The following is a 69737-nucleotide window of genomic DNA, read 5'->3' as shown; positions in this document are numbered from 1 at the left end:
CTTATCACTAGTACAATAGATTACTCTCATGTATTCTGCCTCTTTCTTTTGCTGCAGTTAACTGCATTTTGAGATTGACCCTTTGCTAGGTACCTTTTCTGATGCTGAGGAATCGTTCTTCACCTCTACTATAGTCCACTTGAACTAAATAAACACTTGAACCAACCTGGGCTTCCTTTAGATTGTTGGGACTCCTTCATCTGTGCTGCTAGGCTGTTGTCCTGGGTTTACCAGGAGCTGTTTTGCTCCTTCTAAGTAACTGGTGCACGCTCTGTGTTTTGACTTCCAGCCTGGGCAGAGAGCTGATAACACCGATCATTTTTAGTTGGTGCTAAGTAATGTTTATTCTGGCCAAGGGCTTTGTGAGTCTCATGCTCTGCCGGGGATGAGGGAGGCCAGGAGGAAGCAGAGACAGGACACCTGACCCAAGCTAGCCAAAGAGGCATTCCATACCACAGCACGTCATGCCCAGGGAGGTAACTGGGAGTTACCCAGAAGGGCACGGTCTCTCTTCAGGGGGGTCGAACTTGTTTGGCGGTGGTATCGATTCTCTTGTTATTTTCTCTTATCAATATTATCATTGGTGGCAGCAGCAGTGATTTGTGTTACACCTTAGTTACTGGGCTGTTCTTATCTCAACCCATGGGGGTTACATTCTCCTGATTCTCCTCCCCATCCCTCCGGGAGTGGGGAGGGTCGGCGGGGGGGAGTGGTGAGTGGACAAGCTGTGTGGATCGGTTTAAACCACGACAGTTCTTTTTGGGGATAATTTTATTAATTATCTTGTTGCTGATCATAGAACCAAGGCTCTGCAAGTGAATACTTTGTATGACATCATACTGCTTTGTATGACATCACACGGCTCCTGGTAAACCCAGGACAGCTGTTCTTGCTTGCATATTGCACTTTTTCTCCATTCATTCATTGTATTTGTGGTCATTGAGGAAATAATGAGTTTTCTGCTGGGAAGATCAGTAAACACAGGATAAAATTGCCGATGGCGACTGGGACGCCTCCAGTAGAGGCTAGACAGAGCAGATGTCTTTCAGATATGATAAATACAGGTAATTCTGGCTTGAGACAGAGAAACAGACTGCAAGGCTCCTTCTAGCTCAGTTTGCCCAGGTTTCTATATAGCACATACATTAGTAATTTGCCTATTAGTGTCCCAGTGTGGTTTGCTTTAATATCACGCATACTGCAGTAAAATCTGATTTTGCCAGGAGAACATTAATTCAAAATTACCGTGTGCCATCTGCAAGAAGGAGGAGTATGACTTTTGCATCTAAATACAATGATGTTGGCAGGGCAGAAAACCGGTGAACAGTGGCTGATGTGCTGGAGGGCAGTGCCGAGTGTGAGTGTGCAGTGCTGTGCCCTGAACAAGGATGGGGCATGATTGAAACTGGTGCCTCTTGGACAAACCAGGAAGAGCAGAGCCCCAGGTCATGGGTGATCACATAGGATTGGACCTCTGGGAAACAGCCACATGTGCAAAAGACACAGAGAGAGGCTTTGGAGAAATGAAAGGGGAGTTCAATTTGTTTAATAGGAAGATACGAGCTGTCACAGTCTGGGCTGGATGCCTGACTCAGTGGACCCACTCCTTGGACCCCCAGCACTTCCATGCTCTTGGATTCAGGGCAATTCTTTGGTCACGGCACACAGCTGCCAAAGTGAAGATGAACTCCAACACTTCTTTATGCAGCAGGACCCTACAGTTTAACCTCTTTGGCCTCTGAAAAGAGAGGTTTCAGTCCTCACATCTTCCCAACAAGAAATGCAAAGCAGGTCATGCAGGCTGCTCATCACCTTCTCTGCGTTCTTGAATAGGCAGGAGCAGTGCAAATTCTTGGGAAACAGCTAAACCCTGAATGCAGCTCCTGCACCAATGCCTCCCCTTGTGCCTTCTCCCCAGGCTTTCTGGTGGGCAAAGGCAGCAGCCCTGCTTACAAAGGTGGGATTGATCAGCATGTGCACCAGGCACATCTCTGAATTATCACAGTTGCTCATATTTTCATCTGCTATAACCATACAGAAAACATGGGGGGTAGGGGAAGAGGGGGAATATAAAAGCAGCATAGCCTTTCTGTCCTTGTGTCTTTTCCTTTTTTCTCCCAGTACGGATTAGTGGTGTCAGTATTTGCTTTACTGTGCCACAGGAGTTGGTGATTACAAATCACAAGTCCTTCCCACATTCCGGCTACCCAGCGTACACCTCTTTGTCCACTCACCACACTGATTGCCTCATTTTCTCCACTTTTGTCTGTGATCTGATGGTTTCCGTTCATCTGATGGACCTGTGTGCTTGCTTCTTCTTGTGCCCTGTCATTAGACTGGTCCCCAGTTTCCATAGAGATTGCAAGCCTCACCTTGCCCTCTGAATCATGGTCCCTTTGTTGTGTTTCCTGACTATGGAAGAAGGACATTAGTTTGCTCCAGGCACTGAAGTAAAGAAAAAAGATGTATTTGGTTCCCTCAGCATAACAGTAATTTAAATGAGAGCAGCCTCAGCATATGGTGGGACTACAGAGAGCAGGTTATTGTGCAAAGGTCACTGTGTGGGGCACTTGATGGCAAATGAAGGTCAGACCTTGAGGTCTGGAGAGGAGACAAGGCTATGTGAAAGCACCAATGTCCTTAATATAGAAAGCCAGGAAGATAAAGAAACACTGATTACAGCTCCGAGGCATTAGGTGTGTGTGCTGTAACTTGCTCCTCCTGTTAATGTAAGAGTAGCTGTGAAAGTTATGCCTGGTGATGTAGTGCTGCTGGTGAGGCATGTGGCTAAAGTGAAGTTCATCTGGCTGGAGCAGCTGAAGGCAGCGTGTGCTATCTCCTGCGCAGGAGGGCAGAGAAACAAGCCTCAAATGTCACCACCCATTAGCACTTATCTGACAAGGCAGTGGCCAGCAGAGCTGTACCGGAGCAGCACCTAGAAAGGTGCATCAAGGTAAATGCAGCAGTATCACCTGGAGCTGTTGCCTATTGGAAACCCATCCAGTTATGTTCCCTGTGCTCCTGCAGGAATGAAGGAAAAACACAGCAATGTTTTCATCCCATTAGCGCCAGGTGCCCAAATGCCAACTATTAGAGGCCAGCACTGGTAGCCAAGGGAACAGTCCTCCCACAGGAAAATAAGAAAAACACAGCTGTGGCGAGGCCAGCACACAAAAGGCTAGCCAGATCATGAGAACATTTGGGTTTTGTTGTGGGGTTAAGGAGGTGTTTTAAATACAGATGGCTAGCTCTAATCTTTTCTCCATTCTGAGCACTTAGACAGCCTGCAATCTAAAGTGCTGGGGCACTCTTCAGCTTTTAATGGGTTCTGGGAAAGCTTCAAACAGCTCTTGCAAGCCAATCAAATAAATGCTCAGCTGGGTCTGACCTAAAAAACTTGCTCGGTTTCCAAAAACCAGACCTTTGTGTATGCCCGTGCACCTACCCACTGGCTCAGCCCTGGCTGCAGATAGAAAGTGAAGAGGCCTGTGGTGAAAGGCTGTGTTTCTGTCCCAACCTCTGCTGCCCAGCGGTTTAAACTCTGTGCAGGCCCTTATTTAATACATGCACAATAACAGCCATGCATTGGTGCCATAGGAGCATATTCCTACTGGGAGTTTCACCCTGTATGGATCGTAAAGGAATTAGCAGAGGAGGTCTTGAACTCGTGAATGATTTCTGTTTCAGGTTGTCCAGACACTTTGCAGATATCGAAGAGCTAATTTGATCTGATTTGCGATTATATTCCAAGAAAAACCTGATCTGAATATGCTATGATCTGGATCTGGTTCCTTTGTTAAATGAACAAAATAGTCTTTGGATTGTGATGATTTCCTTGAGGAACACACATAGACCAAGCTCTAGAAATCATCAGCTGTTTGACTCCAGGGCTAAACAAGGTAGTCTGAGCAGCTATAAGGAGTCCCAGCAGGCTTTTGTTGCACATGGTGTTACTGCAGCTCTTGCTGCACTCTGGAGACATCAGGGAAGAAAGCAGTTTGATACAATGCTTTCCTGGGATAAGGAGATACTTCAAGGGCCAAATTTAATTACACGTTCTTTTCTTTTACCTATTGAGCAATAAGAAAACGTAGAATTCATTTTGAATTAATTACTCTGTTGTTTTTATTTTGTATAAGAACAGGTAAGTTTTAGCTAGAAATAATTCCTCTGCTATACAATTTATTCTGGCTCATTTTTGTTGTAAGCCAACCCTTCCTTTCAGACGCTGTAGTATTTCTTGAACAGCTCTGCTACGAATGATCTTGGAGTGTCTGGGGCAAGCTAAGTTACACTCCAGCAAGTCCTTGGAAACAATCACATAGGTCCCAGCTGAGGGAAGCCAGCTCAATGTGCTGCAGAACGTGTGCAGTGTCCCTTTGGTTTCAACTGTATTCATAGGCTGAGCCGTATTGCACATAGCAATTTCTAACAAGAAACAGCATTTATGTTTGTCACTTATTAGTTCAAGCTGCCAAACACAGACAGTACTCAGTCAGTTCTTCTCCACACACTCATCCATCAATTTTCAGTGTCATGACAAAAGCAGAGAAATATCCCAAATTGCACAAGGACCTCTCTGAAAGGAACATTTCCAGTATGAAGGTTCAATGCAGTCAGTTCTCAAGGTTATATCTGTTTCCCAATCTCACAATATCTCTGATCCAGCCTAGTGTACAGGAACTGAATCAAAAAGCCTTGTTTTTTCATACTTAAACCTATCAAAAGAAGTTACTAACTTTCTATCTGTCACCGTATGCATATCCCCAGGCAATGTTAATGCCTTTGAAGAGCACTAAGTGAAGCAGCCTGAAGCTTGCTGCTCTTCAGCAGCAGTAGGTTCCTGAGCACCACATGTCTTCACTTGCTCTATATGCCATTACCTCATGTTGTGTGTGTGATGCTGGCATTGCACCCTGGCAAAGGACCCCCCCTTGGGTTCTCACAGGGCAATGTTTCGACTGGTGCTTGTAAGATACCAAACGTCTACAATCTGGCTCAAAGTTCTCATCCATGTATCTGCTTGTGGGATGACAGCAAGTATTCTGGCTCAGTACTGCAAAACACTGAGGGAAAATATCTATTGAGATCAGGTGGAGGTTATTTATGTAAATCATAGATCAAAACCCTTTCTTGAAATTGTTCCCCAGAGATTATAATGAAGAAAATAAATAGTATATATAAAGGGTTTCCAGGGCTCTGCTATGGTATAAATATAGCCTTAGGCTGCAGCTTGTAACTGCACAGTGTCTAAGGCAAAATCATTCTGCATTTGAAAGGATGGAATGCTTTACGTTCTTACCTAAAGATTACTAGGGACACATACAGGCATTGCAAAAGAGAATACGTTCTGACTTTAGTTTAACATACATAGGAGGATGGCATTAGGTTAGGAAAGTTCATAGAGAATTAAAACTGATCACTGGGGGTCACCTATCTGCTATCATTTATGGAACTGTATTAACTAGCTTTTAATTTGTGTTGCAGTTTAAACCATCACTGGATCAGCATCATTACTGCAGTGCGATAGTGTGATCTGGAAATGTCCATCATCTGTTGGAGCAGCAAACAGAACATCCAGCACGTACCGCACGTTGTCATTTCATCCTGTAATACACAGAAAACAGGAATTACAAAGGCAAGTACAGTGCAGAGATGTTTTTGTTACCTGTCTGTGGAAAGTTTTTGCTGTACCAAAACCTTTGTGCTGCTCCTATAGAAACCATTGCTTGTATTGAACATTTGTTCACACATTCTGGTGCTTTTGTAACTGTGTCAGTCCCTGGGTTCCAAGGAACATGTAAAACTCACAAAACCCAGAAGAAAAGAACTTAGAAGATGTTCAGAGATTCAAAAAGATCTGAATCTTTTAACCTCAAATTATGTATAATGTCTCTGAGGGCCAGTGTCTATTCATCACAAACACCAGGGTGTGTAAGCCACCACTCTGAGGCAGGTTTGGGTCCCTGTGACAGCCACCGTCACTCTCTCAGCCTACCTGACAAGTAAGAGAATATCAACTTTCTTTGTACCAAGCACAAAAAAAAAAATCAGAACAATGCCATAGAGAAAACCTTCAACTTAAGAAGGCAGACAAGAGAACTTCCCTGAAGGTAACACAGCAAGACTGCTTGCAGTGTTGACAGTGTCACAGCTTCTTATTTTCTCTTCAACGGTTATTGGTAACACTTGTGCTGAGGTGGCTATTGCATCTTTCCGGAACAATACTCCATAAATATTATCAGAATAACATTCAAAGGCCAGTTTCCCATTTTAGTGTTTTTTGGCTTGTAAAGAACTGACAAATCCTTGCCATGCTAAATATCATTTGGAGAATAATCAGTTTGGGCTCCTACTGACATCCCAACAGTCATTCAATGACTTGTCCTCCTTTCCTGAGCTATAGAGATAATCCAGGTTTCCTTCCCAGGGGTTTGCAGGAAAAGTTGTTGCAAAGCAATGAGAGTTTGCTGGCCAGGAAGCTCTATAGGAGCACTGCATGCTTCCAGCTGCCCCAGACCTGGAAGAAAACCAGCTCACTTCTTTTCAGTGCTTTTTTGTGAGCAGTTAACTGCTCAGGCCAGGCCATTAATGTCAACCAAGGACTGTCAGGATAAGGCACTTGTGACATAAATTCAGATTAGCCTCATCTTCAAGTTACGAAATTACTGAAATCATGGTTCCTGTTAGGGTGGTGAGACACTGGAATCGGTTGCCCAGGGAGGTTGTGAGTGCTCCATCCCTGGCGGTGTTCAAGGCCAGGTTGGATGAAGCCTTGGGTGGGATGGTTTAGTGTGAGGTGTCCCTGCCCATGGCAGGGGGGGTGGAACTGGATGATCTTGAGGTCCTTTCCAACCCTAACTATTCTATGATTCTATGAGTTAACATTTTTCTGTGTTGGTTTCCTTACCTCAGCTCCCTGTGTAATGGCTCTGTGAGCTGAAAAGCAACTGTTTCTTGTGATTCCCTGGGTGAGGTGCACTAAAATGCTGCAGGTGACAAGTGCTGTATAAACATGCAGGGGGTTCATCTTTCTATTGTTTTACTAGAAGTCTCTCAGTTGCTAAGCAGAACTCTCCAGGGTATGTTTAAAGCACCATGTTTTGGTGTTGCTTAGACTGAATGAAATCTTACAGAGAACTACCACCATACTCATGATCTGGAGCGTATGTATGCATTATCATTATGCTGCTTACAAACCCCCATCTGAAATCAGCACTCCAAAAAGGCCTTGATTTTATAATTCCATATTGCACAAATTTATTACTAGTTGGTCTAGGGGGAAAAAGGATTCCAAGAAAAGACTGTATCACAAAAACATATAACCATATGACAAGACTGTAGAAGATAGTGTGTATGGAAGAAGCTGAAAACATCATATTTGGAACAAATATACCATTGGTAACTAGTAACCATTGTAACTAGGTTAGAGTAGAAGGCAGTAACACCAAATTATAAATATGTGATTTAGCCTGAAATTAGTGTAATTTCTGGTTATTGTGTTTGCTACAAGTGTGCATACTGAAAAATGAAAGCATTGGGAGGGTACAGATATGCCAAATGAAATTAGACATTGAAAATCTGGCACAGAACTGATCATTAAAGTCTAAAGAGTCCTGGACAAATCTGTTTTGTGAGGATTCTGGGCCATGTTGTTGTTAAGAGTGTCTGGAAAACCAGAGCAGGATACTGTGTTTGGTACTGAAACATGTACTAGGGTTGTGGGTCTCTGGATTAGGGGTGTCAATCAAGGGGTGCATACAAATGGCCTAATACCAGGACCTGAATGGAACCGCTGGATGTTACCCCAGCACAGATTATGGCAATAATACAATTGGATATTCTGCTTATTCTCTAAGCTGTTTCTTCTTGTGCCATGAATCCTTTTCCTCTCTCTGCCTTCTTGCTTCTTGTCCAACCCTGAGCAGAACTGTACCATTCTGAGCTCTAGTGGATGAGATGTTGGGAAGCACAATGGAAGGAGTAATTCTTCCTTCTCCATCTATCAAAGGAGGAGAAGAGCTACCTGGGAGAGTTCTCCTCTCACATGATGAAGTGGAAAAACTGCCAACAGAGTGAGTGTCTTTCCTCACTGAACGAAATGTTTGTACTGTAACAAGGAACACTACTTTGTTTTCTTGGTGTGGTGATCACACACACAAAGTCTCCCAGATGGTCCGTGTGGGTGCATGTACAGCTACAGAACTACCTTCACACATACATTGCAGAGAGGAGTTGTTACTGACAGCTGAATAAAAGGTAAGCAAGCTGCAAACTGCTTTTTTTACAATATAACACAGAAACAGAACCACCAGAACAAGTCTGGTTTTCTGTTTCTACGTCATGCAGCATGCAACCCAACAGCATCTTTTGTCCAGAATTAATCCAAATGATACTTAACAACATGATGTGGTGCCAGTGTTCTTTACATCTCAGTACAAAACCAGCACGCCACTGGCCATCTTTCCACAGCTGCAGGAAGCATCCTGCAGTGAATGCTTTCATCATTTAAAGCCATGTATTCCTAAGTCTATTTAATTAATTAGAGTTGGTCACCATGCCTTCTGAAGCATACTGCAGCTTTATTAAAGGTTAGCTGTATGCTTAGATCAACACAAATGAAAGAGAAAGCACACAGTGGTTTAGGGGCTGTGAAGCTGAGATAAACTTTATTTCTTAGACAATTCACTGATCCTGGAGATCAACAGGTCTGCCATTTTTTCAAGTAGGCTATTATGATCATGTATCAATCACTCTTTCCTTCTGACCTCAGAGGCTTTGGAGGAACAATTTTCTTCCCAAGAGGAAATTTAGCCTTTTAAAAGAAAGAGCAGGAAGATACCAGCCTTTTGGTAATACCTTCATGATATCAGAATAAGGTGATTTTTAAGCCAAGATCTGCAGTAAAATGTTCACCTCTTAACGGATTTTGATTACATCCCCTGAACATAATCTCTAGGCTGAGAATCGACTGCTATTAGTAGAGTCCATAGTCTCAGCTAAAGACTGCATTAACCACATATCATCTATCATCTATCATCCCTCAAATGAGACTGGCTGATCTTTTTTTTTTTGATGCTTTGTCACTTTGGAGGGAAAAGAGTCAAAAGAGGTGAGGGCTTCACCCATCTAATGCACTGGTTACAACATCACTGATACCAGTGTAAAAGAGATACAGGTGTGTCTGCAACAGGCAGCAAACTGTCAGAGTCAACCTGAAAACACTTTAAACTGGTTTTGATGGTCTTTTAGTGTAACTAAAGAACCTTCCTTAATTTGGGTTTGCCTTTTCAACAGGTGGCACAAAACTGGGTGATGCTTCATAAACTTCTCTGTACTAATGCATGGCAGCTTTCATGAAAATAGTTCAATTTATAATAGTAAAACTCTGCAAGTCTCTGACTTCTCAAGTGCTATGAAGAAGCCTCCCCACGTGCACTTTATATGTGGCTTTACTTACCTGCAATGTGTGTCACTTGGATGGAGGATGTTCCCAGGTGCCCTTATGTAGACTGGAGGTTCCCATGGGGATCATTGACAAGTGTTATTCCCAGTGGGAGGAAGCCTGCTCTGAGGAGGCAGGTTTGGACTGAGGAACTGAACAGGCCACTTAGAGGCAGGAAGCATTACAAGATTGGAAAGAAGATCAGGGCTTCAAATGTCACCCAATTCTTGACACTTTGAGCCACCTGTAACTGCTGGCTTCTGAACACATGGCTTCCAAACTGCTTTACTATGAGACTGTCACACTCTACAGAGGCAGCATTTTCTTACCTTCCCCAGTGAAACAAATGCCCAGAACAGGATCTAGCAAAGGATCAGGCAAAGTGAATTTCTCTAAAAGAGCTCTATCTTCTCAAACTGCCACAAAATATTAACTGTGGTAACAGAAATAATCTCACTTTTGTCACCACCACTGGGTTTTCTTCCAGGCTGCTGAAAACACAAGGCAACGGCCTGACACTCACTGTATGCAAGAATGTTTTTCCTATACTGCCACCTCTCGTTACACTGTGCCACTGGGGTTTTTATTCCAGCAGCAAGCATGCCCTTTCCAAGGAGGCTGTTAAAAGTGTGGCTAAGTTGGAAGAACTGCTTTAATTCATGCATGCTCTGCCTGAGACACCATGCAGTGAGATTCTGACAATGCAACGGTGGCAAGAGCCAAATGAGTGTGGGGTTTTTTCTCCCACTTAATTTACTTCAGTAGTAAGTTTGTACCTTTACCCAGACCACAGCCAGAGCATTCATACTCTAAATCAGTGGTACTCTGCATATGTTTTTACACACCAGAATGATAGAGGATCTTGTCAGTGCATAAATACATACACATATATTGCAGTGCATAAATACATATACATATATTGCCTTATTTATTTAGACAGCGGTTTCAAAATATATGGTTAGCTTGTACATACATAAGCTATGGATTTGAGCCCCAAATCTCATCAGTTAGCACCTTGTTCCCCAAATCTGCATTATAAGCAATAGAACATAATGTTTCAGAAGCTGGCAGCCAGGTAAATCAATTTGTGTGTAACTGAATACGGGGTGATCACCGTGTGTTCCTTAAGCAGTCAGGCACACAGGGCAGTCATACACACTTGGCAATATGCTGAAAACAACATTCAGGGTAAAGGTATTTAAAACCTGTATGCCTGCATTGTCTGAAAGGGAATCTGGCCTTAGGTACTCATCGGTAACTCAATAGATCTAGGCCAATTCCTAGCGCTCTTATTTTCTCCACAAGCCAGAGCAGCTGTCTTAAACTCTGCCCCTGTAGCTTATCTACCCAGCGGAGCCAATTAAGTTCCTTTCTCTCCTGCCTTTGTATCTCCTACCTATTTCATTTGCAAGATCTATAAACAAAGACGTTTCTATGTACATATTGCCATACAGGCTCATTACTGTTTTGGGTTTGGCATCATCTGAACATGACTTAAATGTTTCTAGATCTAAGCTTCACACTTTCAGGGCCTAAAGCAGCATGTTCCCCCTGGACCTGGCATCGTTGCAGACAGCAAGAGGCACTGTTCAGAACAACCTGCTGCCTGGGTGGATTTCTCAGTTAAAAAAGCTGACAGTACGAGTGAAGTACAAGTGTCCAGAGAGAATAAAATAAGCTTGGTTTTAAAGTGAAGTGGTGAGGCTTAAACATCATGTGAAAGCAGCTCACGTTGGGTTGGAACTGGATGATCTTCAAGGTTCCTTCCAACCCAAACCGTTCTATGATCTTGAAACTGGTTGCTGATACTGTTCAATACAGGCAAGAACTGTCTCTCTTGGAGCTGTCACATACAAACTGAACAAATCATACAGTATCAAGGTTTGCTTGTACACTGGGTTAATCCTCCAGTCTTCCTCTCAGTTTGCATCTTGTGATGGTTTATTACCCTTACTTATCCAAAATCCACTGTAAATGTAAATCTCAGTTCTTTTAAAACAAGTATTTCCCTCCAAGACATTGGTAGTGAGCTTTGTTGATGCTGCCTTGAAGAGTGACAGTAGAGTTGAATGAAACAATTAAGACACTACAGCTTTCTCAGTATAGTGAAGCTTCAGTGACAAAGATGTTTAAGAATAACTTTGAAAGAACTAAGAAGTTAAACAACAACTATTTGGTTTGGGAATGACAACAGAACACATCTGGAGTGTTTAGGAATCTGTGAGTGCTTGTAAATATCAAGCCATCAGCTCTCACAGAGGAACCATCTCACTGCACTCAACAGAATTACTCCTGCACATATTAGTAAGTTCTGGGCCTTCAACTTTTACTCCACAGCTGAAGAGGAGGGAGAAAAAGCCAGCTGCTCTTTGTCTAAATCTGCTATGTTCTGCATTTTTCAAGCAGTAGGTAGCAGAAAACATGCTGCCATGTTCACTATTGTGTGCTCCTTGGAGGAGAAATAAATCCACTATTTGCACAGGAGTGCCACTTCCCACATCAGGATGTTTGGGAGTTCACCTACACCAGAGTTGGTGTGCAATGGCATTTTTCACTTGGACATAAACATTTGGCATGGCTCAGTGGAATGCTTAATTATTTAGAAATCAAATTATATCCAATCATTCTGTAACATGGATTTACAATCAAATAGACATTTGCACTAACAGAATAATTACACTAACAGCCTGTGAACCTTACAGACCAAATTGAGAAATCAAAACTTCTCCGATGAAATTATGACATTAAACATAATCTAATCATCAGCAAGATACCAAATTATTGTTGCTGCCTCTAATAAGTCTTCTCTTTCTCTTCTAGTTACAAGTGTAATTTTGCTGGTAGGACAACAAAGTAAGTAAATCAGCAAGTCTAAATACGGCCTGAGGATAGCAAATTTCACTTGCAGTAAATAAACCCACTCAAGGTTCTCAAAGCAGCCCTAGAGCAGTTCTCCAGAGCTATCAGAGTTCCACAATTGCTTGTAAGAGATCATACAGTTCTGTCCAAGATGGGATTACTTTACAACTGTCATTTGTATGTGTGTGTGTGTGTGTGTGTGTTAAAAATGGTCCAAACACAACCCTCGATACCAAAGTGCTAGACATGAGACTGTGCCTTTTGTATTTGAAATCATGGGGACAACCTTCCAAAAGGCCAGAAGTTTTTGGCTTCCTTAAAGAAGAGGAAGGATCTAAGCAATACAATTAAGAACTTGTGTATTCAGAAACTTAGGAAGGCACGACAGTCATATGTTGCATCCAAAAAAAATACAACTTTATTTGCATGTCCAAATACAGGATATTTAAGTGAAGACTCTGCATTCACAATTTAACAAGTTCACTTGCCATTTAAAACTGCAGTCTTAATAACTACAGCTGACCATTTTACTCCCCAAACGTTATAGAACTCGAGGCCTCTTTCTGCTCTTTATGCAACTGTTTTGCCCTGTTTTTCAAATCCTCTGCCTTAGCATCATTCTTCTCAGTCCCATCTCCCAGTTTGTACATTCGACTGGCATTGGCACAAGCCCACGCGTGTCCCAGCTCACACCCTTTCAGTGAGTACTTCAAAGCATGGTTCATGTCCTTGGGGACCCCAGGTGCTCCTTGGAGGTATATTACACTGAGGTTGAAGCAGCTAGGAGCAAAGTTGCCATCGCAGGCTTTTGTGTAATAGTCTCTAGCAACAACGGGGTCAGGTTTATCACCATTTACTCTCCCATCATGGGCCAACAGCCCAACGCTGTGACACGCATTTACTGACTTCTTCCCACCTTTCTCGCATGACTTCATAAAAGACTTGTAGGCAGCTTTCAAGTCTGGTTCGAATCCACCTACAGGCCAAGAAACCAAAAGATTATGGTAAGGACACCTAAACCAGATGGGTGCTCTCTGCCTTGCAGCAAGCTTCCCAGTGCTCTTTGGGAAGTACAGCATCCCTTGCTTGAGATGCTACAGTCAAAACTTAGGACTTCAGAGACACTATTACTGTCTCAGTCACAAAGGTTTTGCTCATGTCTTTCAGTTAGGAAACTCTCCTCCACTACCCAGTAATCACAACAGCTTATGCAAACTAAATATACCCTCCCAAAGCTCACAAAACACTCTTACTACATCTATGATTTTCTTAATAGCTTACACCAGGCAAAGTAGTCTTTTGCCAGTATACCAACACATACACTGAGACTGTTATTACTTTTGAACTGTAGTAAAAATAACACGTTCCTTGTTAGTATTGTCATTTGGAAGAAGCTTCAGTAGTTAAACTGGTTCCCATTACTGCACTAGCAGATACATTTTGGGCAGAACTGGGGCCTACTTATGGTATGTGGACTTTTAAGCAGTGTTGCCAGTCTACGAGTTTATTTCTTCCTTATTTTCTCTAAAAGAAGAACAGCCACAAGAGAGAAGAAATCCAAATTTTAAGAACAGGACACAGGGCAAAATTCAGATATACTTACCACTTCTGCAGACATAATAACACACGTGGTTAATCTAAAGCTGATTCTCCAGAAGGAAGCAATTTAAGGTTTTCCACCCTTCCCCCCCGTTTTTTATGTGGTCATAAAAGAAGCAGGACGGGTGGTTAGTTCCTCCTTCAAGGTCAGGAGGAAACGCAGGCGCTCAGCACCTTTGCAAAGGGAAAGCTGTTTCCCCACAGGCATCAACCACGCACCCGGGGCCCGCACTCAGGCGTCCTCCGTGCCGCGGGTGAGGAACCCGCGACGCCGCAGCACTGCACCGCCACCGGAGGCGACTGAAAGCCGGAGAGGCGGCCGCCGGGTGACCGGAGGCAAACCCGAGCCCACCTTTGCCGATGGCCTGGTAGGCGCCCAGCTTGTAGCAGCTCTCGCTGTGCCCGTGCGCCTCGCAGTTGTCGCGCAGCACCCGCCCCGCCGCCACAAAGTCCTTCTTCACGGCGTCCAGATAGTCGGCGAGCCGCTGGCAGCCTGCAAGGCACCGGGGAGGGGGGTGAGGCTGCCGCCGGCCCCGGGGCTGCGGGCCGGAGCTCCCGGCGGTGCCGCTTACCGTCCGGGTCCTTCTCCTTGAAGCACTGGTAGCTGTACTCGATGTGTATGTTCTCCAGGTACCCCCGCACCTCCTCCTCGTCCTCGAAATTGACGAACACGGCCATGCCGGAGCTCTTGGGACAGCCACGCAGGGCTGCCTGGGACCGCCGAGCCGTCGATGCGGCGCCTTCCGCGAGTGCCGAGCCATCGATGCCGCGGCGCCCGCCGGGACCGACAGTTCCCCGGGGCCCGTCCCGCACCGGCGGGTGCTGACTCTTGGGGCATCGGCCTGCGCTGCCCCGGCGCGGCTCCGGCACCGCTCGGCGGCGGCAGACCCCCTGTTGGCCTGCCCTGCCTCTTCCCTCCCTCTCAGCATCACTGAGCAGTTTTGAGCAGTAACACACTTTCAGCGTTTGAGTTCCCCAGATTTGTCCTGCAGGACATGTACTGCTGAGGCCTTACACAGGACAATCGAGTCCGTAAGTGGAGACGTTACTACATATATATCCATACCCTACACACGGCCTAGAAACCAGGGCTGCCCTACAAATTCCCCAGCTCTCTGCCTGCACTTCTCTTATGGATTAACTAATTGATTTTCAGCTCAGTTTTAGAATGGGGGAGTTGCTACTTGTGATTTACCTGTGACTGCTCTTTCCTGTGGTACAGCGAAACATCTTGAAGGTGCTTTGGATGGAACCCCATGTTCCGAAACATCTTGAAGGTGCTTTGGATGGAGCCCCATGTTCATCTGAGTGTCCCCAGACAGGCAGTGCCAGGGCTGTCAAAACTGCCTGTAGATGGGTAAGCAATCAACACCACAAAGCAAACACTAGTTCTCTAGTTACCGGTGAATTTAAGCCAGATGTGATACAAGGTTACCTACACAAAATGCCGCATGCTGTTGAATTCCAGCAGTTTTGGGCATAAATGGAGTGTTATAAACGTCTGTTTTCTGAGACATTATAAAAGTATGTAACCAACTGCTCAGGGTTAAAATGAATTTCAAAGGACATCTGAGTTAAAATGAATTTTGAAGACTATTTGAGAACGTTTTGTCCCAGATCAGTTCAGTAACATAACGCCAGCTTGGCGAGCTCTTGGGGTAAATAAACCCCGTTCATAGGCTCCCGTAGGAAGAAACCGGGTTGCCGGTTGGACTGGCGGCACCACCTGCTGACGTGCTGCCGGAATTCCAGTTGCAACTTCTGATCAAGTGTTTCCTTAAAACTCGTCGGACCTTGCAGTATCTGGGTTGGAGTTGACACACATTGTCCACGTGAAGCTAAAATCTGGCTTTCAGAATGCATTAACCCAAACCACTGATGTGTCCACAAGAAACCAAGAAGATGGATGTAGTTTGGTCCATGCTGACCGCCACCTGGAAAGCTTTGTGCGCAGTCCTCTGCTCTGGAGAAGGCCTGTGGAAGATGAGCTGCTCTGGAACCAGCAATGCTATTTCCCTGAAAATCCAGCTTTGAAAGATTTCCATTTGCAGAAGCTTGGTGGAAATTCCTTTGACTGTGTTGGTTTAAATCCCTGCGTGGTCTGTTCTCGCTGGGGTTTTGTCTGTGCAGTTTCTGGTGCCAAGGTTGAATCAGTGCCAAGCCAGTGGCACAGCCTCTCCGTACAAGGAGCGAGGTTGGAATGGGTGAGTGAATTTGTTAATGGGTATGGAAAGAACAGCCTGAGAGCTCCAAAACCCACCAGGATGTGGAAGGAACACGTAATGGACTGAGAATAACAGCACAAGCCCCTTCCTAATCTGAGGCACTCTCTGTGTACATAATTATATGCATTATTTCTTCTAAGCAAAGTAGATTTTTAAGTAGTTAAATTCAGAACCAGTCACTTGTCAGATCCTGCCCATGTAACTTATTTTTTCTACGTCAATATTCTAATCTAAAGAATTAGAACTGTAACTGTAGTTATGTGGTCCCCAAACAGGCAAAATTGATAGTATTTGTAGAATATTTTGTCATCTTGCAATGAGGGAAACATAAATGGTATCAGCAGTTGTTCCTTAATGTTTATTTATGTGTTTTGCTGGCTCGCAAACAGCTACTGTTCAAAGCTGCTGCATGTAGGATCAGCAATTCTTTGAAAGGTTTAACAGTGAACACTTTATAATGTCATTTTACTTGGACAGGGTAACTGTATCAGTCTACTTTGTGTCCTGAAACAAAAATATAACTGTATTCTCTTTGCTAACAACACATTATAGTATGTATTTGTTGGGGGACACGTTTTCACCCCGACTACTGCATCTGAAACCTGGAATTATTTTGTATTAAAGCTTATGGCAAAGCTGCTCTGTGCAACTTTGAAGCAGGAGCCCAAACCTATTGTCCCGGAGCAGGTTATGATTCCTCTTTCCAGAATAAACTAGTTGGTGCTGGAAACATTTAAATTAGAGAGGTCGGTCTGCGAGCAACAAGCTGACATTGAACTTTGGGTTGTGAGAGGCTGCCCGGAGATAAGGCACTGCTTCAGTCCCCTGCAGCCTCTGCTTGGGCAGACCCACTGGACCTTTGCTCTTGCTTAGAATCATCGGATAGACTCAAGCAGGTTGGAAACGACCTTTATGATCGCGAGGTCCAAGCACTACCCCAGCATTGCCAAGGCCACCACTAACCCATGGCACTGAGGCCTCGTCTCCACAGTTTGTGAACACTTGCAGGGGCCGTGGCTGCAGCCCTGCCCTGGGCAGCCTGTTCCGATGCCTGAGCACCCTTTGGGGAAGGAATTGTTCCTAATACCCAATTTAAACCTCCCCTGGCGCAGCTCGCCCCAAGCTCTAAACAACCTGGCATCAGGGAAGGTCTCGCACACCCCTTAACGCGCGGGGGCAACGCGTTTTGCTGAGCAACAGCCCCTTCTCCTCACACTTTGCTCTTCACCATCCTTAAACCCGCAGTTGAAGCTTCCCACTCACCCGCCGAACAGGCAGCGCGTTCCCGGCGCGGCCCCTTTAAGGGAGGCGGGCTCGGCGCTGCCTCCCGGCCGGCTCAGGGACGTTCACTTCCAGGTCGGGGGAGGTGAAAAAACGGGGAAAAGGCAAAAAAGAAGGAGCCGTGCTCCTGGACCCGGCTCGCGGGGCGCTCGCCTCCGGCTCCCAGCGCCGCGATGGTGAGTGAGCGCCGCGGGCCGGGCAGCCTCTGAGGGCACGGGTGGGCTTCGCTGTCGTGCAGCTGAAGGCAGGCAGGGAGGCAGAGGCTGCCCCCCGCCTCAGGGTGACAGAGCCCGGCGGCGGGGCGCTGAGGTGAAGGGGCCGTTATGGCGGCGCCGCGGGCCCCGCTCTGTGAGGCGGGCGCGGGGCAGGGGAGGCCGTTGGCCGCAGCGAGCGTGAGGTGGGCCCTGAGTGCGCGCCTCTTCCCCCCTCACCGTCCCCCCCTCCCGCCCTGCGTCCCTGCCCGCACTGAGGGGCAGAACCGGGGACGACCCGGCGGCTCCTCGCCGTCCGCACTCGCGGGGCCGGCAGCCCTCGCTCTTGTGTAACCGGTTATATAAATGGGGCGACCTAGCCCCGGCAGGGCGGAGGCTGGAGCAGTGCGAGGGGGCAGCGGTTCAGCCCTGCCCGTGGCGCCCCTGCATCGCCTCAGCGCCGCGCCGCGAGGGTCACGGTCCCCCCGGCCTCGCTGCCGCTGAGCGGCTCCTCGCACGGCATCTGCTGGGGTCGAGGACCAGCGGCTGCGGCCGGGGTCTCGACACACACGAGTGAGGGTATCCCGGCGGGCAGGGCCCCTCGTCCGGCCGGCATGGAGGGCACGACAGGGCAGGACAGCCATCTCTGCCTCCTCCAGCACATGCCTCCCGGCAGCCTAGGTGCCCTTCAGCCCTCCAACTGCGCTTCCCCACTGCAGCTTGCTTTGTCCAGGGGCTGTGTGGAAGGAGCCGTGCCTCCGAGAGCACGGGTTTTGTGGCATGCACGGTACGTGGGCCTCGCTGAGCGGTGTGATGTGTGGCAGCGTGTTCTTACAGCATGGAGCTGGACAAAACTGGCGCTGGAGAAACAGCCCTTCTCTATGGAAGGCCGGCCTTGGAGCAGAACATATGGTTGCTGGTTTGGTCGCTCCTCTCCTCGAGATGAGTGTGCATATTTTGCTTTTAAAGGAGTAGCAGGAACTTCCTGGGTTATCTAGGCGCACCTTTTATTATTAAAAGCCTTATTTTATTTAGTCCCCTAATAAACTATTTTGTTTTAAAACAGGTACCTTTTGCACCTGCTATTCTATTCAGTGGTTGAGGGAAGAGCTTCATTGTTTGATGCTTTGGACTTATGTACTGACATGTAAATTTATGGCCAGAATTCTGCATCATGGTGTTTCTGTGCACCTTTGTTGCTGTGCTGGCGCTGTGCTTGACCTTTGTAGCTTTTCTTCTTCTATAGTTTTGATTCACTGTGCTGTATTTATAGGTGGCATTCATATCTCTCACCTTTTTAACCTACTGGCCTGAGAAAGCCGGTTTTGTTTCCTACTCCAGATAATCCCCCCCAGCATTCTAGTAGTTGTGTTGTTCAGACTGAAATGGTGCAGCTATCTCTTAACATAAATAGCCCCATGAGGTCTCAGAGTGTCTTAAAAATGTCATAGTACGTCCTTGTTTTGGTTTGATGCTTCTCCTGATGACTTTTTTGGCAGCCTCACATTACTTTCTTGTGGTTAAGCGAACCATTCAGGTTCTTCAGTCATTTCCAATAGATGAACTCATATCTGAAGTTCTTGATACTGATCTTGCAGTACATGGCTTTACTATGTAGTTTTAATGTGACACTACTTAACTTCAGACCTTTCGTGATCTCTGCCAACTTTGTATTGCTAGCAACCATCAGTTCCCACTCGTGCCAGAATAGTTAATGTAGCATAACCTTCCTTGACTCTCGTTAATAAATTGCCTGTATCGGTTTCATCCTGTTTAAGTAGGATAATCGTAAAGTTTTCTTCGTAACGTAAATCACAGAACTGTTTATTTTTCACTTGCCTTTATTAGTGCCCAGAAGAATTTCGATGACTGCTGAGTTAGTATTTCTTGGTTTTAAGAATGTTCATTTAAAAAAGGAAGTGACGTTTTGGGTCTATGGAGATGTGGAAAGCAGTTAGAAACATGGTCTGTCCAACACAAAAAGCTAAGGCTCTAAATTATCTCTTATTTTCCTGCTAACTCTGAGAGAAATAACTGCCACAGTCTGAAAAGTCCCTTCTCCTGCCCTCCATCTCCTTCTTTGGGACTTCAGAGAGGGAAAAAGACAGATGGGCCTGGTGTACACTGACCTTACGCAGTTGGGTTTTGTCGTACTGAGTCTGCAATTGGGTATGAATATTGAGGAGTACATTGTGGAAGAGGCTCTATTGGAGCTGAAAGTAGTATTTGTTTTCCAGTGCTCTGTAGTGGTTTATTGAGGTGGGAAACCCCCATTCCAAAAAAACTACCCATGGAAAAGGTTTTATTTCTTTTAATGAGTCTTAAGACACAAAGCCAGAAGGAACTGAATGTTTCAGGCTGGAGCTGGTAGGATCACAATACGTATAGTGAGACAGGCCCACACAGCAGTGGAATTTGATTGCTATGTGAAGTTAGATTGGAATTACTGATAGAAAAGATGAGTTAAAGCTGTCTCTTTAGTTGTTGTTACATAATCAGGGGGTTGCGTGGTGATCCTTCCCCAAAGGAACAGGATTTTGTTTTGATACTCACCCTCAGCCAGTTAATCTAGGCATAATATCTGGTTTAAGATCCTCTAACTTATTCCGGGTATTTTAATGCATCCCCTTAAGCTCTTTTTTCTTTTTAGCTGCGTTTTGAAATATAGGTTAAATATATTCTAGCAATATTTGTAGTTGATTCAAGGAGTTTTTAAAAGAAAATGTGGAGGATGGTGTTCTTTTTGAGAACCTTTCCAACTGCACTAGTGTGTGAGCTATAAGCTGACCTGGGTAACATTATGTTGAAGTAGATATTGCATTTCAGTCCAGTAGTGTATTGAATTACTGTCAGATGCCAGTAGCCATGCAGTTTACTCCCCCTTCACCTCCCTGGACACTTGGTTGTTTGTTTGTTTGCCTTGGTTATATTAAGGACATTACAAAGTTACCTGTTTAAAAGAATTAATTTAAATAAGCCATAAAAAAGCCCATCTAAATGCAATTATTCTACTTTTTTTTTGTACTATTCCATAAGCCAGTTTTTTTTTATGTGTCACGTTTCTCTTATAATAAGCATTTTAGCTAATGAGGATGCCCAGACTTGAATCATGTAATGCAGAATTCTGTGGTTTGGAGAATTTATTTTAATACTTGTTTTCTGTCCACTGAATTAATTTGATAGAATGAAAGAAACTATGAGGTAACATGAAAGTACCAGATAATTAAGATGGCTATGAAGAAATTAAATACACACAATAATTTCTACTCAAATATTGCCGGATGATCGTCATTAAATTAAAAACAATAATCCTGAGCTAACAGGACACAAATTTAGTGTCTTTTCGGGGGTATTAGAACCAGAAAGTGAAATGAGCTGAAAAGAAGCACCAGCTTTCTTTTCAAGTTGTCATTCAAAGCATAACTAGAGAAAGGAGCCACTTAAATCCTAACCTAAGATCTTAAATACAACTGGCAACGTTTCCTGTGAGGTTTTTAACTGGGCAATATTCTTTCTAAGTACAGGGAAGTTCAGGAAAGGAATGCCACAAGCTCACATAAAAGGTTTACAGGCTGCATTCACGCTGTTCTATTTCAGTAGCAGACAGTCTAGAAAATCGTTTTATGATGTTTGTCAAGGGGTTTCATTAGATACAGATAAAAACGTTTCACCTATCTACCCAGGTCACCTCAGGAGCCTTCCTGAGGCGTGTTACTTCAGCCTTTTGGCAAAATTGAAGAAACATCACAAATGTCTCCTTGTAACTGGTATAGGTGGAGTTAAAAATGGCTCTGTGGTGTTTGCAAGTGTAACTGATCCCTGCTTGTGGATTTTGTTCCTTTACTGTATGGAGATGTCCTGCAGGGACTTCTAAAGCGATTAATTCATATGAGAATTAAAACGATCTCTCTGAATTACAGATTGGCTGGTTAGAGGTACTGGTTGAAAAAATAGTGTTCTGAGTCATATGCTAGTGGTCTATCTGCAAGGCTAAAAATTCCCACTGGAGTTCGCTCCCTGATACCTAAAAGTGTTTTAATTTTTCTGGCAGAAATTGCAGAACAGGGCCAGAAAGAATGAAGAGAGGCAGGATTCTGGTTTTGTCATGTTTAAGCATCAAATTAGAAGCACAACATCTAATGGGAGATGAGGACGTCTCTCTCAGTGGGAATAGTTTTCATTTGCCTTTTAGTAAGGATTCCAATTTTTGTTTGAATCTGCAGCTGCCACACAAATCCTGAGCGTGTGCACTAATTTCAAGTTAAAAAGAGAAACTTCCCCTTTAAGAAAAAATGTACTAGTTTAAAGTAATTGGTTAGGTTTTTTCTGTTTAGGAGTACTTCAGGTGTTGTTGCACTTTATAAAGAAACAAAAGATGTTCAGAGTTCCTAAGTCTGCCCTTTCTTTTCATATCAGCCTAAAATTGGAGGCAGCCAAATTGCTGTTTTGTGGTAATACAAGCAAGTTGCATCACAAAGTAAAATCTGTTTCTTCAACAATAAAATGTAATAATCAAGCTTTAAAAAGAAAAACCAACAAGAAGCCCAAAACCTAATCACTTAGGAAAATGGAGTGAAAAGAGTTGGAAGTTGCATGTCAAAAGCTGCAGAAAGAGCTTGTATTTAAATAATTTGGAATTCCTGGTTCCCAAACCTGTACTTAAGTCCTCAGCTGCTATTAAACTGCAGTCTCTTACTGCTGTCAGTACATGATTCATTAAAGATAAGTTCCATTCCATCTTTGCCCTGAAGTGGTCCCTCCCAGTCTCCAAATATATGCACCTTTTTTTGGAAGACTTATTTCTGTCATTTTCTTTATATTTCTTCTATATAACCTTTCATATATATCACTACTTCTGTGATGTGCATAGGAGGCAAGAAAAGCAACAAAGAGAAATTAAATGAGCTAGGTGAAATTATCCAGAACTGTCAGTGTAAAAAGGAAGCTGCAGTTTTTCCTACAGATGAGATCTGGCAAGAGTCGATGCTGTTATTTTCAATATTGTCTGGGGGAGTATGTACCAGTCACTCGCCCTTCTTTTGTGTAGTGCTGGGGATGATTCACAGTGCGGCGACTCATTCTTTATGTTGATTAATCTGTGTGGCTGAAAACAGTAGACTATTATTAGACATGGAATAAAAAACCTTTGAGGTTTTCATGTATCACTGTACCATCTCAAACTCTGGAAGAAGAGTTCAAGTTTATATTCTGCCTTGTCTTTTGTACCTTGGGTTGTACTGTAGATGACTTTTAAGTACCTGGCATAAAAAGGTGGAAGTTGGTATCTGTAAGTAGATAAGGAGTACTGGAATACTTGTTACTTTGCTACACAGAATTTGGAATTAAAAAAGCTCTTTTTGAGTTTCCTTTTTCAATATAAACTTCTAAGTGCCCTTTTCAATATCAAAAATTGCTCATAACAATATATGAAATTTTTCTGCGTTTCTAATGTATGTCGGTAGTAGACTTCTAATATGAGTTGACTTAAATGAAAGATTTAAAGAAATAGTTTAAATCAAGAAGTAAAATTTGGTTTAAAATCTTCTTTCAGTCTGTCTTACTTGCTTAATTCCCAGTAGACTTCATAAACTCAAATGATCTTACCAGCAATTACTTTTCTTCCTCTGTGGATGCAAGCAGGGCTCAGCATGACAGACCAGACCAGCTGTGGTTGTTGGGGGTGACTGGAGGAAGAGGCTGCCCATCAGTTTGGCCGGTTGTTTATTGTGTGACCCAAGGCTCTAAGGGGGATGTCTCCTTTTCTAATATTTGCCTGCTCCAAGGAAAATCAGACTATCAAGTAATAATGATTTGCCTAAAGCCAACATTATAGAGTAATGGAAAATCTGTAGATGGAGAGAATGATTTGACTAAATCTCCTTTGTTTCATTGTGTTTTGCATATGACAGGAGGAAGCTTCTCCTTATTCTTTACTTGATATCTGTTTGAATTTCCTGACTGCCAACCTAGAGAAGTTCTGCACAGAAAGGCAAGATGGAACACTGTGCTTGCAGGAGCCAGGAATGTTTCCTCAAGAAGTGGCTGATCGACTGCTGCAGACAATGGCATTTCATGGTAAAAACAATTCTTTGTGGGATCAGTGAAAATGTTTTACTGGAATGTGCTGCTGAAGTTCTGGTGTATTTTGGAGTAGAATCTGCTGTTAAAACTGTGTTCCTTAATCTCTTAGCAGAAGATTTGTTATTTTTGTTTTTCCACAGCTTCAGCTCAATGTTGCATTGACATGTATATAGATGGTTCTAAATAGAGAGCCCTTTATCTTGGGTTTATGATTTTAATGTTCCTTCAAATGAACCTCCTTTTAATAGATCTTCTTTCTATCGCTGAAAAAAACCCCACCACTATTTGATTGTGCTACTTCCAGCAGCACTCAAATATCAATATCTCTCACAGAGCAATGAATTGAATTTTCTTTACTGTGTGTCCTTGTGATTAAGCTTGGAAATGATCTTGTGATTTTAATTAAAATAGCTTCTCATCACTTCTAGCACTTTTGTTGAAGTGGAATTATTCGCTCGAAAGTAGTCAGTTTCAAGGGCGGTGTACGTATCTTGTAGTGGTCTTAGGGTTTATGTACTGGCCTACCATGTTCTCTGCCAGCACATCTTTGAGGAGAGGGCTGCCCTCTCCTTTGCTTGCTTTAAGCATGACAAAGGGAAATGTGTCGATAAAAGCTTCATAGCATAAAAAGAGTGAAAGTATAGATTTCTGTAAAAGAGAGGCAGGAGACCCATTCCTTGAGGATCCTGGTTATTAAGAGATGAAATATGACACTGGAAAAATTACTGTAAACAGACTAAGCACGCAGTCCTATGGGTGCAGATTTAATTGGGTCTTACTGTGCAAAAACTGGCATTCTAGTTTTCCCAAGTTATTCTAGTCATATACAACAGAAGGAATGTTCCTAAAGAAAAGCAAATTCAAAAAACTTTCATCTTCAAAATATGTGAATTTTCTGATATGTAATTTTTAGAGTAGTCCCAAGAAATCAGATTCAAGGAAACTGAATTTGGAGCTGTTCATCCTGGAGAAGAAAAGGCTGCGTGGAGACCTCACAACAGCCTCAAAGATCTGAAGGGGGCCTACAAGGATGCCAGAGGCGGGCTCTTCATCAGGGACCATAGTGACAGGACAAGGGGCAATGGGTTCAAACTTAAACAGGGGAAGTCAGGTTAGATACAAGGAAGAAGCTCTTTACTGTGAGAGTGGGGAGGCACTGGAACAGGTTGCCCAAAGAAGTGGTAAATCCCTGGCCGTTCCAAGGCCAGGTTGGACAGAGCCTTGGGTGATGTGGTCTAGTGTGAGGCGTCCCTGCCCATGGCAGGGGGGTTGGAACTGGATGATCTTAAGGTCCTTTTCAATCCAAACCATTCTGTGATTCTGTGAATTACCAGAAGCTTATTACCAGTACTAATAGTGATGCAGGCAGTTCCAAACACTGAAACATCCTAAACACTGTGTCAGGGCATGGGATAAAAAAAAGAGTATGCCAGGTCAACAGGATGTGGCTAAGGTAGACCAGGGAGAGAGCTTAGCTTGATCCTTAAATGAAAGGATGGAAAAAGAAAGAGAAGTAATTTAGCAGTACTTTAACAAATTAAATGGAATAATGATAATTTGTTCTGCTGGGTACCAGTTGTTTCACCCCATACTTTTGCTCTCTCTGCAGAAGGAGAGTGCCCCAGCTACTTTGTCAGAAATACGTACACGCTTTGCTCTTTGGAAAGGCCTGCAAATCTTAGTGTTAATTAGACTTTGTCACAGCGAAAATCACTAGCTTGTGACTTAAATCCAAACTGTAGTGGAAATTATGCTTTTATTTAACTATATTGCATTTTCAGTTCTTTTTCTATGTTTGGAATGCTTGAAGATGGGCGATAAAAACCCGGGGTGCTGACATAACTCTCTAGATTGAAACTAGAAGGACATGTTCTTCCTATTCTTTTTGTGTGAATGCTTGTGCAATCTCACCCTTGCCTATGGCTTTTTATAAAGCAGTAATCCTTCTGTTGAGAAGATATGAGTAAGAAATCTTGGTATCCTCAATACGTTTTGGGATAATCTTGTACATGGAACTAGAAGTATTATTTCAGTTAGGATGTTGCCAATATGCTAGAAAAAAAAAAAAAGACTACTTATGCAGAATTCGTGATACAGAGCAAAAAGATAATCTCAAACAAGATTGTTTCATTTCCTTTTTTCATTGCTGTCTTTCTCTCCTTCCCACCCCTTCCTAGTCCTCTTTGAATCAGTTCTTAGGATTCTTTCTCACATTCAGCTTGTTCCTGAGCAACACTCCTACCTTCTTCAGGAGGGATATATAGAACTTAATTATCTCAGTTTAGTTTATTGATTCTACTTACGAATTCAGTCAAATGTTGAATTAGTCAATTGAGTTAAAGCAAGATGAGGGCTGGTCATTGACTGCTGTGATACTATTTTGAGGTTGACGAGAGAAGAATAACTTTCAGAAATGTTGAAATCCTGTTTTTAGCACATTTCTAACTGGTTCAGTGAGAAAATCCAGAAATGCAGGCAGCAGGCTGAATGCTTCGGAATCATATCCACATTTTATTTATTGCATGTTCCATGTTCTGAACCAAACAGGTAATGTGTGCATACTACATCTTAATTCATCTGTCTTAGTCTTAAACCTGGAAAGTACTGAAGGTGAGATCATAATCTTAAAAGTGGAATCTGAAACATAAACTTTAGGGACCTGTGTCTTAAAGATCTGAGAGAAACTACTTTGCAGTTATTTTTCTTTGTTAACACCTTGTAGCCTTGAAGTGATGTTTTGTACCACTGGAGCCAAACACTAATGCTGTTTTCCAACAGGGCTTCTGAATGATGGAACCGTGGGCATCTTCAGGGGCAACCAGATGCGTTTGAAACGAGCCTGTATCCGAAAGGCAAAAATCTCTGCTGTGGCTTTCCGGAAAGCATTCTGCCATCACAAGCTGGTGGAACTTGATGCTACTGGGGTGAATGCAGATATAACAATCACAGACATTATAAGTGGACTTGGCAGCAATAAATGGATCCAACAAAATCTGCAATGCTTAGTGCTGAACTCACTAACTCTTTCTTTAGAAGACCCATACGAGAGGTGCTTCAGTCAGTTGTCTGGGCTTCGTGCATTGAGTATTACCAATGTTCTGTTCTACAATGAGGACTTGGCAGATGTTGCTTCACTTCCTAGATTAGAAAGTCTGGATATATCGAACACTTCTGTCACTGACATAACAGCACTTCTTACCTGCAAAGACCGACTCAAGTCTTTGACCATGCACCACCTGAAATGCTTGAAAATGACCACAACCCAGATTCTGGATGTAATAAGAGAACTAAAATACCTGAATCACCTTGATATTTCAGATGACAAACAGTTCACATCAGACATAGCTCTTCGTTTACTGGAACAGAAAGACATCTTGCCTAACCTTGTGTCTTTGGACATTTCTGGAAGAAAACATGTGACAGATAAAGCTGTAGAAGCATTTATTCAGCAGCGACCCACAATGCAGTTTGTAGGATTGCTTGCTACTGACGCTGGCTACTCAGAATTCCTAACGGGAGAAGGAAACCTAAAGGTTAAGTGGGGGAATTAATTTTCCTTAAAAATTACAACGTGCAGGAAAAAGAGAGCTAACCATTTGTAACAAATGTACGTGGGTGTTTCAGAAGGAGGCTGTAGGTTCGTTTTTTAACTGTAATTTATTTAACTGTTAAAATTGTAACTACTGACTTTTATGTCAAATTCCTACTTGACTCTGGCATGAATAATGCTAAATTTACATAATACTATTGTAAGAAACATCTATTTTCTCTGCCTTTTCAGTGAGCCCTAGGTCTTGATTTAACATAGCAGATCTAAGAGAGCTGAACCTTGTCTAGTCTGAAGTCATTTACTGGAATAATACTCTCTGATTCCAGCATAGTAGCAGTATGTAAGAGGTGGAGGTAGAATCTGCATGAGTTTTGAGCAGTTCATGATTAACACAGCAGATATAATAAAATTTAATAACTGAGCTGCTGTTGTACTCCATCACCACTTCTATTTCCTATTACAATACCTCTCCCCATCTTGAAAGGTCTTTTGGTGCTGAACATGTAAGAAGCAATTACTTAGGATGAAAAACTTCCTCTTCTTGAACAAATCCTGAATTGTTTAGCCCCATAGGATGACGTGATGCTTGCTGAAAGTGCATTTATTTATCTTTTAGTGCCAGGCAACAAGATGTTGTCCCTGTTCTGTAGATTATGCATGCACTTACTGGACAATGAACCTATCCTGTTCCTGCTATGAAGGAGTCAGAATTAAAGAAGAAAAAGTGATGTTTTAGACCTGTCAGTGGTAAATCATCTTTGACTCTGAGTTTTGGTTTCTGCTGTGCTGTGAGGATGATGGAAACTACAGAGGGTATGAGGAAGAGTTTGCATAGTGTATCCATAGCTTAGTCTGTGTCCTATGCAAGTTGAGTTTTGCACTTCAGTTTTAAAATGCAGAATGCCCTTGTTATAGGTAAGTGAGGTAACACAGCTACACAGTTGTGTAATCTTTTTCTCCTGGAACGTTCGAGGGTTGTTAATGTCAGCATGTCTTGAGTTGTCACAGCTGATAGCGCTCGGCATGAATGTTGAAATCAGTTGTTGAAGGAAAGTTCCCATTTGGCGTGGTGATGTATGGCATCAGGAAGTTATACCTCATGTTTGGATAAAGTAATTAAATGTAATCCTTGCTATTAGAATATGTGTTTCATTAAAGTGACCGTGCTATGAAAAGGCAGGAAGGAAGAAGATTCTAGTAATGTGAAAATCATGATGGACTTGTAGCAGTGTAGCTTGCATTTTTTAATACTTTTCTAAGGCATAGCTGTCAAGAATGTAAAGAAGAGACTGTAGGCAGTGACTGGGGTTTTTCCTTTCTTTTTGTAACTATACTGAAATATTCAGCAATATTCAGCTGCTTAGTTAAGGTACTGCTAAAGATTACACAGGACACAGCACTCATGCAGGCAGCAAAAATAAATATTGCTGTCTTTCCAGCGGTCCTGTGGAATTTGGTTATAGAAAATCCTTGAAAATGGAACACGAGGCAGACATTACTGCTGAGAACATGCAGCCCAAGTAGAAATTCTTCATATAGTGTATAATTGGCTGCAAAACATGTCAGTAAATAGGATTGCCTTGTTCTAATCGGGAGAGAATATAAAGCAAAATCCAACATGGTATCAGTTCTCTCAAGGCTGTAATATACTCCTGATCTAGCAAGTTTAAAAATACATATATACAATACAGGATGCAAAGGATGTGACACTTTAATCTGTGAGCATTTGTTTTCCTTACATGGCACAGTAAATAGAACAAGTTCTGCATACTTCCCTAAGAATTAAAAAAACCCAGAGATTGCAGCAATGATTCATTAACTAGGAGGACTGAGGAACAAACAGTACAACTTACAGTTATCAAGTAGATAAAATAGAGTTAAGTGGAAAATACAGCAGATTGGGAAGTGGAAAATTTTGCAGCTAGTTGCTGATTTGATAGTCTGAATTTAGGCTTATTAGTTAACAGCTCATAGCTTCTAATTCAGTCGTCACTGAATTTAGCTCATTGTTTAGTTTTCATATGTGTCTAAGGTCTGGTTTTAAGAACTCTTTTGCAGAGAGCATGATTTAGTTCTTTAATAGGGTGCTGGCAAGCTGTTGTTACAGCTTACAGGAAACTTGATGTAGACAAAGAATGGAAATACCTTTTTTTAATGCCAGAGCTAGAACCCAGAGCCAGCAAATTACAGCTGAAATACCATCTTCATCAGTTTATCAGCTGCATTTCCCAGAGCATTCAGTTACAAATAGTGCTTTTAGGCATTTGGTGCATCAAAAACGGCTTTTAATTATGAAGCGCTGCTTTTACTTAGTAGTTTCATACAGTTCTGCTTAAAGACATGACTGAAGCCTAATTTTGCTTATAATGTGGATTCTTCTTCATGGAGAATGTCTGAAGATTGTGTAGCTCTGGATTAAGATGGCCTGATAAAGTAATCATTGGGTTACTGAAGTATTTGGTTAAAAATATTACCACCTTTTAAACTGCAGCTTTGCACTTTGTTAAGAACAAATATAAAGTAAAATGATCACATCTGGAACTAAAGATTATTTCTCTGTTCATAGGTGTCAGGGGAAGCAAATGAAACGCAGATTTCTGAAGCACTGAAGCGTTACAGTGAACGGGCTTTCTTTGTGAGAGAAGCACTTTTTCATTTATTCAGCCTGACACATGTAATGGAAAAAACGAAGCCTGAAATTTTAAAGGTAAAAGAATATAGTTTTGGTGATTGTCATGCATTGTTCCTTAAGCTGAGCCCAGCCCTCAAACCCTGGTATAAGCTGGTTTATAAACTTTAACCTTTTTTGAATGTCACTTTTATGATTGAAATTGTAATGATAGATAAAAATTAACTATTTAGAAAACAGTGAAATAGAAGATGCCCTGTAGTGTTTTATTTTAAGTAAAATTGATCTGAACTAAGGTATAGTATCTAAATTTAGTAGCATCTGAATTTTTTTCCATGTAATTTTGAAGATGATACAAAGTCGTCTTCAGATGCTGAATTCTGTCCTTAGAACGTGTCTGTACTGGGTGAAATCAAAGCTCTGTCTAGTCTTATTCCCCAGGTACAACAGCGACTTCTGCTGATGCTTAGAAAACAGTAACAACAAGGAAGGCATTCAGTGATACCTCTTTCCACTGTCACCATCTGGTATGACAGCAAGTGAATAACTACCATTACTGTTCTATATTGTGCTCTAACTTGGAAAATCCTAGAAATTTTCTTAGAAATTCATTCTAGACATTGGCTTCACATGTGTAGAATACCAGAGATGGTTTGATTTTTACTGTGATCGTAAAAAGAGGCATCAGTAGGACAGATGATTTTTGTTTTCCTGTCCTCTTTCATGTTGAACAAGTGACCTTGAATTTGCCGGCTTCAGTATCAAAAAGACTTTGGCAATCCATAGCCAGTATGAAAAACGCTTTCTTGAGTTAGACCCCAATCAGCATACATAGTTAAAATTATGTTTTCAGCTTCAGGAAGAAGCTGCAAAAGCCCTCTCCTGCCCTAGCAGCTTAGGATATGATCTGAAATTGCTGGTCTCCAAACAACAAGCAACTACATCATTACCATTACACTGCAGAAACTGTCCTGCCTCATTCACCTCTGAAAGGGTTTGGTGTTGTTTTTATCCCAGTGTGTGTATAGCAAACCCTGGATCTTTCTAGGAATCTCTTGCATTCCATGCAGCCTCTCTTTTGACAGGCTGCCATAACCTGTGCAAAAGGACTTGGAGAAATAGAAGTTGTCAACTTTGCATCACTTAGCAGAAGGAAGTGTTCCTCCTGAGATCTAAAATCACACCAGATGGATTTTTCCCTTAAGTGAAAGGGAGAAGAGGCAGAAATTGGGTGCTGTGAGTCATTGTGGCCTCAAGCAACAGTGGATCGCTCTTGGGGTATGTGCGCAAATGTCAAGGAACTAACGTGGGCAAAACTCTTGCGTTTCAGCTTGTGGTTATTGGAATGAGAAATCACCCCCTCAACTTGCCTGTGCAGTTAGCAGCAAGTGCGTGTGTCTTTAATCTAACCAAGCAAGATTTAGCAGCAGGTATGCCTGTGCGACTTCTGGCTGATGTCACTCACTTGCTCCTCAAAGCCATGGAACACTTCCCAAACCATCAACAGGTAACAGACAACATTTCTTTATTTTCTGTAAGATTCCCTGTCTCTTTTGGATCTTAAAAGGATTCTCCACATCTCATGACCTCATAGAAGTACATGTAATGATTCATAGCAAGATACTCTGAAGTATGTATGGATCTGATGAAGTAATTCTTTTTCTTCACAGCTACAAAAGAATTGCCTTCTTTCACTATGCAGTGACAGAATCCTTCAGGATGTTCCATTTAACAGGCAAGTTTTATGTCAGTTACAGCAAGTTGTAGCATTGCAGAATATTCTGGCTTTGTTACTGTTCTTTAGGAAGGTTTGTTTCTGGTCTCAATTTTGCTCAGTTTAAATCATTCCAGTGTGCTTGATTTGTCTGGCCTATATTGTTTTGGGTCTGTAATTTACAATTGATTATCGGTCTGAAACTCCTTTGGTATACAGGTATTTTTTTACTTCACCTGGATGGGTCTATCACTAATTGTGTGTAACGCAAGTCAGGATTTCTCTGAGGAACTATGGGATTGCTTTTGGTAGAGATTTTTCTACTTAAACGTATTGCCTAAATGCTTTGAAGTGTGTTGGTCTGATGCTTCAGAAGATTGTGCCAGATTTTTCCTCCTTCTTTGGAAGTAATTCCTGTGCACTTTGATGTATAATTAGAAGAGACCCAAAGACAACTCAGAGCTGACTGAGGCTCATGCAGTACCTGTAATTTCACAGTGTACTTCTACTTTGTTTTGGTACAAGGCATAATACTTCCAGTTTCTTTTGTCTTGTATGCATTTCTATCTGATGCGTTGTCTCTGTAACTCTTTCTTTTACTGAGACTAATGAGGCTTCTGAAAAACTGACATTATTCTCAACTTCCAGGTTTGAAGCAGCCAAACTTGTTATGCAGTGGCTGTGTAATCATGAAGATCAAAACATGCAAAGGATGGCTGTAGCCATAATTTCCATTCTTGCTGCAAAGGTACAAAATACAAGCTTGTGATTATAGAGTAATATTTCTAAAATCTAGACAAAATTGTTGATATGGTTTTATTTGTTTACAGCTTTCAACAGAGCAAACAGCTCAGCTTGGCGCAGAGCTCTTCATTGTTAGGGTAAGTTGGATGCTTTCCTGACAGTCAGAAATACCGTCCTCTCCAGCTATTCATGCAAACAGTATTCCTAAAGGTGCATAAGGAGATAGAATTCTTCAGAACACATTAGCCTGTGTTCATTTGAAATCTTTTTAGAAGGAAAAGCCTAGAGAATTTGTTTGAGATAGTATCAGAGACAGTAGCAATGAGACATATTGGCATAGATGAAAAGAAACCGAAGGGGGGAAATTGGACACAAGTAATACAAAGTAAAATAGCAAGAGATCTCTTAATTTGTCAGATAAAAGATGCTCAAAAAGAGAATATTCGAAGTAAATGGTTAGTGCTGTCAATGTTCATGCGGAATCCAAAGTTCTGTGGATGGCTTTGTGCCATCTATAATAGTACTACATGTGTAATTATGATGAAAACAAAGGAATTCATCTAGCAGGCAGCCATGTTCAAAGGAGAGGTAAAAAGTTTGATAGCTGTTTTGGTTTTGTATAGTTTGACCCTAAACATGTAGATCTTTGCTATGCATTACCCCAGTTGGTGCAGAAAGAAGCAGAGGAGCTAATACATTATTTTGGATGCAACCATAACTGGGTTTTTTGGTTGGTTCTTTTTTCAGCAACTTCTACAAATAGTTAAACAGAAAACAAATCAGAATCTCGTAGACACTACCCTCAAGTTCACACTGAGTGCACTTTGGAACCTCACTGATGAATCACCAACAACATGTCGGCACTTCATTGAAAATCAAGGGCTAGAACTTTTCATGAGAGTCTTAGAGGTAAGGAGTACAGTTTTGGTGGTGGGTTGTCAACATATGTCTATAGTTAACATTGTTTCAATAATAAACAGAAATGGTTACCTATAGTTTGTTTCTTTGTTCCACAGTCTTTCCCCTCGGAATCATCCATCCAACAGAAAGTTCTTGGACTTCTGGTGAGATGAAAAAGAAAACTTGCCTAGTATTTTTATGTTCTTCTTTAATCTTTATAGTGCCTGTTAATCACAATTGACATTTGGTTTTGATTGTTACACCAGTTCTCCAAGAGCACTAGTTATGTTGACATTGATGGTTATAGTAAACAGAAAGAGCTTTTAAGAAAGGACAGAAGCTTCAGATGAGTTCAAATGCAAAGAGCAGGTTGAGAATCAGTGGAATTCAGAATTGTGCACTGCTGAAATTGTGTTTGAGAATGTTAAAAATAGCCTTTAGTTTAGTGTAATCTGCATGCTAATGGCCTAAATTACTAATGAAAAAAACCTCTTTGTTTTGAGGTAAATTCCTACACTAGACTGAAAGTGTTCAAAAGCAGAATTAGTATTTTGGCATCTGCTGGTCACCTGGATGTATCAAGATCTCATCCTGGTGTTTACTTACACAATGTAGTCCATCTTAAATATTTATCTCACTCACATCGTGTTCTTTCTTTTGACATTTTCTCTTTTCTTTTCCTCCCTCCAGAATAACATAGCTGAAGTTAAAGAACTCCATTCTGAATTAATGTGGAAGGACTTTATAGACCACATCAGTAAATTATTGCACAGCGTAGAGGTGGAAGTTAGCTACTTTGCAGCAGGGATTATTGCTCATTTGATATCTCGAGGAGAGCAGGCCTGGACATTAAGCCGCAGCCAGAGGACATCTCTCCTGGAACAGCTGGTACAGAAATGATGGTGAATTTTATCATACTCTTTTATACTTTTTTCAGTGTTTGTATTTAACAATGAGTGTTCTTGGTTCTGTGTTTTGCAGCATTCTGCAATCTTGAATTGGCCAACCCCGGAGTGTGAGATGGTGGCTTACAGGTAACTTTTGTCTTCCTTTAGAGTCTGGAAAATAAAATGAAGCAGATTTAAAACTTTTTCCCACAGCAGAGTGAACTGCTGGCAAGACATGGGTTTTCTCCAGTGGAAAAACCCCTACTGGCTTAAAATACATAGTGTGTTCATGTTCCCTTTGTGACCAAAGAAAGTTAAGGACTCCTGTAAAAGACAAATGTAATATTATTCCGCTACGTTCCTAGTAAAGATACTCAGCTGCATGCCTAAAAGATTCAGGCACAAAGACTAACCAGTAAGGCTGTGCTGGTGAGCTCTAGGTTAGCATTATCTGTCCTAGATAAAGAAGCTTGAGGGCAGAAAGTACAATTAGATAATTACTGCCCATCTAGTCTTTGTAATTTCCACTGGCTTTCCTTCTGATTTTAAGGAGCAGGTGGCATCCAAATGCTATGGTAAAGCATATGATTTTAACTAGTATATGATTTTTAACTCACTGTATATGATTTTAACTAGTAATTGTCTTAAACATTAAAAGGCTTGCCTGCTGCATCTAAAACTAGTTTACCAACTGTCTCCTAGTTAAACCTGTAGCTGAATGCATAGACAATGTGTGGCCTCTGAAGCAGTAATACCTAGTAGTAAAGTAAGTTGCTGTTCTCCTTTTCTTACAGGTCTTTTAATCCATTTTTTCCACTGCTTGGCTGTTTCATGACACCTGGTGTCCAGTTATGGGCAGTGTGGGCCATGCAGCACGTCTGCAGCAAAAATCGTATGTATTAAGATAATACCACCCTTAAAATTTGTGTATTATTCACTAGCCTTAAATGGGGAAAAAATGAGAATTCCTAGGGTATTCACTCCTAATCCTCTGGGAAGACTACATTTAGGCCTTGGCTAAATGGAGCAGGGGAGGAAAGTAATAGAATTTCTTTATATCCTTTTTATTTACTGGAATTTCACTGTTAAATGCACAGTGTTCATTCCAAACTGTAGATGTGTGTTAAGATTAACTAAGTTTTTGGCTTGCAAAGCATTTTTACTCAGAAATGTAAATATTAATAGTGGGCATCAAATTTCTTTTAAGAGCAATGAATACAGTAGTTAGGGATGTCTTCACTATCAGAATACAAGTTTTAGGTAATCCTCATTGCTAACCACCTTTTTGCAATAACTTGCTGTTATGTGCAACTCGATTTGTCTTTCCTATCTGCACAATGAGAACACCAGTGTCTTGTTTGTAAAATGATTTGGGGTATGTGATGAAATGCCCAAATGTTGGGAAAGGAAATAAACCCCCCGGACACTACCTAAATGTAGGAGTGAACAAACTTTCCTGGCTTTTCATGCCCTTTCTGTTTTTGACATTAAGTAGGGCCACGAGGATGATCAGGGGACTGGAGCACCTCCCATATGAAGATAGGTTGAGGAAGTTGGGGCTGTTCAGCCTGGAGAAGAGAAGGCTGCGTGGGGACCTCATAGCAGCCTTCCAGTATCTGAAGGGGGCCTATAGGGATGCTGGGGAGGGTCTCTTCGTCAGGGACTGTAGTGACAGGACAAGGGGTAATGGGTTAAAACTTAAACAGGGGAAGTTTAGATTGGATATAAGGAGGAAATTCTTTCCTGTGAGGGTGGTGAGGCACTGGAATCGGTTGCCCGGGGGGTTATGAGTGCTCCATCCCTGGCAGTGTTCAAGGCCAGGTTGGATGAAGCCTTGGGTGACATGGTTTAGTGTGAGGTGTCCCTGCCCATGGCAGGGGGGTTGGAACTGGATGATCTTGAGGTCCTTTCCAACCCTAACTATTCTATGATTCTATGATATGAGTGCATGTATTATCATAAACTTCTACCAGATAGAAAGCAGCTTTCCTCTGAAGCATTAGACGTATTTTCTGTGCCTGCTGTTTTAATCTTCCTGACAGCAGTATATTTATGCTTGTTTACCCCTGCCCCATAAACCATTATTTTTACAATGAGAAGACATCTATTTGGGATCAGACTAAAACACTGCTTGTTATATAATTGCACTTAAGTGCAAAGCACTGTGAGGGCTTTTCCCATGTTGAAGTAGGACTGTTCTGACAAAGCTGTTGTACTGGTCAGGCCTTGGATAACAGTTTTTGATGAAGATCCTGTAATTTCTCTTCGGACCTCATATATGTTCTATTTAGCACCTATTTTGTGGTGGTGTAACCTCTGAGCTTTCAACATGCCACAGAGGTTTGTGTTGGTAGTAACTGCTGTGTAGAATGGAGAGGCTGGAAGTACTCTGTGTACTCCTGATTTGAGGTCAGGATGGTATTTGGGAAGTTTAGTTCTGATGGTAGTTGGTGCCGGAAGCTTCTGGACTAAGTTGCAGAGAAACCAAATGTGGTAAACTACTGAGGGGAAATACATTTAATTTTGAAATATATTTATTTGATGCTTGGCACTAAGAAAGCTTTTTGTCCTGGAGAGGAGATGCAGTCTGGTTTTACTTCCTCTTTTTAGCTGAAAAGTAGTCTGGAATTAATGGGATTGATTTTTCTTGTTTATTTTTTCTCCTTTTGCTGTTTCTCTGTATGATATGAGCTAACAACAAAAATATTAGTAGCACTGCAGTAGATGTGATCCCCTGTGGAACAATTAATGTCAGCATTTAGACAGCTCTGGTATTGCTTCACTGAGATGAATGGTGAAATAGGGCACACCTGAGGTAACGCTCTGTGGATCGCATTACAGTCCTCCTGATCTTTATGTAACAACTTCTGAAGCTTGCATGTTACATTAAACGTATAGCTCTTCTTATACCTGGTCCTTGCACATAACACTGGAGCTGATGCAGGTATGCTTTCAACTTCATACTTTTTTCCACTTTCATTATTGATTGTATTATTTTATCCCTGAAAAGTCATTCATAGCAGCTTCAAACTAGTTGAAGGGCACCATGAATAGTGTTTGGCAAACTGGTTTTGGAGGAATCGGGTCCTATTAGCTCACACAAGCCTGTTCAAGTGATGTGATGTATCTGAAACCATTTTCTGGTAACTTTTGTACCAATGTTTTGGGTAAAGGTGATATTTTTACCTGGATACTCATAGATACTGTAGTATTTTAAAATAAATAGATATGCACTTAAAATACCTGTAGAGGAGGTGGATGGAGAGAGGAAATACTATGCATATTACAGGTCACTTTTCAGTCAGCTAAGACAGACATGGAAGCACACCTGATTACGATTGGAGTCCTGGCCAAACACCTCTGTTGTTCTCTTGTCACTTGGTAAAGTACAAGTGCATTTCTGCAGACACTTTAGGGAGTGTCCTAAATTCTGCCTTGTTTAGGAGATGAAAGTGGATTTGAACCACTGTTTCCAGTATCTGCTACATTGATCCTAGGTAATGGGTTTTAATTCTCTTTTTTAAATCTTATTACAGCTGCCAGATACTGCAGCATGTTAATTGAAGAAGGTGGTTTACAGCATTTATACAACATCAAGGAAAACGTCCAGACTGATCCACACGTCCAGAGGATTGCTATTGCCATCCTAGATAGTTTGGAAAAACACATTATGCGTCATGGGAGACCACCGCCCTGTAGAAAACAACAACAGAACAAACCAAATTGAATGCTGCAGGTATAGGAGTGTAAAGTATTGTCTCTGTAATAATCCTTTCTGATGTGTGTGTAGTTGGAGTAACTTGTAACACTGTGGTCACCATTAAAGTGATTTGCCAATAATTGTGGTACCCAGAGCCATGTACGGTAACCGTTGGTGAATGTCAACTTTAATGGCAACCGCATATGCAACATGTAAAGGGTCACTGCTTGAGCTGGTCACACCTCTAGGATTAGTGCTGGCTACAAAGATAGGGGCTTGTACAGATATGGAAAAAAGACTTCTAGGAATATCTTGTTTTGTGACCTCTGGGAGAGAAAGTTATTTCATCCCTATGATTGCTCTTCATGACACTGTTTACCAGTTTGGTGTTTGAACAGAACTGTGTGTGGTTGTGAGATTCAACACTTTTACACATTAAAACAAAGGTACATGCATGCAGGTTACAAGAGACTTCTAATTAAGGCGACCAAAATGTCCATTGTCTCATAACCCTTCTAAATACAAGCAGGGTCTTCAACTTCCTTTTCCTTTTGCCTGCAAGCTGTGTTCTTTTGTTTTCCTGGCTGCTAGAACAATGCCTCTTTGCAGTTCAGCTCTCCTGAGCCCTCCCTGCTCTTACTAAGGTGAGAACCGGCACTGAATCAGGGAAAGGGGAAACCTGCTAAAGTAAAGCAATAGAAACAGGATTAAAATGAGACAATACTGAAAGGATGAGGTAAGCTTGAGATTTTAAATTTGATAACAAGAAGGAGGTCTTGTTGTTGTTTGACTGCTTTTGGTTGTGTGTGATATCTTTGGTTTTCAGAACACTGATAGGGAAAGGAGAAGGCTCATTAGAGCAAAATACTGACTTGTCTTCATCATGAAGGGGATTGCATGTCTTCGTAAGAGGCCCAGGATATTTGGTCACCTTATTTATAGGACTAATGATTGCTCTGTTGTTTTCTGTAAATACTTTGTCAGTATTGTGCAGTGAATTATATTTCCAAGTCATCACAATGCAAAATACCACCCAATGTTCTATGTAAGCCCTGTGTCAATTGCTTTTTGTGGAGTGTGTAATTTTACATAAAGATGCTAATTGTAACAACTTCTTTCTTTCTACGGGTTTCAGTGATGTGTTGAATGAAACATATTGCACAGCATACAGATGCCTGATAAAATGCAAGTGATGGAAGCAAACTGCATGTCCATTCAAATTCAGTTTAATTTCAGGTATTGTTTTTGTTTATCTGGTTAGTCTCCATATTTCCATGGCAACTGACTGATATGCAGAGACACTTCTGTAAATACATTAGTAATGAATTAAAAAAGAAAACATGTTTGGTAGTTTATTTGCAGGGATGGCTGCTTCATGATGACCATTATTTTGCTATTTTTAACTCCTTCCTTCTCCCAACCCCCATCCTTCAAATAAAAACATCACCTCTAGTCTTCAATAATCTAGTTATTGTGTATTTCAGTAACTTCAAAAGGTACTGATCCAGTAATTTAGTCAATGTTGTGGAACTGCTTTTTGTATGAAAGTATAATTTGGCCTGTGTAATTTTCATGTGTGTATCTGGTTATATACAATTTTCTTGATTTGAAAAAATTAAATTGGTTGTATGAAGGCGGTTTAAAAAATGAAATTGGGCCTGCAAGCCTTTACCTACCACCCTTCTGAGCTATCTGCTATAGGACTTCTGCTATGAACTTTCCGTTACATGAAATGGCACACAAAACTTGTCAAAATTGGTGTTAGTAGAATGAAAAGAAATCAATTGCTACAAGATTTTAAAATAAAGATGACAACTCTCCTTACAGTATTGTTTTTTCCTAGTAATAGGCGAACTTGCTGAAGCATCTTAACTAAAACTGTGTGTGTGTGTGGAGGGAAGTCTTCTACTAGATGCAGCTCAATATGAATGTGATACAGTCTGAGTCAGATGGTGAAGCTGCCCCTTCATGAAGTTCTGCAACCAGCAAGTACTGAGATTGTAAATAATTTTCCATACCCTTCTTGTTTTGTTCTCCCATACTTCAAGCAGTGAGCAGAATTCTCTTAAGCTGAAAAGTATGTATAAATCCAGTAAATTGACTTGCCATTATGGAAGGGTCTCTTCACATTCCTGTGCAGCCTTTAGGAATTCCTGCCAGGGTAGGGTAATTCTAGAAGTGACTTTTAAACTCTTACATTTCACCTGTGGCATTTGACATCTTTTTTTTTGAAGACTCTGCTTTACCTTTGCAGATATTTACATAGGAAACTTGTATATGTATAATCTTGTAAGGTTATCTTAACCACACAATTGCTGGGTTAACTTTGGCACAAGGGAAATTGTGTTTTGGTTTGAGATTGTCATAGAATCATAGAACAGTTAGGGTTGGAAAGGACCTTAAGATCATCCAGTTCCAACCCTCCTGCCATGGGCAGGGACACCTTGAACTAAACCATGCCACCCAAGGCTTCATCTGGCCTGGCCTTGAACACTGCCAGGGATGGAGCATTCACAACCTCCCTGGGCAAGAAGTCATACCAGGAAGTGATGCTCAGTTCCAGTGTGGTAAGCTACTTCTTATCAAGTATTTATTTGATGATACATGATATATTTACTAGAAATATATTTCCCTAGCTCTACCAATTCACTTTTGCTTGAAAGCTCCAGTCTAGGGAAGAGAGAAGCTGTAGAGTTGAACTATGTGGCATGTCTTAGGGCTGGAGAATCTCTAAGCAGGAGAAAGTAACTTCAACTTCCTATCAATCAGGCAACAGAGGAAACTACATGATGGGAGAGTGGTGACATGCCTACGATGCCTGGCGTAGATCAATCTGGTGGCCATATATATACATACACATACAAGGTCATGCATTTTCCTCAAGCACTGATACCAAAGAGACCCAAGTTCAGCTGCCTGGAGTTGTAGCTGAATAGTGCTGAATAGTGCTCTGCACTATTCACAACAGATCTCTGGTAAACCACCCTTGCTCTGTGTTAATACAGCTTGTTCTGTCTGATTAGTTGGAAGAGCACTGATAATGAATGGGAAGCAGCTTTAGGAAAGGGTTTTTTTCCCTTTGTAAGTTAACTCTCTTCAGAGTGAAATCTTTTCTCCTGTCCATGTTTAGATGGAGCATGTTTCAGTATTTTCTTTTCATCCTTTTTAATTTGCTTACAGTGAGCCCAAACATCTCCTTTCTCCTTCCCTGAGATCTGTTTGAGAGCCCTAGCCACTGCCTCAAGATGTATGCACTTCAAAAAGGTCAGCTGTACAAAGTTAATGCTTTATTTGGGAATTCTTACAGCAAAGTTGTCCAGTGGAGTATTGAAAAATGCAGTCCAAGGCAAGGAACTAAGTACACAGAATGCAATCATAAAAATAATCCTAAGAAATCAGTGGGTCCTCTTCAGTCCTCCTTTACTTGCAAAGGAGCAAGGGGAAGCTAGGAAATGTTATTTGCCAATAAACCGAGGTGGTCGTTTCTCCTTGAAGGCAGCCATCCCCTCCTGCCGGTCTCTTGTGGGAATGTTCTACATGTAAGGAAAAAAAGGTACGTTTTTCATTGATAAGTCTGATATGTTTTTAGCTACTGATTAATTTGGCAGTAGTAGTCTAAGACCGCTTTTCCTTCAGTGATATATTAACTGCTACCTTTCATGTGTTGCAGTTAGGTAAATAAGAGACTGGGTTGTAGTGTAAATCACAAGCAAAGCACCTAAGACAAAGGCCATAGACCAGAGACCTAAAGAGGAAAACAAGTTTTCCATAAGTTTAATGCTTTACCATCTTAAAATACACCGAGAGGCATAGCAGTTACATTGTTCCATTAGCTGAGAAAGGTGCATGCTCTCAGAACTTGTCAAAAAGAGTGACTACAGGAGAAATCTGGATTTAGTTTAAAACCATTTTTAAGACTCATCCTATAATTAACATTATTGAAACCAAGACTGCACAATTACTTCAGACAAAGGAGTACTTAAGGAAGGACTGTGGTCTCAGGCAGGCAGAGAGAAGCAGCTATGCATGACACAACAATTAATATTCCTAAATAGAGATCTGGAACTGGTTTCAAGTATGTTCTCAAGAGTTTTAGATTTAGCTGTTAGTGCTCCCTTATGGAGAGGAAAATAGTAAGAGGATGATGCGAATAGCTGGCTTTAGGAAATACACATTTGTTCCTTTCAGGAATGCATTATGAAGTTAACCAACCTACCTGGGCATAGCACATTCCCTCAATAGCCATCCCTGATGCAATGTCAACCTGGGGATGAGAGGGCAGGAGTGAGTTCTGGCTGAAGCATCACCCTAAAAACACTTCATAACCCTCAAATCAATAACCATTCTCTAGTAGTGAGGGACCTTCACTCCTGTATTAGAAGAACAGTGTTAACATCTGTCTAAAATTCTGCCACATTAATTTTGTTTTTAAAGAAAAAAAGTCTTTAAAACCTCTGGCAAGGTTTTCAATGTCTCGTCAAGGTATGGATTATAACTCATCTGTCTCTTCATTCACCTCAGTATGTGAAAGAAAAATAAGTTACCTCCATTCCTCTGTTTATTGCCAGTTTTCCCATTTTCACAGCAAATGGAGCCTTTATTGAAAACAAGACAAAAACCAGTCAACTAAACCAAACCACAACAAACATTTAAAAATAAAGCCGCATCAGTTTATAATAGTGTAGCTGCTGCATCATTTTCCTAGCACCAAGGGACCTTTTTACATACAGAAGTTTGCAGCAAGTTGGTAAGTATTTTTAAGAAGCAATTTGGTGTTATCTGCAGTTGACAGAGGTACACAGTGCCAGGTGTCGGTGTGCTCTGCAGCTCTGCATAACCACAACTGGGAAGTAAAACTGTCCTATGGGTTAAGCAGTTGGATGTTAATGCTTGTTCCTACAGAAACTGCATTCACAAAAAGGACAGAGTTAAATGACCTGCAGGAAACAAGGCTCTTGTATTTCGTAGAACTGAATTTCAGTTGTTTGCCCTCTCTCAGAGGAAGCAGAACTGCCTTTACACTGACTTACAGGTACAATGCACTGACCTGAGGAAGGATTTCTTTGGCCAAAGTCAATGCTCTCTGGTAAGCTGCATCTCCTTCGTTGTTTTGTGGCACAGTGTGATTTACTAATCCAATTGAGGCAGCTTGTTGTCCATCAATCTGTCTACCAGTGAAAATGAGTTCCTTTGCAAAACCTATTCCAACACATCTGGGCAGGCGCTGGGTTCCACCTTACAACAACAGCAAAAACACCATTGTCCATTTCTGAGAAATACCCCAAAACAACAGTGTTTTGTCCTCTTACATAACAAGGTTTGTGTTTCTTTAAGAACTGCTAGCTGAGTATGTCAACATTTTGCAAGGCATCTGAAAGGCTTGAGAATCTCTGAGTATTGTGATAAACAGGAAAAAGTAAATGGACTTTCCTAAATTCATAGCAAGTCCAAGACAGGGCTTGGAACAAAACTCTTTGTTCACCTATCTTTTGGGTCACTATAAGATGCTGCTTCTAATTTACAGTCAAAACACTTCAAGTGCTCTAATGGTAAAATATTTACTATACTGCTGGGAAAGTAAGAGACTGAAGACTTAAGGAAGGTTACCTGCTCCAGGAAGAAGGCCCCTTGTGGTCTCAATAAGGCCCATTTTAGCTGATGAAGCTGTTTGTTAAAAAAATAAATACAGGGTTTAGGTACTTCTTGATCTTTGTAACTACAGATTTTCCATAGCGAACTGATTAACGAAACTACAGACTGCCAATACTGAGCTGGAACTACTCCTCCAGGAAGCTGGAAAGTCTGAATACTACAGTGGTTATCAACACCCATCTCGAGTCAGCTGAGGGACGTGTAGTACTGGCTTCTTACCCCTAATGTAGCCATTTTATCTAGAAAAATGAACCTTGGGTCCATTCTAGATGGAACATGGAAGATGGAAGAGTGGAAACAAAAGAACAAGTCTTCCACTCTAGGCTGATTTAAGTAGGGAAGGTTAGATCTAGCCAGAGTGCTGATGCAGTATTACATGATAATAACTATTTAATTCTACCAAGAAATAGTCCTCTGAAATAATCCTAATCTTGTCTAAAACTAGGCTTTGCTTTTTTAAGCAAGGAAACTGCTTTCCCATCAGTAACTAAATGTCACAGGTTTGGGACAAACATCTGTTCATTTCCTGAACTGTGCAAGTTCCTCTCTCTGGATTCCATCACCAGTCAGCTATCACTTGTGCAAGTTCTCTTTAAAATACAATCACCAAATACAAGAAGATTCCTATTTTAAGCAACACACAAACCTGCTACTCGAAGGTCACAAGCTAATGCCAGTTCTAGTCCACCACCCAGTGCATAGCCATCTATTGCAGCAATTGTGGGTACAGGCAGAGCCGCTGCAGAAGAGAACACAGATTATACAGTTTTGTTCTAGAAGTTCTGTTCCGTTCACATCACGAATTTCAGTGCTTAAATGTTAAAGCTTTTAAGGAGTTCTCAAATTCAGAATGGCTCAGGAATTCATATTTCTGCCACAAGATTTCTGACTGTCTCTAAATGGTAGGAACTGTCTTCCTGTACTTCTCCCTTCTTTGTGAGAAGAATGCAAAACATTCTTCCTGCATGTGAAGAAGCACGCAAATACAAATACTGCAGCACAAAACAGGCTGAACTGTCTCCTTACAAATGCATGGTGTGACTAGCCAGCTGTTGCAGTTAAACAGAGATATCATTCCTGATCACTGTTACAAGGATTGGCCTTTCTGCTGCTTCCCTTAGGCAAGGCTCCTGAACTTGGTAAACACTGTTATCAGCTGAGGAGCCTGAGGTACGTGGAGATTAGCTGCTTGATAAGACACCTTTTAAAATACTCAGGGAGCTGGAAGCAGACTTCAGCCATGCTAGTTCTATGCTGTAACTATCCCCTGCACCCCCAACTGCTTCTCTGGCCTGAGAGACAGGGTCATTTTCTCTACGCCGTTGTTTGGTTTTTAATCAATGCAATTCTTACTGTTATTTTAGCCAGATTTCACTTTGGTGTTCCTCCCTAGTGAGAGCAGAATAAGTCAGAAATAGGGGCAGAAAATCAACTGCAGAAGTCTATACTTCTTTCAGGGAGGAAAAAAAGAGGCGGGGAAGAGGGCTATAGGTACAAAACCTCTGACATTTAACAAATCCATGTAGCAAATCCATCCAAAGATCCAAATCCATGTTCTTAGGTCACTGCCATATGATGAGTACTTCTGAGCATGTACTGAAATTGGGACAAACAACAGAGCTCATTTCATCTAGCATTGTCTCCCAAGAAATACACAGAACTGCATATAGTATCCTTTGTTGTAGCAGATACTATATGCATGTGTGTGTGCTATTCTTCATCATGGATAAGGCATCCTGTGTTTGGAGTGGCACCAGGATATTGGTATTTAAGTCTAATATGATCTTTGTTTCTTGCATAAGCTGGAGCCATTTGCGAAAGCTACTCCTAAATGGGTAACTTGCTGGGCTTAGCATCCTTCCCCTCCTGGAACATTCCTAAATGTCTCGGTACAGGCAGTCAAGGACAAATTTCCTGAGAGAATTATTTACCTATTTCATCCATGAGATTCCTCAGCCTTTTAACAAAGTGCCCAACTTCTGCATCATCCATCTGTGCACGTTCCTTTAAGTCTGCACCTAAATAAAGGATTAAAAGGTTAGAATCCAGGAACAGGGAAAAGACATCTGAACTGTGTTCCCTCCTGTCTCTCTTGGAAGACAGACCATTTCAGAAGTCACAATACAGTGTTCTGGTTAAGCAGTGTCAGTGGAGGTTGGAGTGGGGCCATTTGGGCTGGAACAGTGGCTAGGCTGCTGTTCTGTGCCCTTTGAACAGATTTCAGAGAGCACGAATCACTGTATGTAACGATGATAATCCACAAAACTGGAAATCAAGGACTCCAAATACCAGAGGTACCTGTGCTTGAAGACAGTTATAAATGGAAAACAAATAGTAGCACTATTTGTGGAGCTCATTCTATCACATCTTCATCACCAAAGCAAGCCAAGAGGCAGAGAGAACAATGTTTGTTATTTGCTACACAAAAGTCAGCCTGTTCTATCATGCATTTCCAACTGCTTTCCTGCATGATCTGATCAGCACGCAGCCCTAAGAGGCATCAACGTTTGTAAGCTTGCAGAACCTTTGTCACTTACCAGCACAAAAGACACCTTTCACCTCGCTCTTGAACAGCACCACACGAACCTTCTCATCAAAGCGGAGCTGTTCCAGAGCACTGAACAGCTATGAGAGAGGGAGTACAAACAAGAGAAGAAAAACTTGTAAGCATCTGAATCTGTATACCTGAATTACAGCAAGCTCCTAATCTATGATAAAAATTCTTTTTCTCCCCCTGCAGGGGCCAGAATTTCCTGGAAATCACGTATGTGGAGCCAGGAGAATCCTTCCACAACACCCTCAGAATGAGATGTTTCTACATCTCTTTCTTCCATTCAGAGATAAACCTTTCCTGTACCTTAAACTCCCCTGTAATTACGCAAGTAAGGACACTAACTTGAGTTAGCTAACTAAAATAACTCCAGTTATTAGTTAATAGCGCATGGTATGTTGATAGTGCAGTATCAACATGCCATGGCCTCTTCTCTTCAGGCTAACCTGCCCCAAGGCAGTCTCCCACTCTTCAGCAAAACATCCAGTTTTTGTTTCAGATTTCCCACTACTGTTCTTACGGCAGTTAGTTATTGATCATGATTCCAAACACGTTCACAGGCCAGGCCCATACTCACTTCATTTATAAATACTTTTCCCAATGAATTTCTCGCGTGGGGTCGGTTCATTAGGATTTCAGCAATACCTTAGTAATAGGAGACAATTTCAGTTATACTTCATTTAAGTTCTCTGACACAGTAATTCAACTGGGAACAATATCTGCATGTGCTGCATCTTCTCTTTCCTGAAAATGCATATAAAGTGTATTCTAAAACAATTAGTTATTTAAAAGTGGAGGTGGTAGACCATGTCTATGGAACCCAGTTATGCAGGGCAGCTGTGAAATTCAGCAGCACTGTGAATAATATAAATAAATAAAGCAGACATTTAAAAAGAAAATGACAGCCAAGTATATATGTGTTAAAATCATTGCAGGGAGAGAAAAAAGACCAACAAACCCAAATGATCCATCTTAGGTTTCTGTTTAAAATGCAATTAAATTCAGGTTTTCTTGCCCAGTCTTCAGGTGCTGAGGCGCTGGCACAGGGTGCCCAGAGAAGCTGTGGCTGCCCCATCCCTGGCAGTGCTCAAGGCCAGGTTGGACACAGGTGCTTGGAGCAAGCTGCTCTAGTGGAAGGTGTCCCTAGACACCTTGGTTTGGTTGGAACTGGATGAGCTTCCAACTGGGTTGGAACTGGATGAGCTTTAAGGTCCCTTCCACCCCAAACCAGTCTGGGATTCTATGATTAATTACAAAACTCATCCTCCTGGGATTGCTGTTTGAATGAGAGCAGCACACACTGGTCACCCTCACTTCATGCTTCAGAACCATTCTGAATTGCAGCTCCATTTAATTTCAATTTAGCAAGCTCATCAGTGAAAGGACTTCAAAGTCCGTAAGTCCAAGCAGAAAACTAAGACCACAACATCCACCTACTTCTCCCTTGCACTTGTGTTTTGTAAATCATTATCCAACGTTTTCTGTATGCTTTGGCAGGAAAAAAACCCTGCCGTTTCCTTGTCTGGACTTCTGCTTGCTTCCCAGGCCTTAACATTGGCAGATGCTCTTGCTGCTGCTGCTGCAGGTGCACAGATGCTCCTCACGTCTGTCACACTTGCTCCTTCTGCCCTGCTGGGAGGTCTGTGTCTATTTCTCTGCCTGTGCCAATGGCCAGTCAGTGAACAAGCGACATGTCACACAGGAACAGAGACACAGGTAACAGGCACCCGCAAACAATGGAAACTCACCATTCCAGTAACTACATCCGTGTGTATGCAAAACTACCAGGAAGTGCTTACAAGCTCTTGCAGAGGTTGCCCTTACCATAAAGTAATTCCAGTGGCAACCTGCACCAAAACTCAAATTACTGCTTAGTGCCCCATGCAGAGGCATGCCGTGGTCCTACCCTACCTTTAGCACTGTGCATCACTAAGACCAGAAAAATCTAAGGTATGCAATCCAGAACTTGTATCAGTATCTCCTGCATATATAACTTTAAAAATGGATCTGGTTGGTTATTTGGCAGCTGTGCCCTTGAAAAGCATCAAGGCATAGCCTGAAGCAAAGATACCGTAAGCACCCTGCCTGCTATGAACCCTGTGGGGCGTCGGTCACCCGCTGGGCTAGGAGGGGCAGCCCGAGTGCGGCCGGGCCGGCCGCAGGAGCTGGGGACACGCGGTGCCACCAGCGCCGGGTCCGGAGCCGGTCCGTTCTGCCCCGGAACTGGTGCAGCGAAGCCCAACGACGCGCTCCTCCCGCTCGCAGCACCGCGGAGCCGGCCTGGCCCCGCTCAGCACTGCGGGCAAAGCGGCGCCGGGGCCTGCCCGCCTCCCCCGGGGAGCGGGTGGGGCGGGTCCCGCCGCACTCACCGCCGCTCTCCCCGCCGGCCGCGCTCACCAGCACCTCCGCGCCCCGCCGCGGGGCGGCCCCGCCATGGCCCCAGCGCAGCAGCTCGCGTCCCGCCCGGCCCAGCCGCAGCATGGCTCCGCGATCCGCGGCCCTCGGCACGCTGCCGGAGGGGGGCACTGCGCTTCGGAGGAGGAGGAGAAGGAGGAGGAGGGCCGGGAGGGGCGGGGGCTTCACGCCCCGCGGGCGCTCACCCCGCCCCGTCGCTCCGGGCTCGCCCTGGGTTGGCGCAGCGCTGCCGGCGGTGCGGCGGCCGGAGCGGAGCGGAGCGGAGTGGGCACAGGGGCTCCGCCGCCATCATGGTCCGTCGCCGGGTGTTCGTGGTGGGCGTTGGCATGACCAAGGTACGGGGCTGCCTGCGCCGTCCCCGCTGAGGCGGAGCGGGGGGGCACGGCGGGGCCCGGCGGCGCTGGCTGTGCCGCTGTGTGCGTGTGTCGGGGGGGTCGGCCCCGGCAGATCTGCTCCGCTTCGGGCGTCCCCTGTGGTGTACGGCGCCGGCCTGGGCCTGCGGGTCGGGCCTGGGCCACAGCGGCTCCGTGCAGAGTTCACCTTCGGCTGGTGAGAGCTGAGCCACCGGCCAAGTTAAACATCGAGAAGCTCAGCTGCGAGAGCCCGTGAACAGATCTGTAGCGGGCAGGGTGGGTGCCCTGTCACCGCAGCCTCTGGCCAAGGGCTTGGCCCAGTGTTTTGGAGGGCTCCGGGGGAGCTGGCAGCAGCAGAGCAGGTGCCGTGCAGATGTGGTGGTGGGGACTGGCACCAAATCTGGCCATTCGGTGGCCAACAGAGCACACACAGCGTGGCTCCGCTACAGCTGCCTGAGAGGAGGCCGCAGTGAGGTGGAAGTCGGTCTCTTCTCCCAGGTATCCACTAACAGGATAAGAAGAAATGGCCCCAGGTTGCACCAGGGGAGGTTTAGATTGGATGTGAAGAGAAATTCCTTCCCCAAAGGGTGCTGAGGCGTTGGAACAGGCTGCCCAGGGCAGGGCTGCAGTCACCGTCCCTGGAGGTATTGGAAAGACATTAGAGACATGGTTTAGTGGTGATAAACTCTCATATATTGCTTACACTCACTTGTGATATGCTCAAGGAGGGAACAGGAGTGTGGAACAGACAACTAAAACTTGTCAGACACCAAACTGCATCTTAGCTATTCTATCATGAAGTCCTGTAGAATAGTTTGGGTTGGAAAGGACCTCAAGATCATCCAGTTCCAATCCCCCTGCCATGGGCAGGGGCACCTCGCACTAAACTATGTCACCCAAGGCTCTGTCCAGCCTGGCCTTGAACACCGCCAGGGATGGAGCACTCACAGCTTCCCTGGGCAACCCATTCCAGTGCCTCACCACCCTAACAGGAAAGAACTTCTTCCTTATATCCAATCTGTATCCTTTCTCCTTTTTAATCTTAATGATGTAATGTCTTCTAAAGGTGAGTATACCTTCTCAAAACAACCGTCTGTGCTGCCTGCATGTGTCACTGTCAGGCCCACAGACCGTGCCTTGCATTTTTATAAGTGGATCATCATCTCGGTTACCAGCTTAGTGAGAAATTGTCAGTACTCTTTTCCCCTCTTCATTAGCCCGGATAGCGCCAATTGCTCTTACAGACTTCTGCAGCCATCAATTCACTGACTGATTTTCCTTGTGACCTTCAGTACAAAGGTTCTCTGTCTAAATTAAGGAAATGAGGCACTACAGAAAGTACAGCTAAGTGTCGTGAACGGCTGGAGCTGGTGGTGAGTGTCAGGAGTTAGCATATTACCTTTTACTACACTTGATCTTAGCCAAAAGGCCGAGCACAGTGAAGGTCGAATAATGCATAGAACTACAGGTTGTTAGTATGAGGTGGGGTATTTTAGCAGTGACACCTTTTGTGAATGATGTAAAAATGCACAACATATGTTTGTTGGTGGTTTCTAATGAGTTATACTACAAAGAAAACAGAAATACCACCTCTCTGGGGAGAGGTAAGGTGTGACAGGATTTGTAACAAAGGGGAATAAGGCTCAGGAAAGCGAGGCTTTATACAGAATTAAGTTCCACACAAAACCCAAGCATTTTCTTGTTACAAAGAGGAGGATAACAAAATAAAGTGGAAGGGAAATACTTATCAAAGCCTTAGTGAAGATTATGTCTTGTGTTACAATGAATCAGTGAGGATGACAGTTATTCTCTGTCCTACCCAGAGGCTTTGGACACGGTTACTGTATGTCTCCATTTAAATCATGGATCTTTAACACTGAGCAAAGATGGTCCTGAGTACTGTTTTCTGTTGTTAGCCATCACAGGCTAACAACAGGGCCTGTATGTAGCACTTGGGAATTGAGCAGGTTTTGTGCATGTGCTTTTGGGTCAATTAAATGAAATTGTTTGCATTATTTAAAGCTGATTGTTCACAAACCTATTTCTAAGTTAAATATAAAGCTTTAAATATACCATTTGGAGCAAAAGAGCTATTAAATCTCACTGTCATTTGTTCTTGTTCGGTTTCTTGTTTGTTTTCCTTGTTTTTTCTCATCAGTTTGCAAAGCCTAGTGAAAGCATGGATTATCCTGACATGGCTAAGGAGGCAGGTAATTTAATAATGAAGCATTTAGTTTGATTGCTGACACATATTTTAAGTCTGACAGTTAATATTTTTGTTATACATATGAGGGAATACTGCTGTTCCGTAAATAGATACGTATTAAAAGCAAATCTAAAACTGATAAAAAACTCACAAAATCCTTAACTGACCCATTCAATTAACTGCCTTCCCGTGCTGAAGTCAGAAGGACAGCTTAAAATTGACTGGGACATTTATTTTAAGTGTCCTATATTATTACCTATATCCTGTTGATATTCTTCAAATGTACTTTCATTGGGACAGACAATGTGCATGAACACAGATGCATGAAATTTTCTGATAGAGGAGCTTGTTCAGAGCTCAAAACACTGCAAAATTGTCTTTATGAGAATTAAGATGCAAGATTATATTAACCATCTGCATCATATAAGAGGTAATTTTTACAGCTGTCTCTTTTTCTTGTTTGTGAATGCATGAATAATACCTAGTACTCTGGGTCTGCTTGTTCTGGTTGTGAGAGATGGGTTTGGTGGGGTTTTTTTCTTCAACTTTTAACTTCTTTTCAACTCTTTAACTTCTTTTAGGCCAAAAGGCTTTAGCTGATGCTGGGATTCATTACTCAGAAGTGGAGCAAGCATGTGTGGGTTATGTTTATGGTAAGTAATGTCATTTGGTTGCGATGTGACATTTGCAGACATCTATGTAGATAAAGCTTGTCCACATCTGTGTGGATAAAGTGTGGGGGATCCCATCCATTTCAGGTTATAGTTAATTGTGTAGAACTGTCTCAGACTTTAAAAATATCTATTCTTTTTAGTGGGCAGAGATCTGTGTCTGTGTATGTATGGAGTTTACAGCTGTAGTCATGGGTATGGAAAGACTTATATAAAGTTGTATCTTGCAAATATGTTTTATGCAAGTAACTCTCAGCAAGATCAGGTTGTGTATTTATTCAGGTGGTGCAAACCTTAGGTATGACAATGTTTATGGCAGTGGACTTGAAAGTCGTTTATTCTCTGTGTGATGCTGTGTGCACACTGGAGTGGATATGCTTGTTTGTTCACTGCTCTGGACTTGCTAGGGGGTATTTGGGGGATCAAAACTGTAATGTGTCCTTGCACTTTCAGCCCAAGAACACAACAGAGGTATGTGCTTGGACTCAACTTGTAAGTGATAGATGAGATGTACTCTGTAAGAGGTTCATAACTTTTTTGTGTGGACATACATAGAAAGATAACCATGATTTAATGTACTGTATAAGATTAGTGAGAGTACATGCATTAGCGTGGCTACAGAATAATGCTTTACAGCTGAAGCAGCCAAAACCAGCACAACCCTCCAAACAGTTTTCTAGTAGACACCCTTAGCGGAAGCTTTTAACTTTCAGTTACTGCTTAATGTAGTGAAAGGAGATGGTGTTAAGTGACTGGTTTGAACCTTTTCTTGCCACTCCAGTACATAGATGCCTGGTATATTTCTCAAAGCAGTCAGATTTCTATTATAGGAAATTTGTTTCCATTCCAGAGAGTTTTCTGTTTACTTACTTCCTGTTTCTCTATTAATGACTGTATTAGGACATTAGTAGGGTCAGTCAGCTGGGATACTTCTAGCAGCTTCTAAGCCACACCTGTAAGATGTTTCTGTCCTGTCCAGTTACCTTCCATTTATTCACAGCCTGTTATCACAGAAGCAAGGCTCATTTATGTTTATAAAATATGATGATTTCCATCTTGTTTCTAAGGTTCTTGTACAGTGGGTACTTGGGAGATATTCAAGATGACAGTTCAAAAGTTCACATTTACTGTTGAAGTATTAGCATTGCACACACATGGTTGGATTTTGTTTTGCTAGTCAAGTTTGAGTATGTACCTTATTTTAATGTTGTGTCCATGCATAAAGGTGATTCGACCTGTGGACAACGGGCAATCTATCATGGTTTGGGTTTGACTGGCATTCCTATCATTAATGTTAACAACAACTGTGCTACTGGATCAACTGCTTTGTTCATGGCCAGGCAACTAGTAGAAGGAGGTGAGTTGTTTTGTTCTGGGGCTGGGTAATACATACTCTCTATTTCTATAAATACAACTTGAATGAAGAATGGAACTAGTGAATGTGTGAGTACTCCGAGTTGTAAGTGTACTATCCTCATAGGCAAAGTGGTGTTTTCTGCCTCACTCAGCTGAAAAAGTTGATCACTTACATATATGCAAATATAAGACCAAGCACTTAAAAGAGCAAGTCTATCACTAGAACATCATGTGTGCACCTAAGAGACTATGTCAGTGATGCAGTAAGATGGTGCTTATGGATAGAAGCGTTCTTTCCTGTGTCAGAAGCTGCATGAACCTTGTAAGTAGGAAGACAGGTAAGATTTTCCTGGAAGAATTGTCTGGAGTAGTGCAGAAGAAGTTGCATTATAGACACTAGACTCTGCAGGATGAAAAGGAGGAAAGAATCTGCTAAAAAGCTTGGCTTTTTCCTTCTTTTTTAACTTGAAGTTACCACCAGTATTTGACCAATGCATTTTTTGGAAGGGAGGGGAAGAGAGCAATGCCTTGTGACAGACCATGCTTTGAACTGACAGATGGGTCTCTACTTCTCTTTCTGCAGTTCCTTTGCGGACTTTGATACTTTCTTGCACTTAAGTGCTGATGTTTCTGGAATGAAAACTATAGTAACATTCTGTATGATTATTGTAGTATTTGTAGCAGAGATGTAAGTGCTTGGTCATCTATGATAATTGCTGTCAAACAGGTTGAAAGTAAACCCAACCCCTGTAGTCATCTCTCATTCTTCAGTATCAATATGTTTGTATCAGTATAATTCCCACCCCAATTTGTCTCTCCTTCAAAAATGAAGAAAGGAGGAAGAACAGCTGGTAGGTATTTATGTATATCTCTTGTTATTGAATCGTTAGTACATAATGTCATTTATCATTACATTGCGTTTTAAATAGCCACAATTTTTATCTTAAGGTTTGGCAGACTGTGTTCTGGCCCTTGGCTTTGAGAGGATGGCAAAAGGATCCCTTGCCTCAGGTGTAAGTGAAATGCTCCATACATTTCATTACATTCGTAGATTACATACACCTCCTTGTTCTCTGAGACATATGCTAATAAATACTGGTTGCTTTAAGATGTTGCTGTAGATGATTACAAAATAAGGCGTTGTTTTGATCCATAGAAACTTTTAATGAGTTTTATGATTCTGATTGCAGCTGTGATACACACATTTTGTGGAATGTTCTAGAATGAGTTTTTTGCTGGTATGTCATGCTTTTAGTATTTTGCCAATACGTTAAAGGCAGGGTAAACAGGGAATAATGAAAACACTGGATAGAATACTGAAGCACTGAGCAATTGAAATGTCTTTATCAAAAGGACACAGGAAATCAAAGAAAGAATCTGGGTCTTCTGGCTTTTTGCTTGATGCTTACTCAGTTGAGCACTTTCCCAGCAATGAATGGCTTTTGTAAACCTTTCTTACCTGCCTCTTCTTTGTTTTTACTGGAGAAGTGTCTGTGTGGGTTGTTTGTATTCTGCCTTATGGCAAGCAATATTAGAGCTCGTATGTCTGGCAAGCAATATTAGAGCCCATTTAACTACACAACTGCGAAGTTTATTATATATGCAGAGGTTTGGGTGAGAAATATTAAATTTAACAACTGATTTGGAATAAGAGTTATCTTTAACATGCTTTATGATACTTCATCTAAGCTTCCTTAAAAATACTAATACAGTGTTGATTTTATAACTTGGAACTACATTAACTGTAGGATTTTAAGCTGAGGTGAGAAGTCAAATAGGAATAGTCCTTGCCATGAATCATTGCAGTGATTATACAGTTACGTATTTTCTGCTTGTTTACTCTTTCTTTTTGTTGGGAAGTTAAGAATGCTTCAATGAATGTCACTAAGGTGCAGCATGTCCAGTGGACTTATGAAAATATCAGACCCCTCTGTTTTGCTTGAAATACATAGCACTTTTGTGGTGATCTCGTAAAGAAAAGGAAGCTATGACTTGCTTTATGACTCTTCCTCTTCTTTTTAGTTTTCAGACAGAACTAATCCAATCGACAAACATTTGGAAATTATGATAAATAAATATGGCTTAGCAAGTGCTCCAGTAGCACCTCAGATGTTTGCAAATGCTGGCAAAGAACATATGGAGAAATATGGTATGTTAAAAGACATCATTCTTTTTCATTGTCCTCTTCTAATGAAGTGAATTAAAATTTATTAGCATTTTGGTTTTTAAAACTGGTGGTATTCAGTGTCCTTTCTTTTACCCAAGTACTACAACTGCAGCAGCTACAGCTAACACATATGGGAATACATTTGGATAAAGAGTTGCCTACAGAAAAGTTGGTGATGTGTAGGCAAGCAAAACCATCAGAAGGCAAAATAAAGCTGTGATACAGAGTGTCTGGTAATCATGCTAATGAAATGGTTTGTGCTTTTGTAAGATCTGGGCAGTAAGATTGTGTAACTTCCTGCATTTTTTCCATGTGTCTTAGGATAGGGAGAGGGGCTTGAGGCTGAATTGCCTCACAAAAGCTTTTGGGTATTTCATTCAATCTATAGCACTAGGCTGCTGCCACTGCCATTTCTTACCCCCTCAGCAGACAAAGGAATTGGCTCCAAGATAACAGGCTGGTGGGTTGAGCATCTTTTATGTGCTCTGAGTTTTAGACTAGTATGTGGGAAAAGTTTAGACAGACTCCAGTATTTCACCACAGCTGTTTTGCACCGATAGGAAAATGGGCATTCAAGTTTCAGTAATACAATAGTATCTCAAATAAAATGCACTTATTTTCTGTATTTTTATGTCAGTAAGTGTTAAATACCCAAATAGGATGTCTGCTAGCTAAAACTCAGTTCTTTTTAATAGCCTTTATCTAATTTTTAGACCTGAGTTGAGTTCTAAGGAAAGCTTTGATGACAATGAGTCTCTTGTAAAGATGCTTGTAAAGGTCAAACCAATATTTAAAATGCTGTGTTAGCACCGCTTGGGTAAACAAACATTTCAGCACAGCTTTCTTTCCCCTTCCAGGGACAAATCCAGAATACTTCGCAAAAATTGCATGGAAGAATCACAGCCACTCAACTAACAACCCGTGAGTAACGTACTCTACCTCTGCACCGAACATATGTTGCTGTTAAAAACATCATGCAAAACTGAGTATTATTTTTAGAGTATATTATTTCTTAGGGAGTGAAAACTATACCGAGCATAAACTCTAGATCCAGTGCCTTACATTTTGTAAAATCAGCTCTGTATCCGCCTAACAGTGTGATATTAGTGTGTTTACTGCTAAGGGCTGTACTAAAAGATGGTGTCTGTCTGTTCTTGCCAGGTATTCCCAGTTCCAACAGAAGTACACATTAGATGAAGTTTTGCATTCTCGCAAGATTTTTGATTTCTTGACTGTCTTACAGTGTTGGTAAGGAGAGGACTTAGCATTGTGGAATAAAACTTGATGTTAAGCCAAATACGGTAGGACATCTAGTTAAATAAAAGTCTGTTTGCATGTGAATTAAAATGGACAGATTATTTGAAGTAAAACTTCTTATAAATAAAACATGTGGAATCTCTGTGCTGACAAAACACTGTCTAGGTACTTGTTCACAGCATAACGCAGTAAGCTGTAATGTATTTAGTACTTTGGGTCTCTCTTGTCATTCATAGAACCATAGAATGGTTTGGGTTGGAAAGGATCTTAAGATCATCAAGTTCCAACCCCCCTGCCATGAACAGGGATGCTTCACACTAGAACCTGTCACCCAAGGCTCTGTCCAACCTGGCCTTGAACACTTGATTCTGTATCTTTTATAAAGAACATCCACTGCTGTTAAGTGTTAATTCTTCTCTTCAGCCTTTCCTATACCCTCCTGAAAGGCTTGTTACTAATAATGTCTATAGCCAGGTAGAAGCTTTGATACTGTTTCTAAATTGAAAAAAAACCCATAAAGATTTGTTTTCATTTTGATGTCATGCTTTTTGAATGTCTGTTAAGACTATTACTTAAAGTGTCCAGCAGACAGTGATGGAATTTATAGTTTCAGTGGCATCAGCCAAAGTGTCTTTTTGCTCGTCCTTTTTGGGTTGTTTTGGTTTGCATTAAAAGATAATTCAATGGAAGATTGACATTACTAATACAGAATGCTGACATCATTATTTTTCTTCCAATCAGTCCAACATCAAATGGTGCTGCAGCTGCAGTTTTGGCTAGCGAGGAGTTTGTGGAAAGGCATGAGTTGCAGCCACAATCTGTGGAAATTCTAGCCCAGGTGATGGCTACTGATTATCCAAGCACATTTGAAGAAAACAGTTGTATGAAGATGGTAGGTTTACAGTTCTGTATTCCCTGGTACTCCTCAGTGTTGGGTTTTTTAATACCTGCAAGTCTTAATGATACTGTAGACATTTCCATGTCAGTTAGCAAACAAATTATACTCTGTGGCAAATATAAAAGTAATTTAATTTGGGCAGGTGGAAGAAGCAATGAGTATGGTTGTGGAATAATAGTCAGAACTTTATAAACAGGCTATCAAACCGCTCATTTTCAACCAGTTAGTTAAAGGCTGCTCTTAATTGAAAAGCAAGAAGGTTTCTTTATTTAAAACAATTTTACTTATGTCTGTGTAATGTTGAAATAACCTGTTGGGTATAGTCACTACCTGGTTAAGTAGAATGAAGGGAAAGACATGAACTGTGAAATCTGGATCCCACTGCAAACTGGTAGAAATAATTGGATGTAAGTCAACCATTAGAAAACCCAATAGTTTCTGCTACAGTCATGCTCTGTTTGGGTTTCAAATACAGTTCTAGTTAGATAGCTGATTGAAAAAGGCAGCAAGACAGTTTGAGGCTTTGTTTCAAGGCTGTTGGCCTGAGTCATGCAAAGGAGCAATTTAGCTTGTGAGCAAGGTTGAGAAAACAGAGGATATTTGCCAGAAAAGCTTCCACATGCCAACATCAAGACTTAGAATGTATTATTTCTTTCTATGCAATTCATACTGTATGAATATTAAACTGTGATATAAGATGCATGAAAAATAATTAGAATGCCACCTCCTACCTCAATTTCAACGTAGATAGAAACACATTTAAAATTAAGTGTAGAAATGAAATTGCTTGTAATTTTAATGTGTCTTTAATGACATTTTAAGGTACAATTTCTTCTCACTGCAGGTTGGCTATGATATGACTAAAAAAGCTGCTGAAAAGTGTTTTGAAAAAGCAGGCCTAAAACCTACAGATGTTGATGTGATCGAACTTCATGACTGTTTCTCAGTTAATGAGTTCATCACCTATGAAGCGCTGGGACTCTGTCCAGAAGGTAACAGCATCAATGGAGAGCATTGTTTTAGTAAAATAGAAAGCATTAAAAATGCCTTTGTATCTGTTCATATAATCAAAACTTTGAACTGTCTATTGGACAGTCTGTATTTGAAAGTCGTAGTGGCTGACTTCATAAGAGGGAAAAGCAAGTTAGCACTGTGGTAACATAAGGAAGACCTGCAAACTCTAGAATCACTTTAGTGTGATTTCTGAAGAAATCTACAAAGCTAATTAAAGTGTTGGGCAACTATGTGAAATCCTATGGCTAGTATGTGCAGGGGTGGCTCTTTTAAGCAAGCAGTACAAGGAAACTGAGGACTCGTGATCTTTCTTGGTGTTATGCCCCCTTTTCAGGGCCATATAGCTACCTACCCCAAGATTTCCCTCCATCTTTGTACTTCCTTTTAAGAAGATAAAAATGAGACAAGAACTGCCTGTAGAGGGCATGTTACTCATCTTCAGTGTGACTTTTCTCAAAATCTTGAAACATATTTGCTGTTGAAAAGAAAGAGTTGTTGGCAAGTTGCGAACATGCCTCTAAAGCCAAAAGGGTAACAATGCACAATCTGTCCAGATTAGTTTAATTCAGGGAAGTGAGTGTATTTACAACACATTAAATGGCAGTGGAGTGTAGTTCTTTTATGTAAGTCCAGCCATTACAATTTTCTACTGAAGAGGTTTTCTGATTTCAAATAAAGAATGCATTGAACTGCTACTTTAGCATTTGATGTATTTAAATGTATTCGTGCTTTGTATAAATGACCATCCGATGTAGTCTTTCTCTAATTTGTTTTTAATTGGGGAAAATATCATACTCTGTCACTAGGTGGTGTATTGTGTTATGTCTAAACTTCTCACTGAAGCAAGTTTGTGGAACTTTAGGAAGACTTCCTGTGTTTGTAGGTCTTACAGTATTTGCCACTGCTTGCTTTCTACTGTTATCCTTCTCATGGTTTTTATGGTATCTACAGTAAAACCAGTAAATGTTTGATGCTGTTTAAATCAGAACATTAAGCTTTTTAGATTAATTCTTTTAATTGAAGATAAAGAACAATTCTGATGCTACTTGACTGTCCAGTAAGTCTTGTGTATAGTAAATTAATAGTGCAATTCTCACCACCTTTCAGTCAGTCTGACCTTAGTAGTATGTGAAACTTATCTTGAAATAGTAGGCTCATTAGACATTAGTCTAATTAGCGATTAGTGAAATGGCATAAACCACATTGTGCAAAACTGAGCTGGTACTTGCAACTTGGTGACAACAGAATTGAAAAATCACTTAAAAGCGATTACTTTTGTAATTACTGTTTTATAGGAAAAGCATGTGACCTGATTGACAGAGGAGATAATACTTATGGAGGAAAATGGGTTATTAATCCTAGCGGTGGCTTGATTTCCAAGGGACATCCACTTGGTGCTACAGGTATGCAAAACCATGTCATTTAGTCACACCAGTTAGATACAAGATACAGCTCTTGGGCCAGCAGATGCTTCCCACTTGCATTTGTCTGTATGAAACATGCAGGCTTCATGAGACTAGAAGGAAGCTCCGGAGTTGATTCTCATTTCCAACTAAGGCAGGTTGACCGTGTAGGATTGCTCAAACCAAAAGACTTGGAGTGTGCTTTTGATCGTGAGCGCTTAATTTTATGGTGCTTTTTTCCCCCCTGTTACTAAAGCAGCTTGCAGAACAGCTTAACTTTTTGCTAAATAATTGCTCAGTAGTATAGCTCCTGCTGAATGGAGTTTGAATTTTCCCATTTTCATCCTTTAAAATTCAGATTTGGAAGATTTTTACTGCAGCTGAATAGCCTGTACCCTTGTTAGCTGTAATAAAAGCTATTTCTGTAACACTTGGATGGCAGAATATTTACCTGATGTTTACAGCGGAAGCTCGGGTATCATTTCCCAGCAACATGGGCTTTCCTTTTTCCTTTTGTTTTTTGTTTTCTTCAAACTGCTGTGCTTGCTTCCAAATGAGCAAGCATACATAATGGATGTATAAGTATATATAATGGATATATAAGCATATATAATGGATATGCAAGCATATAAAATGGATATAATGTATTTGGATTTGTGAGGATAATTCACCTTCCTTGTTTGGAAATGAGAAGCTGTTAGAAAACTGGAGAAGAGGAAACCTTGCAAAAGAACAAATCTTAATCCTAGCAGCTGGATAGCCTGCAGTTGATGGGTGGAGAGAGTATTAGGCAGCTTTGGAAGGAGAACATACTGTGTAAATGAGACTGTGGGTATCTCTAACAGGATGGGAGCATTACATCGCTAGGTTTGTGTTCAGTCTTTGTCAGTTACTCAGTGATACATGTAGAGGCAGTTACTGGTGTGCCCGTTTCTATTGCCATGGGACGGAGGAAAGAGTTAAAAAGCAGAAAATGACCATGTCTACAGGCTGTCAGCTTAATTTCACTCTAGAACAGTCTGGAGGCCGGCTGTGTGCCAGTCAGAGGTCATACAAGTCACCTTAAGTTACCAAATCATTCCAGGGCAGGTTGTACCACCGTACACATTCTCTCCTTGAGGCTGTGAGAGTGTAAATGAAACCTGTTAATTCTCCTCTCTGCCTGGAATGACAACGCTCTTTCTCTCCCTGTTTGTAATGTTTCAGTTGGCAGTGTGTACAGTGCCATGTGTAAAATAGGGATGCCTGCACAGTTACCTGGGAGAAAGGAGAGGAAGGGATGGAGGGAAGAAGAAACGTGTGATGGAACAGGATCACCGTTGCAGAAATAGCCGATAGTGAGGGGAGATGGAGGGGAAATGCCAGCTGAAAATCGGGCTGTAATGGAAAGGGATCCACCTTCATTTTGGGCCTCCCAAGAAAAGCTGTTTCTATGCACCTGGATTAACGTTCTCAAATCCTGTCTTTAGTAGTCCCTGAATGTCTTTCCAAGGAGGGGGGTTTTTGGCACATACCCATTGCGTGTTCCTTGTGTCGCTCTGTGCTCGATTCCTCAGGCCTGGCGCAGTGCGCCGAACTCTGCTGGCAGCTGCGCGGCCTGGCCGGGCGGCGGCAGGTCCCCGGGGCAAAGGTCGCGCTGCAGCACAACCTGGGCCTCGGCGGGGCCGCGGTGGTGACGCTGTACGGCATGGGCTTCCCGGGACACCGCAGGTGAGACGCCGTGCGCCTGCCCTGCCGCGGCTGGGTCCGGAGCAGACAGCGGGGCCCCGCACGGTGCTCGTCCTTCACGCTGCAGAGAGCAGGACAGCGCTCCCGAGGGCTTCAGCGCGGAGAAGAGAAGGCTCCTGAAGGGGAGGCGTTAGAGCAGCTCCAGTGCCTAAAGGGGCTGCAGGAAACCTGGAGAGGGGCTTGGGACAAGGGCCTGTAGGGACAGGACAAAGGGAATGGCTTTAAAGTGCAGAGGGGAGACTGAGCTGAGCTCTTAGGCAGAAGCTCTTCCCTGTGAGGGTGCTGAGGCGCTGGCACAGGGTGCCCAGAGAAGCTGTGGCTGCCCCATCCCTGGCAGTGCTCAAGGCCAGGTTGGACACAGGTGCTTGGAGCAAGCTGCTCCAGTGGAAGGTGTCCCTGTCACTGGATGAGCGTTAAGGTCCCTGCCAACCCAAACCAATCTGTGATTCTATTCTGTAATTGGAAACTTCAGCAGTGGGTTCAGTGGTGGTGTAAACTAAAGTCACTTTGTGCTGACCGTGCTCCCATATCTCTGTGTTTCAAAATGTATTATTTTTAGGATTACTGTTTGCCTCTGTGGAAGGAAGAGATTGCACCGTAAACTAGAAATTGCTCAGCAATTGGAACTGTTGTGTACCTGCAGCACCACAGGTGTATACAAGAGATTGTAATTTAAACAGTGTCTGTTCTTGCAGTGTGAGTTCTGAATTACTGGAAAGAGCAGACTGTCCCATAGAAATGGCTCACATGAGTTCCTGTAAGGAAGAGTCTAATGTCTGGAGAAAAAAAAAAGCTAACAAAAAACCCATCCATGAACAAACCAGGCCACATCAAAATGATTTAGTTGAAACTAAGGACTTGCCAAAAAAGGCCAGACATCCATGGGAATACACATACCCACTGTTTTCCCTGCTGCAGTGGTTACTGGTTTGGTTTCATGAAGACTTGTTTTCAGCTCTGTATTACATTGGTATTCAAAGCACTCCTTAGAATTCAGGCATGCTGCTCCTTCCGTCCTGGCTAAAGAATTTGCACTTGCAAGGTAGCACACGTCAGAGTGAGAGGAGAATGCTGCTATGAAGCTGTCTTGCAGTCTGCTCTAGTTCTGTGCCAGGATGGACTGAGAGAAGATACTTCAGAATTGTAAATACACCAAAATTTCAGGAGATGCTCTTTTAATAACCAGGCCCCTTTATGTTTTTACTTTCAACTTCGATTAGAAAGATTGAGCTATTCTTTGTGGGTATTATGGTTTTGAAGCTTGATGCCAATACTTTATATTTGCTCCAAAAATGTATCAGGTATTGGACTTCCAGATAGGAATATTCCCCTCCCAATTCACGTTTCTAATGTCTGTTTTAGATAGGCCTGTGCCATTCCTGGGAGGTGACAATGTAATCTTTGGGCTAGGTAATGAGAGAAGCAGTTGAACTTTGAAGGGCTGTAGCAGTGATTTTCTATAGTACAGTGTCAGTTGTGGCAATTCTGTCACTTTTACGAGGGCAGACCACATGGGAAAATGTGTGATACGTGTCTTCTCGTAGAGTCCCTTCAAACATGCTCACAAAACTTGGCAGTGGGAGTTGGTGCAGTTTCATGTCACAGGGTGAAAGATTTCTGTAGGGAATATACTGCTTTCCATTGCTCTGAGCATTGTCTTACAAAATGCTGTATGGAACAGAGAATCTGTTGCTCTTTGTGTACTGTTAACCTTGAGGTACTACTAGAAGTAGTGCCTTCCTATCAGGAAAAGCTTTGCATGTATAGATAATATTTCTCCTGAAAGAACTTAAAGTCTCATTTACTACAGCTCACTTCACCCTCATTGGTATGGAGATATGTTAAGTCTTTCTTAGGCACACCTCAAATCTCAGCAATACTAGTTCGATCTTGCATTAGAGAAGCTTAAAACCTTCTAATTCTCCCAAGGGTTTGGTGTGCAGGAGGCACCTGACACAAGGATTTGCACTAATGTATATAAATTGGACTTCAGAACGAAACAGCGTGGCTGATCTTTCCTGACACTTCTTATGTAATTGAGTGATGATGTGTATTGTGTAAGGGCAAAGGTGGTGGCATTTCATGAATGTTAATGAAGATACTTCATACCATGTTTTCTAAAGCAATGCACAGTCCCATCTTAATCACTGGATTAAGAGCTACCATGTAATTAGTCATTTTAGGAATAGCTGCTAAGTATGTACATCAAGGTTAATGACAGCAGGACTTGATTCTGTTTTGGATTAATCTTTGAAAGAGTTCTTTTTTGACACATTGCAGCTTTACATCCTGTTAGTACAGCCTTGGTTTATTAGCAAAATTGATGTGCCTTCTTCAGATGAGACAGTCACTACTACTGCTACCCTTGCATACTTCTACGGAGTAGCGTTAGTACCACACAAGTTGTAGCAACGTTGCTTAAGCGATTCTGTCCCTGTGACAATATCAGACCTGACCACAGCTTTGAACTGTGCTGCCAAGAGATGGTAATATCTGTAAGCTTGTTTTTCCTGCTGCTTAAATTGCCATTTCTTTGGACATATCAGTACTTCCATCTTTGGGAGCCTCTGTAGAAATGAAGAATTAGGTTTCGTGCTGTTAATTCAGGATACGTAGGGTGACTGCTCCAGAGAATCGGGAATAATGCATAGTACCTCTTGTGACAGTTGAGACCCACTTGAATTGGGAAGGAAAAGATTTGCCAAAAAAAGTATTTCTCTGAGATGGTGCGTGTGCTGCTCTCCCCTCACGCCGGCTGTAACAGTAGTATTTGCTAGTTTATCTTAAGATGGATGATCGGCTATCATTATAAGATTAGTGTCATGTCCATACATGCAAAGACATGTAGGTACTTCAAGTGATTGTCATTCAGACTATCAAGCCCATCGGATAGTAAGCTTCATGTAGATGTCATATATTTGCTCTATCCTGCTGAAGTGTTTTGGTGTGGCTGTTCTCACCGGTGTCAGAGGCCTCTTCATGATAATTTGAATATGCAGGAAATGTGATTAAAGGGATATAAATGACTGGGTTTCTCATTGCAGCACCGGCCGTATTGCGGCTGTGCCTCTCAGCGCGGAAGTGGATGGATTTAAGTCACATTTGGTCTTCAAAGAGATTGAAAAGAAGCTCCAAGAGGTATTTGACTACTTTTTTTACCTGTTGTAGTTTATGACAGGACATGTGTGAAGCCTCATGGGTATACAGTATCATCAATCACTTCCTCAGTACTCCTTACTGAAACTAATGTTACAGCTTTGAGTTCCGCTGTGCCAGAAATCTTTCTATGCTGTGCCATGATTTAAAAACGTCTTTTTTCAGCCAGTTCCTACCTGCATAAGGGTATTTCAGAAAAGGCAAGTTCAGATTGTACATGAGGAGCTTCTAGCTAAATGAGGAAATCTAGAGTTTATACTTGGTGTCTGTTGCTTGCTTTGTAAGTGTGATTAGAGGAAGAAATCCCGTTTTGTCAGGCTTGCATCAAGACAAGACTGTTAGGGCACTGGTAATTTTTTTTAGTTGATAGATTTTAATATAAATACCTGGATAGTCTTAGTTTGTGGGGTTTTGGTTTGATATTTTTGGGTGTGTTTGTTTTTTAGTAAACTGTTTAAATGAAGCCTGATAGAGGGAAATGGGGATTTCTTTTTTGTTGAAAGGGTAAAGGTTTTTAGATTACTTTATTTCATTCAAACTATGTTCAAGTTATGTTGAAGGAAATGAATCATTCACACATTACATGGTCATTCCAGGAAGGAGAGCAATTTGTCAAGAAAATTGGTGGGGTCTTTGCCTTCAAAATAAAAGATGGTCCTGGTGGGAAAGAAGCAACTTGGATAGTAGATGTGAAAAATGGCAAAGGCTCCGTAGCACTTAATGCAGGTGAGTGGTATTTTAGTATGTCATTGCAGAAAACACATCAGACTAATGACAAGAATGTAAATTCATGCTTTGTTTAAGCTGTAGTGACCTTGAGCAATAGTGGTGTAGAGCTGCCTTAACTTTAAACTTAGCTACCTTCACTTTAATCTTTTCTTATTACTGATACTTCTAATCCATGATGTTTGCACCAAGAATGAAACGTCTTTGAATTCTGTCTGTATAACTGCATGTTTTCTTAGAAGCTCCAGACAGATCTGTCAGATGACTCTTACAGGAATAACAATTAAAAGAAAACCCTAATGAAATCATTCAGATCTCAGGGCTTTTGTTGTTCTCACCTTTTGAAATTTGGGCCAGAAATGTAATTTGTTGGAGACACTGATAGAATCATAGAATGGTTTGGGTTGGAAAGGACCTTAAGATCATCCAGTTCCAACCTCACACTAAACCATGTCACCCAAGGCTCTGTCCAGCCTGAACTTGAGCACTACCAGGGATGGAGCATTCACAACTCCCCTGGGCAACCCATTCCAGTGCCTCACCACCCTCACAGTAAAGAACTTCTTCCTTATATCCAATCTAAATTTCCCCTGTTCAAGTTTTAACCTATTACCCCTTGTTCTATCGCTTCAGTCCCTAATGAAGAGTCCCTCCGCAGCATCCCTATAGGCCCCCTTCAGATACTGGAAGGCTGCTGTGAGGTCCCCACACAGCCTTCTCTTCTCCAGGCTGAACAGCCCCAACTTTCTCAGCCTGTCTTCATACGGGAGTTGCTCCAGTTCCCTGATCATCCTCGTGGTCCTCCTCTGGACTTGTTCCAGCAGTTCCAAGTCCTTTTTATGTTGAGGACACCAGAGCTGCACACAATGCTCCCAAGTGAGGAGTAGGCAATAAGCTGGTCTATCTCATCAAGTTACTTCTCTGCAGCAATAAAACTTGACTGTTTCCGAGGATTCTGTAAGATCCAAGAATTTGATGAGGTTCCCCACCACCACCCAGTCTGTGTCTTATTTATGCCTGCTTTTTTTTTTTTTTTCTAATGGAACTTGGGAGTTTATATCAGCTGTTACAGGATTGAAATCAAAGGATTGTACTTCTCTTTTATGGGTTTGTCTCATTTCTGTAGTCAGGCATCCTAGTGATACATAAAAAGCCAAGACAGTAGTTGTCAGAATTTCATATATCCATGGACCTGGATCTTAAAGCTTTTAATTAAAAACATGACAGAGGGTTTGATTTGGAATTCATTGATGTAAGTTACTGCAAAAAGAAAAGCACTGTTTTGTGTTGCATGGGCATTTTACCAAAGAGTCAATTTTCATAATGAGTGTAGGAAAACACACACGCAGGTTTCAGCCCTTTCGTATATACATCAGTATTTCTGTTGGAGCTTATGAGGATAATTTTTCAGCTTATTTCTAATAAGAATATCCTAAAAACTTTTGGACTTGAATTAATTCAGATGAGTGCTTTTAGAACGCACATGTTGTTCCCATTGATGGAGAGGGCAGGAAATGCCAGAAATGTCAGTGATGAGTATCTTCAGAGAGCATCACAGGGGAAAACACATCTCTTTGAGTTGAAATACTAGCAAATTTAGACGATTGCCAATGCTTGCAGTTAACATTCTGTCCGATTACAGGTAAATTATTATTTCTTTGCAAGGAATAAATTTGCTTAGCACACTTCAGGAAGGGCTGTCTTTCTTCAGTATTGGGATGTAGCACCTTGTCTGTGCTACAAGGCGGCACAGATGCCTCTTGGCTATCCCTTGCTGATCTTGTGAACTCTTGCTGATACTTCTATAATGGCTGCTATTGTATTTATTTGCGGTACCATTTTGCTAACTTGTAGTATCAGCAGATACTTCATAGAGTTGCAGCCTCTGTTGCTGTTTCATCTCTCAGTTTAAATCTTCATAGTCAACTCTGTCTTACAGATAAGAAGGCGGATTGTACAATTACAATGGCAGACACTGATCTGTTAGCCCTCATGACTGGCAAAATGAATCCTCAGACAGTAAGTATAGCGAAGATAAGAGGTCTGACTTGTTTGTTTTGGCTGTGTTTAAGTTGAAATCATTTAAATAAATCCCCCCTCCAAAACTGCCGTGGCAGACCTGAAGAAAGACAATTCTTGACTTCCCCTGAACAATTTGGCCAAAGTAAGATTAATCAAGAAAGACAGCATCCACTCTCTTGAAGAGGTGCATATTATCCCAGACATCATATAGGTAAACCAGAAGGGGATATTATTATTGCTTGGTTTGCAGAGAAGAGGGTGAAACTACTGTTGGCAGTGTGACTTAAGAAAGGTGGAACACTGGCCCTCTGTTTGAAGGGCTTTACAGTCATAACTGGCATTAGTTTGAGGAGTTATTGTGATGCTAAAAACCAGAAATTGAGGTGAGCATCCACTGAACGTCTATGATTATTTGGTTGGGATTTTTCATTCATCCGTGTGTCCACAGCAGCCATAGTGCACAAGTAAACCAGATGTTTGTGGCGATTTTATGTTGCTGTTCCGTACTTCTAAATTTGAAGTGCTTGGGGTAACATTCTTTTAAGTTTTTGGTCTGGTAATAACAGGAACTGACTTGTGTCTAGGAGAAATTTGAAGGTAAAGCACGTTACAGAGATGTTGTAATGTACATATAGGAAACTCGGAAGCAATCGCAAATTACATCTCCAGTTTGGGTATTCCTAGTGTGTGCGGTTCATCTTTTTACAAAGTCTGGATGAAAAACCACACATCGTTAGTGTGTGCTTCACAGACTAGATTAGCAAAATTGAGTTAATCAGTAACAGACCCAGTAATGGCTGGGGGGGGATTTGAGTAACAAATAATTTGTGGCATCTACTGTGCACTTACTGCTTTATTGCCTTCAACTGAAGTAGGGAACTTTCATTCTATGAGCTGTCATCACTGAAACACTGGGTATTCTGCCCTGCTTTGTGTACACATCCATCATTATGATAATACAAGAAACAAGCAATGCCAAGCTCATTCTCTTTAAGTGTCACAAATACAATAAGCATACAACTTCCTCGGTTTACTATTTTATCATCTAATGTCAGAAGATACATTTCTTGGTGAATGCTGGTGTCTGCTAGAACTGTTGGAGTTCCAGAACTGCAGGCTGGGACCTGCACACACATAATAGCCTATAACTATGGAGGTGCATTTGAGGTAATATGTGATATTGCATTTCATCGAATCTCTCTTTCTTTTTAGGCATTCTTTCAAGGCAAATTGAAGATCTCTGGGAACATGGGCATGGCAATGAAACTTCAGAATCTACAGCTTCAGCCAGGCAAAGCTAAACTTTGAGCTCCTTAGAGAAAACAGTTAGTACTCGATATTCTTCACAATGAACAGTAGAATGAAACTAGGCATTATCAATAACATGGTGCAGGCTGGGTTTGATTGGACCTCTCTCACCTAAATTATGTGGTTAGAGACCTTAATTCTCTTAATATATTCCATCAGTTTCTCTATGGCAAAGATTTTTAAGCTAAGCTTGAGGCACTAACTCTTACAAATGGTATATGGTGGGTATTTGTGACAATTCTGTTTTAATCGATATGAAAAGTTTTATAAACCTTAGAGCTGAATGAGGCTGCTTTACTGTTCAGCTTAGCTGGGAAGAGAGGGAGGAAGGTGATAGTTTGACATATCAATTACATTAGTTGCATATTTTTGAAGCTGTAATAATGCTTTCAGACTTCCATTCTAGCAAATTTATTGCTGCTTAAATTAACGTGGTCTTGTACAGGGGATCTGTAACAGCATTTTTTTAGAACAGGCTTTAGGAATTTGCTATAAAATCCTTTTCTTATTACTTCTTTGGAATTAAAAAAGAAACAAAATACCCAGAAGTAAGGAGGAACTAGAATGTTGCTTTGAGATGCACAGGATTTTGATACCTTCCACCTTGGACAAAAGATCAGGTTTGCCAGGAGAGCAGAGAGGGAGTATAACCAGTGTTTTACCTGCTTTCTCCTGAGAAAATCTGATGTTGATCATTCTGAAATGTAAAAGCTTTAAGTTCTGTTTTGGGAAAATGTATTCTGGTTGGAGGTTTAATAGAAAATTAAATATACTTTACTGTTCTTCTGTGTGTCTCTTCCTCAGATTTGTAAACATGGATTTCATGTTAATGCACTGAACTGACTGTTTTACACAGGTTGTCATGAAGGGTCCCTGCAGTCATCTGTTTTTAACTCCTTGGACATTGCTAGTAGATAAGCTGGTGTCTCGGTCTGGAATATACACCTCACATCCTCACACATGTGGGCCATGACTGAGGAACTTGGGCATAAACTTCCACTTCCCTGGTTTAACTAAAATCATAATAAAATGAGCTAATTCTGCGTACC

General features: G+C 41.9%; 4 protein-coding genes and 1 long non-coding RNA gene across 7 annotated transcripts in view; 3 read left to right on the top strand and 2 right to left on the bottom strand.

Annotated features, from left to right (window-relative positions):
- The window catches only part of LOC136011481 (uncharacterized), an 11371-nt gene extending 5739 nt beyond the window's left edge, over positions 1–5632 (top strand). Inside the window, exon 3 of the long non-coding RNA XR_010611393.1 lies at positions 5488–5632. This is a non-coding gene — a long non-coding RNA (uncharacterized LOC136011481). The remainder of the gene's footprint in view (positions 1–5487) is intronic.
- A 7065-nt stretch (positions 5633–12697) lies between these two features.
- On the bottom strand, positions 12698–14638 carry LOC136011479 (cytochrome c oxidase assembly factor 7). The gene is made up of 3 exons (XM_065673327.1): positions 14476–14638; positions 14256–14396; positions 12698–13280 (listed from the first exon to the last, which is right to left on the bottom strand). The coding sequence occupies exons 1-3, from the start codon at positions 14579–14581 to the stop codon at positions 12832–12834; spliced, it is 696 nt and encodes a 231-aa protein (XP_065529399.1). The 5' UTR covers positions 14582–14638; the 3' UTR covers positions 12698–12831.
- A 2833-nt stretch (positions 14639–17471) lies between these two features.
- LOC136011476 (protein zyg-11 homolog B) lies at positions 17472–39629 on the top strand. The gene is made up of 14 exons (XM_065673326.1): positions 17472–17585; positions 23510–23675; positions 26460–27214; positions 29798–29938; positions 31191–31367; positions 31531–31595; positions 32223–32322; positions 32405–32455; positions 33066–33227; positions 33335–33382; positions 33909–34106; positions 34200–34252; positions 34900–34997; positions 37642–39629. Exons 1-14 carry the CDS (start codon positions 17583–17585, stop codon positions 37830–37832), a joined length of 2208 nt encoding a protein of 735 aa, XP_065529398.1. The 5' UTR covers positions 17472–17582; the 3' UTR covers positions 37833–39629.
- A 1441-nt stretch (positions 39630–41070) lies between these two features.
- On the bottom strand, positions 41071–48540 carry ECHDC2 (enoyl-CoA hydratase domain containing 2). 3 transcript variants are annotated; one of them, XM_065673325.1, is made up of 10 exons: positions 48406–48540; positions 46586–46653; positions 45995–46082; positions 45389–45475; positions 44104–44196; positions 43413–43469; positions 42853–43040; positions 42350–42400; positions 42022–42069; positions 41071–41338 (listed from the first exon to the last, which is right to left on the bottom strand). In XM_065673325.1, the coding sequence occupies exons 2-10, from the start codon at positions 46634–46636 to the stop codon at positions 41261–41263; spliced, it is 741 nt and encodes a 246-aa protein (XP_065529397.1). In that variant the 5' UTR covers positions 46637–46653; positions 48406–48540; the 3' UTR covers positions 41071–41260. The 3 variants fall into 3 exon arrangements, with proteins under 3 accessions (XP_065529397.1, XP_065529395.1, XP_065529396.1); XM_065673323.1 differs by having other exon boundaries at positions 48378–48539; XM_065673324.1 differs by lacking the exon at positions 46586–46653.
- Positions 48541–48679: 139 nt separating this feature from the next.
- Positions 48680–69470, top strand: SCP2 (sterol carrier protein 2). The gene is made up of 16 exons (XM_065673322.1): positions 48680–48758; positions 50935–50986; positions 51564–51635; positions 52879–53010; positions 53958–54022; positions 55032–55158; positions 56034–56097; positions 56338–56424; positions 57175–57325; positions 58176–58323; positions 59641–59748; positions 61305–61458; positions 64521–64614; positions 65229–65358; positions 67298–67377; positions 68593–69470. The coding sequence occupies exons 1-16, from the start codon at positions 48714–48716 to the stop codon at positions 68686–68688; spliced, it is 1605 nt and encodes a 534-aa protein (XP_065529394.1). The 5' UTR covers positions 48680–48713; the 3' UTR covers positions 68689–69470.
- Positions 69471–69737: the final 267 nt, after the last annotated feature.

The sequence above is a fragment of the Lathamus discolor genome, chromosome 3 (assembly GCF_037157495.1).
Source record: "Lathamus discolor isolate bLatDis1 chromosome 3, bLatDis1.hap1, whole genome shotgun sequence".
Lineage (NCBI taxonomy): Eukaryota > Metazoa > Chordata > Aves > Psittaciformes > Psittacidae > Lathamus > Lathamus discolor.
This window is presented reverse-complemented; position numbering and strand designations above follow the sequence as displayed.

What these genes read in the sequence shown, in the direction of transcription:
- LOC136011476 (XM_065673326.1), top strand. An exon ending in CGGGAGAAGGAAACCTAAAG is followed by an intron (nt 27,215 to 29,797) that starts GTTAAGTGGGGG and finishes CTCTGTTCATAG; the next exon opens with GTGTCAGGGGAAGCAAATGA. An exon ending in CAGAGCTCTTCATTGTTAGG is followed by an intron (nt 32,456 to 33,065) that starts GTAAGTTGGATG and finishes TTCTTTTTTCAG; the next exon opens with CAACTTCTACAAATAGTTAA.
- LOC136011479 (XM_065673327.1), bottom strand. Translation starts at nt 14,581, where the DNA reads ATGGCCGTGTTCGTCAATTTCGAGGACGAGGAGGAGGTGCGGGGGTAC. An exon ending in CAAGGAGAAGGACCCGGACG is followed by an intron (nt 14,397 to 14,475) that starts GTAAGCGGCACC and finishes GGTGCCTTGCAG; the next exon opens with GCTGCCAGCGGCTCGCCGAC. An exon ending in CTACCAGGCCATCGGCAAAG is followed by an intron (nt 13,281 to 14,255) that starts GTGGGCTCGGGT and finishes CTTGGCCTGTAG; the next exon opens with GTGGATTCGAACCAGACTTG.
- ECHDC2 (XM_065673323.1), bottom strand. Translation starts at nt 48,489, where the DNA reads ATGCTGCGGCTGGGCCGGGCGGGACGCGAGCTGCTGCGCTGGGGCCAT. An exon ending in GAAAGGTGTCTTTTGTGCTG is followed by an intron (nt 45,476 to 45,994) that starts GTAAGTGACAAA and finishes TCCTTTATTTAG; the next exon opens with GTGCAGACTTAAAGGAACGT. An exon ending in AGGGAATGTGCTATGCCCAG is followed by an intron (nt 41,339 to 42,021) that starts GTAGGTTGGTTA and finishes CCTTACATGTAG; the next exon opens with AACATTCCCACAAGAGACCG.
- SCP2 (XM_065673322.1), top strand. Translation starts at nt 48,714, where the DNA reads ATGGTCCGTCGCCGGGTGTTCGTGGTGGGCGTTGGCATGACCAAG. An exon ending in ATGTGTGGGTTATGTTTATG is followed by an intron (nt 51,636 to 52,878) that starts GTAAGTAATGTC and finishes CCATGCATAAAG; the next exon opens with GTGATTCGACCTGTGGACAA. An exon ending in CAGGCAACTAGTAGAAGGAG is followed by an intron (nt 53,011 to 53,957) that starts GTGAGTTGTTTT and finishes TTTTATCTTAAG; the next exon opens with GTTTGGCAGACTGTGTTCTG.